At 49.1% G+C, this 70,280-nt stretch overlaps 2 protein-coding genes across 2 annotated transcripts in view; one reads left to right on the top strand and one right to left on the bottom strand.

Annotated features, from left to right (window-relative positions):
* Positions 1-6,274, bottom strand: part of TOP1MT (DNA topoisomerase I mitochondrial) — a gene marked incomplete at its 3' end in the record, with an annotated part of 12,476 nt that extends 6,202 nt beyond the window's left edge. Inside the window, exons 1-6 of the mRNA XM_083876792.1 lie at positions 5,990-6,274; positions 3,964-4,079; positions 2,580-2,701; positions 1,957-2,079; positions 1,435-1,622; positions 507-651 (exon numbers count right to left, since the gene is read on the bottom strand). Coding sequence (XP_083732918.1) covers positions 507-651; positions 1,435-1,622; positions 1,957-2,079; positions 2,580-2,701; positions 3,964-4,079; positions 5,990-6,246 — 951 coding nt within the window. The 5' untranslated portion in view covers positions 6,247-6,274. The remainder of the gene's footprint in view (positions 1-506; positions 652-1,434; positions 1,623-1,956; positions 2,080-2,579; positions 2,702-3,963; positions 4,080-5,989) is intronic.
* A 9,607-nt stretch (positions 6,275-15,881) lies between these two features.
* RHPN1 (rhophilin Rho GTPase binding protein 1) lies at positions 15,882-43,095 on the top strand. The gene is made up of 15 exons (XM_083865465.1): positions 15,882-16,865; positions 24,451-24,566; positions 28,182-28,310; positions 30,413-30,488; positions 30,760-30,837; positions 31,785-31,909; positions 32,301-32,467; positions 32,893-33,080; positions 33,214-33,370; positions 35,465-35,584; positions 37,470-37,664; positions 37,892-37,968; positions 38,687-38,833; positions 40,226-40,384; positions 40,476-43,095. The coding sequence occupies exons 1-15, from the start codon at positions 16,776-16,778 to the stop codon at positions 40,671-40,673; spliced, it is 2,022 nt and encodes a 673-aa protein (XP_083721591.1). The 5' UTR covers positions 15,882-16,775; the 3' UTR covers positions 40,674-43,095.
* Positions 43,096-70,280: the final 27,185 nt, after the last annotated feature.

Raw genomic sequence — 70,280 nt, 5'->3', positions numbered from 1 at the left:
AATGATCAGGTAGTCAAGCCATGGCCAAAGGTGGCTCCTTGGACACCAGCGTGGACTGATACAGCTCTTGCTCAGTTGTGTCCACCTGGGCTGCATTCCCACTTTCCTTGAGCCTTTGGAAAGAGTCTTAAAATCCCCCTTCTCTTCCCTCAGAGTTCAATCCTATCTCTTCCTACCCCCTCCACTTCCTGGTATAAATTAACCCAACTGTGGTCCCTGTGGATCCTTTCAGCCCTTGTCTGGCTTCCAACAGCCTTCCCAGGACACAGATGAGCAGCATGGCACCGGGATGACTCTGCCAGGAGCAACCCAATCCTTGGAACAATTTTAAAGCTTCACAATCATCTCTCTCCTTTCCCTCTCACCCCTTTCATTTTGTTTATCCACTTTTAAGAGAAGGGCCAGAATAAAATAAAAGAAATAACAATAATAAAAAGAAAGTGGTGATATTCTACATCCTGGCTTTCCCAGATTTTTTTTCACCTGACCAAGGACACCATTCCAACCTTCAGCTTGGAGCTGGGGTTCAGCATGATGTACTTCAAGGTGTTCTGGATGTTCTCTGTCCACGAGGCCAGCCAGGTGACCGTGTTGTCAAAGCGCACCTCCTTCCACTTGTGACCTTCTGGGGGCTCAGGAATCTTGGAATCCCTGTGGGAAGGAGCAGGATTAGAGCGCTCAGGCCACGAAGAATGAAGTTTTCACTGAGCCAAGGATGGGTCACCACATTGAGAAAACTTGTGATCCACCTGTAATTACTCCACAACATGGAATCATTAAAGTTGGAAAAGTCCTCCAAGACTGAGTCCAGTCATGAACCGGCACTGCCAGGGCCACCAAACAATGTCTCCAAGTGCCACATCTACACAGCTTTCACATCCCTGCAGGCCTGGTGACTCCACCACTGCCCTGGGCAGCCCCTTCCAGTGTTTGACAACATTTTCTGTGGAGAAATGTTCCCTAATATCCAAAGTAAACTTCCTCTGGCACAACTTGAGGCCACTTCCTCTTCTCCCAAACTTTTTTTTTTTTTTTTTTTTTCTGGGAGAAGAAACCAAGCCCTATGTGGCTCCACCCTCCTGTCAGGGAGTTTAGAAGGTCCCCACCAGCCACCTCCTATTCAGACTGAGCCCCTCCAGCTCCCTCAGCTGCTCCTGACCTTTCCCACAATCAGGTGTTTATCATTTGGATGCTGGGAACAGCAGGAAAACTTGCTGGACTAGTGGGGAATGTTTTGAATCAAATCAAGGTCTTCAAATGGGTGGCTTAAGACCAATCCAGCTCACCTAACTCAGAGGGAAAAACACTCCCAGGATATGGAAAACAGGGATTTCAGAAGATGGAAAAACCCCAACTCTGGGCAGAGGAAGTGCCCAGTGTCTCCCAATCCCAAGGGAAGCCCCAGGAGCTCAGCACTTCCAAGGACAAACCCACCTGCTGCAGTTGATGATGACATCTTCTGGCATGATCCTCTTCTTCAGCATCCCCATCTTGGGGTGCTCCCCACGGCCACGGAAGAGCCCTGGAGGTTCAGTTTTGAAGTTGCCAATCTTCTCCCGGTGCCCGTCCAGGATGCAGTATCCATATTCCTCCTGGATCTTATCCGCTTCCTCCTTCAGCTTCTGAAACCAGGAAAGCACAAAAAAAAAAAAAAAAAAAAAAAAAAAAAAAAAAAAAAAAAAAATCAGAATGGTTTGGATTGGAAAGGATCTTTAACATTCCAACCAAGAAGTCTAAGTGCCATCATTCCCTTGGCCAAGTCCACAATCCTCTGGACGCCAAACCATGATCCAAGGATGACTGGGACCCTGCAAAGCTGTGGAATGTGCAGGATCCGATGATAAAATTCAGGAAGAGTCGGGCAATGGAGACAGAGCTGGATTAAAGAAGTCCACGCTCAGGAAGCCAAAATTCCCAAAACTGGACCCAAAATGTGTCATAGGAACCAGTCCTCACCTGCTTCTCCTCCTTGGAAAGCGCTTTCCGGGCCTCATTTTTGTCCACAAAATATTTGTGGATCTCCCTGAAGTCACATTTGTCCAGGTCCTGGATTATCTCTTGCTCCTCTGAGGTCATTTCCTGGGAAAGAGATGAGAGGGGCTGGGAAATCCAGGAGGCAAAAACTAATTCCACATGGAGCTGCTGCTTGTGCCTGTCCTTGGAAAAGGGAATAAGAGACCCTCATTCCAGTTCTTTGAAAAAAAGAGAGCTAGCTCTGGGGTGGAAGAAGCTAATATGGAAAAAAGTCCCCAAACACAACTGTAGGGACAGCACCAAATATATTTGGGAGGTGTAAACATTCCCTAGAAAGAGTTTTGGATTGTTTTGGGATCAGATGTCATTCCTTCATTCCTTTGGTGTCCCAAACTGATTTTGGAGCTGTTTGCAACATCCACCACCTGCACCCATCACTAAAACTTGGAGGGAGCACAGGAAGCAAACCCCAGCCCAAACCCACAAAACACGGAAATAAATCAGGATTTAGAACCTCAAAATCGTAAATAAGGAACAAATCCCCCCCATTCCCTCCATCCCCTGGGACTGATGGGTTTGATGGATTTCCCTCCCAGGGAAGGTACCTTCCTCCAGTCATGGAAGAAGTTGTTCTGGAAGATCTCCTTGGTGGTGTACTCATGATCCAACATTTTGGCATAAAATGTGGCAATTTCCTCCGTGGCCAGGCTCAGCTTCATAGGTTTTCCTGGGAAAAGAGAGACAGGGACACTTATAGACCAGGTGAATCCAAGCCCTGTCCAGCCTGGAACACTTCCAGGGAAGGAGCAGCCACAGCTTCTCTGGACAGAGTCTTGGATTATTTCTTAGATTTTCTAAGGATCTTGAATCATTTCTTGGAGGCAAAGCCACCACTCCCTCCTGAGTTCTTTGGCTGGAGAAATACAACAAAACCAAAGGAATACCTTGGCTCATCCTAGGAATTACTTGGAAATAATTTTTTTTTTTTTTTTTTTTTTTTAAGGAAAAAGTCCTCTTCAGATGTCCAGGAAATGGTTGATTCTTACTTGAACCACTGGTTTTTGGGATTTCTGGACTGAAGGGAATGGAGCCTTGGAGCAGCCCCGTGATAACCCCTACACACCAGCTTATCCATGGGCCCTTCCTACTTGGAGTTGTTGCCTGTCCACAAACCCTTTTCCATCCAAGAATGGTAACATTTTTTAGGAAAAAAAGTCAACATCAAAGATCCCAAAGTCCAAAGCCACACGCCCAGATCTACAACACCTCAAAGATCACAGAGAAGGTCCAAACCCTGTCAGTGCTCCTCCCCATGGAGCCAAAATCCCTGACACCTCCATGGATATCCCAGAAGTGCCCTCCTTTTTCCAAAGGAGGCCTTTTTCCTACTGAAAAAAACAAAAAAAAAAACAAAACAAAACAAAACAAAAAAAAAAAAAAAAAAAAAAAAAAAAAAAAGGGAAGCCACAGGGAACCAAGGAACACCAAGGGAATGTGATCCCTTTCCATCTCCAGCATCCCTTGGCTGACTCCCAATGTCCTTATTTCCCCCCTCCCTTTGATCCATCAGAAATGAGTTCGGGGATGAACTGGGAACAGGGAATGGCAGGAAACTCAGTGGGAATTGCAGGAAAACATGGAGGCAAATTGGGATTTGTCCTGCCAGTGACACCCTGAGTTGCTCTAAGGTCACATAAGGTGACCCTGGGGACATCAGGAACTTAGAGTAGCCCAGCCAAATCCTTGGATGTGTCAGCCATGGAGGCCACGGACCAGTAAAATCTCATTTTTCCAGCTTGTGGGAAAATGTGGATCCAAAATGCAACTTAATGAGAAAGAACAGCCATTAGGATCAGCTCCCCAAAAACCCCATAACTCCAACCACATGTAAGATCCTCCAGCTTTAACCCACAGCTTTTCCAATGGGATATTCATCTTCCCTAAGGAGAGGACACCACCCCAAGCCCCAGGGTCCCATCCCAGCTGTACCATCGTAATAAAACTGCACATCCTCAGGCAGGGGCTCGTAGAGGGGCACAAAGTAGGGCCCTCGGTGCTCCAGCTGCATCCATTTGACTCCATCTTCCTTCTTCTCCTCTTCCCACCTGAAACAGACATGCAGAAATCCATGAGAACATCCCAAATGTGGCACCTCCTCCCAAGGTCACACCAGGAAAATGCTCAGAGCAGCAACATCTGGAAAACTCCAGGTGAAATCCCTTTTTTTTTTTTCCCTCTGCTGCTGCCTCAGTCACCCTGTTCTTTAAAACAAGGAAAAGTGGAATGGAATCCATGACATTGAGGTTGTGGTGACATGGAGGAGCTCGGGGGGGGGAGAGAAGAGATCCTAAAAGTCACCTCATTGCAATCCCTTTCCATAAGCACCTTCCACTAATCCAGGTTGCTCCAAACCCCATCCAATCCAAGGGATGCTTCCAGGGATGGGGCAGCCAGGGATTCTCTGGGAAACCTGTGCTTCATAAATATTGACAACTTTGATTTTAATGCAAATAACATCTTAAGGAATTTTCCCCCATGAAGGAGCACAAATGGGATTTTAAAGCCACTACAAATTTTAACTGTGAGGATTTCAAAAAAAAAACAGCAAGAAAAAAATTCCAGTAAAATAAAATTTAAAAACTAATTATGTCAAAAAAAATCCAACTGGAAAAGCAGGAGCAGCACTCTAAAAAGAAGGATAAAACCACAGGTTAGGGTTAGAGGAAGAGCTCTGGTGACAGCAGGGGTCAGGCAGGGATCTTTGTCCCAGGCTGGCACTGGCCCCTTAATCCTGCCATCTCCAGGAAAAAAAAAAAAAAAAAAAGCCAAGGATTTCTCACAGCAAGATTCCAGACAGAGAAAGCAAACTTCCTGTTTCTCACTCAGTGGTACCCCAAAAATTATTTGTGATTTTTTCCCCCCCCTCCCCATGGGAAACAGAGTGGAATAAATCCATGGTATCCAAAGTTGTGTTTTGCCATAAAAACAGAGGAAATGAAATAGTCAAGGAGAACCAACAAACTCCAGGAATTTGGGATGAAAGCATTGGAGAAAGACAAAATCAGGATCATTTCGTGATTGTCTCTGTTCCCAAAATTCTGGGATCTCAAATCCCTGCAGGGCATCCCCCACACTCACCTTCCCACAGCCCCCCGAGCCCACCCAGAGGCCAAGGAGGGTGACACATGGGAACTTCCTCATGGGGAATGTAGCTGTGGGTGTTTTTTTGGGATTGAATTCTGACATAACAAATGGGATCCACCCATTTCAAACAAGGCATTGATTGGGAAAAAGAATAAATATACATACATACATACATACATATATATATATATATATATAAACCCACTTTTCACATCACCCTGGCTCCTCCAAGGGCCACCTCAAAGCTCCAGGTATCCATGGATATCCCTGTCTGGGATAAGGGCTCCTCCCAGATCAGGCTCCCAAAAAGCATCCCAAAAAAAAATCCTCCCGGTCTGTCCCAGATCTTGGGGAGATCTGGGAGAGAGTGACACCAAGTGGTTAAAAAAAATAACTCCAAAATAACTTCCAAAAAAATAACTCAGCATCCAGTTGCCACATCCCACATCCTTTCCTATAAAACACCCGCCTGGATCATCCCAAATCTGCTGGAGAAGCAAAGTAGGGAAGGAATTTCACCCCTCTACAGCTCCCTGATAGACGTGCTGTTATCTTGGACTTATTATTACTATTGTTTCCTTCCAATAATTAAGAGCTTCTCCCTTACCAGGAAGGGCATGAGGAAAAATCTCTGAAGAAGAAATAAACATTACAAATAAATTTTTAAACCAAAACCAATTATGAGACAAATTCTGCTATGCATTCAGGACCCTCCCTTATCTCTCACCTATTTCCAAGAGTGGCGAGTTCAAGGCTCAGGGAAATATAGGAAAATAGCCAAAAAACAGGGATTTTCACTGTTTTGCCCCACAAAATAAAATGAAAATCACAGTCCCAGGATTAGACCTGCCAAAGGCATGCTGGAATTTACCATTTCCATTTGTTTTCCGCCTCTTTTTCTTCTTCCTTCTGTTTTTTAGTCTTTTTATTGCTCCTTTCTTCCTTTTTCTTTTCTTCTCCTTCCTTAGATTTCTCTTCCCCAGTTTTCCCTGGGATTTCCTCCTCTTCACTCTTTTTCTCCATCTCTTTTGTTTCCCTCTCTGGCTTTTCCTTCTTGTTTTTCCGCTTCTCTTTCCCTAGAACATCTCCCTTCCTTTCATTCTCCTCCTTCTTCACTTCCTGCCCCATCCCTGCACTCCCAGTCTCTCCCAATCCCTCCTCCCCTTTCTCATCCACCTCTTCCTCCTCCTTTACTCCTTTTCCATCTTCACTTCCCTTTCCCACCCTCTCCTCCTCCTCCTCACCTCCCACTCCTTTCTCTCCCTCCTCATCTTTCTCCATCTCCTGCTCCTTTTCCAGCAATTTTTCCTTCTTTATTTTCCTCTTCTCCACCTTTTCCACCTCCTTCCCTTTCCTCTTCCTGGGCTTCTTTGCTTTCCCCTTTTTCCCCCGCTTTTTTTCCCCCTCCTCCCATCCCTGGCTGCTGTTGCTTTTCCATCTTTTGGCTCTTCCCTGTCCCCCTTCCCCATTCCTGCCTTCATCCCCCTCCTCCTCCTCAATGCCATCCATTAAATCCTCGAATTTATCCCCTTTTTCTCTTATTTTCCTCCCTCTTTTTCTCTTCAGTCCCTTTCCCTGCTTATTTCCCTCCTGTTTCTTCCCTCTTTTCCTCTTCATTCCCTTTCCCTGCTTGTTTTCCTCCCGTTTCTTACCTCTTTTTTCCTTCAATCCCTTTCCCTGCTTGTTTTCCTCCTGCTTCTTCCCTCTTTTTTCCTTCAATCCATCTCCCTGCTTACTTTCCTCTTGTTTCTTCCCTCTTTTTCTTTTTGGGGCTTGGGAATCCTCTTCCTGCTGTGGGATAGGGTGATCTAGCTCCTTCTCCTCACTCTCCCTCACAGCTCTGAGCTCCACATCCCTCTCCAAAAGATCTCCAGAGGGGGATGCAACCCCACCAGCAACACCTTCACTTGGGACCTGTGGGAAGCAGGAATAAGGGAAGAGACGTTGGAAGAGGAGAGAGGTTATCCCAAATGCCAGGTGAATGGAGGAGATGCAGGATTAGGTCTAGGGAGTGACATTCCCTCCCCCCCCCGCCTCCCAGATTTTTTACCCCAATTCCATTCTGGGTCTCCAAGAGCTGCTCTCCCACTGCAGGTTCTGTCCTCTGGGATTCGTCCTGGGACCTACAATGACATCACAGCCAATCCTCACCACCAGCATTCCTCTCTTCCCTCCCAAATTAGGGAATTGCTCCCTCATTTCCCTCCAACCATGGCAGCACCACAGCTGGAGATACCCCAAGGCAGCAGGGAATGATCCCAAGCTGGATTTTATGGGATGAGGAAGCTCAAAGGAGCAGAGCCACAAGGTCTCCAGACAAAACGGGGGAGGTTCTAAGGAAATATTCCTTAGAAATAAAAAGTGTGAAATTTGTGAATTTTGGCCCCTTTCTCTAAACTAGGCAGATAATTAATTAATGGGCTGTGGGACATCAAAGCAAGGAAAGCCTTCAAGCTGTTTTGGGATGGAAACAAATTCCCCCAAAAAACTCCCCAAACCAGGAGCGAGATGCTTTTTCCAGAGAAACCTCAGGAGAAAAGTTTCAGCAGCACCAATAACACAAAGGAAGGGATAGGGCCAATCATGGACACCCTGGAAAAGGAGACAGGTGGGACACAGCTCCTGGGACTGTGGGGATGATTCCAGCAGAGAATGCGGAGGGAAGGACAGGGAAAAAGCCTCATCTGGACAAGGAGTGTCCAGATCCATGATCTCCACCATCCATATGGATGAGGAATCCAGGAGTGTTTCTCTGCTCCAGCAGAGAGCTCTGGTGAATCTTTGGGAATTCTGTGGGATTTGCAACCATTATAAAGCACCAGCCTGCCCCTATAATTTCTCCCAAGGCTCCTCCAAGCCAGGCAGGGAGTCATGAGTCCTCAAGTCGTTCATATTCCAGAAAAATCAGGCAAAACAAGAATGAGGAAACTGCAGCACAGCCTAAACCAAGCTTATGTCTCCTAGGCTGAGCCTACAACTCCAAAGGGTGGATTTTGGTGGAGTATTAGGGAAAAAATCCCCCACTGCAAGGGTGGTCAAGCACTGGAAGAGGCTATCCATGTGGGATCACCATCCCTGGAAGTGTTCCAAAACACCTGTGGACGTGGTGCTTTGGGACATGGTTTAGTGGTTAGTTTTTTCCAACCTTAAGAATTCCACGAGTTTAATGTTGAGGTGATGGTGTCCCTTTCCTACGGGGAAACCTGTGGCTTTTCCTTCTAGGTCATTGACACCCCCCAACCAAATCCTCTGGTCCAGCCTAGAGCTAAGCTCAAGCCATGGATCAGATCCATTCTGAACTCCTGGATCCTCCAGCAGGAGCCCTTTGGAAGCACAGCCAGCTGCTCTGATCCTTCCCAAAAAAGAGTCAGAAATCCAATTTCCTCCTCCCAAGCAGGATGAGGATCGCCCTTCCAAGACTTCCAAATAGAGAAGAGCTGAAATTCCTGCTTTTAGCCAAAGTTTCTGCAAAAGAAATTTGTTGTGAATTTTGGCCCTTTTCTATAAATTAATCTAGGCAGATAATTAATTACAGGGCTGTAGGACATCAAAGCAAGGAAAGCCTTCAAGCTGGCTTGGGATGGAAGCAAATTCCCAAAGAAACCCCACAAAACCCAGAAGCCGGATGCGTTTTCCACACTGGAACACAGGTTACACAATCCCCACTAAACTTCTTAGGGAAAATCATCCTGCAAAAGGTGCTCAGCCCCTCCAATCCCACTGGAGGGAGGGAGCAGGTCCATGACTCAGAAGGCAAAATCCCAGCACCTCTTTGGGATCGGCCCCTTCCTCCCAAGGCCGCTCACCGGGAAATTTTAAGAGGCAAGAGAGGATTAACCAGCTTTAGGAATTCTGCTCCCTATCTCTTCCAGGATCTAGAGGGAAAGAACAGCCTTTTTTTTTTTCCCAGGATTTGGGAGGGTGGCTGTTGCCACCAGGACTTGGACAAATTTATGTAGGAATGTGCACCTGAGCAATCACACCCTGCTGACTGGGGAGGGTGGATGGGGCTGGAACTTCCCTCTCCACCCTCAAAATCCCAGGACTGAGCCTCAGATTCCACTTGGGATGTTTTTTGAAAAGCTTTTAAGTAGTTGAAAACACCAGGATGTGGAGAAACTCCTCAAGCGATCCAGGAGGGAAACCAGGATTACACAGCTCCATGGGGAGAAAAAAAAAGGACAAAATTCCAGTTCCCAGCAAGAAAAATAATCCAAAAAAATGACTCAGCTCACCTGGAAGAGTCTTCAACTGGTGGCTGTTGAGAGGGGCTTGCTTTGGTCTCCTCCTGGAAAATACCAAGGATTTGGGAAAGGTTCCCTGGTACAGATACCCCAAAGCAGCATCACATCCAAACCAGCACTTTTCCCTCCCTCAGCCCCTTTGGCTGGAATCCAGGAACCCAAAATACCAGCTTTTTCCAAGTTTGGAGGTTTTATGGGGCTAGGAAATCCCTGGTTTCCTTCCAACAGCACAATAAAGGCATTTTATGGATAAATACAGGAAAACTCCCAGCCTTTCTCAACCACCTGCTCATTGGAAGCACTGCTGGGAGAGCAATCCAGGAAACAGAAGGGATGGGAGGGCTCCAAAATAAAGATGGATCAAATTCCAGGTGCTTGGAAGATGAAATCACCCTTACAGCAGATGGCAAGAAGGAAAGAGAGGTGGGGAGCAAAGCCACAGGGGTGGGAAATACAATGAGGATGAGCAGAAAGCAAAGAAAAAGAAAAAAAAATACAGAAGATGGGGATAGGATCTAAAAGAAAATGACCTCAGAGGGGACACAAACAGACCCTTAAAATCTCACTCTTGGAGGCCACTAAAATCCTGGAAAAGGGAAAAAAACCCAAAATATATGGGAAACGGGCATAGAAGCTAAAAGAAAATGAGCTCAGAGGAGACACAAAGAGTTCCCTAAAATCTGACCCTTGGAGGCCACCAGAAATCCAGGAGAACAGAAAAAAAATAAATCAGAATATAGGGAAAATGGGGACCTAAAAGAAAAAAAGAGCTGAGAGGGGACATAGAGCCCTAAAATCTGACCCTTGGAGGCCACCAGAAATCCCATCCCACTGTTTTTACACTTGTTTTCCAAGCTGGAACTATCTTCTGCTCCTGACCACACAAAGCATCCCAAAACTCATCCCAGCCTCATCCAAGGCTTGCCAAGCACCAAGGTTTTCTCACTCTAAATCCTGACTTCCCCAAGTTTCTCCTCCCGAGGCTTTCAAGGGAAGCCAAAACCACACAAGGATTTTTTCCTGAAAGCTGCTGGGTGAACTCATTAAGGAGAAAATAAAACCCTGAGTTAATTACAGGTTGGTTACGTCCACATAAACTTTCATTCCCTGGGAACATGCCTGCTCTTGGATTCACAATCCTTCAGAAACCCTGTTGGGAAACTCAGGAAGAGCCATGACCTCCCAAAGTCATTCCTGACTGCAAATGCCTGATGGTTGTGCCTGGAATATCAGGAACACCAGGACCACAGGCTCCCCCTTAGGGGATTTCAAGACTGCTCCTTGAATTTGATCCATCCAGGAGAGTTGGGGGACATTTGGGATCCTGTTTTGTGAGAGGGAGGGAAAGAGGGGAAAAAGGAAAAGCATCCATGCTGGATTTACACACCTAGAGGACAAATTAACACAAAATATAGCAGGAATTTGCTGGGAATTGTGCTCTCCAGCACCAGCCAAGGATCATGGAATGGTTTGGGTTGGAAAAGATCTTAAGGACCATCTCATTTCACATCTACCTTCCACTATCCCAGGTTGCTCCAAGCCCCATCCAACCTGGCCTTGGATGTTTCCAGAGGGACATGAACAAGGAAAGTAGTGAAAACCAAATTCCTGAGGAAGGAATTCCCAATCCCAACCACCTGCTTAGGAAGTGAGAGTCACCCATATCCTGGTGCTTCCCACCAGTGCCAGCTTGGGCCAACACCAAAACATGATGTATTGAACTCAAAAACCAGGAAATTTATCCCTTAACTTAATTCCAGGTGCTCAAAAGCTCCTTTCAGGGGCTTGCACCAAACCACAAGGCAGCACCCTCCCAGCTCCCTTGGGAACAAACCACAGGAATACTCCCCAATCCTTCAGCACAGTGACCACCATGTACCAATCCAGGTGCAGCTCCGTCCTCAGCTTGGATCTCATTCCAGAGGCTCGAGCCTTTCCCATCTGCAGCCTCCTGCTTCAGGGAGCTTCTTGGCCAGAGAGGGGACAGAGAAAGGACACACATATTTTAGGATCACGGAATGGTTTGGATTGGAAGGGATTGTGTTGTTCCAAGCTGCTTCCATGGGCAGGGACACCTTCCACTACTCCAGGTTTTTCCATGCTTGATCCAACCTTGCCTTGGACACTTCCAGGGACGGGGCAGCCACAGTTTCTTTGGGAAATCCCTGCCAGGGCCTCACCACCCTCCCAGGGAAGAATTCCTTCCCAACATCCAAACTAAACCTTCTATCCTTCACCTTAAGGTGATTCCCCTTTTCCCATCACTTCATGCCCTTTATTTTTTCCCCTATTAAAAATTCACCTTGATAATCAAAGCAACACAAGGAAAGCAGAGCTGGGTGTGGCACTCCCAAAACTCTGGGATAACCCAGCTGGAAAAGTCCAGCCCTGCAGATCCCATCTCTATCCCAATCCAAGGACTGACCTGCTGATGATGTTCTCCTGCAGTGGCTTCTCCTCAACTTTTGATAGTTTCTTCTTCTTCCCTTTTACCGTGGAAGGTAAAGGCTTTGCACCAGGACAGAGCAGGATAAAGGAAAAGGAAGATCATGCCATAGGTTTGATTCCCACAGAATTTTGGGGATAATTGCAAGGGTCACCCCAATGCCCAGAGCGAGAGCTGGTACCTCTGCTGTGCATTCCAGCTTCTTCTTCTTCACTGGGAGGGCCTTTGGCTTGTCCTGCCCCTTTTCCAACTCATTCTTTCGCTTCCTGGGATAAGGAAGAATTGATCCCACTGAAACCAGTGCTGACAATAATACCCCCTAATCCTTATGCCCAGCAGCACCAAAAAAATCACTCCCCCTAAAAAAATTCAGGAGGACTTCCTCTGCTTGAGCGCTGAAATTCCCAGGAAAAGCAGTGGGAAAACAAAGATGGAGACCCCCAAAATTCCCTGCCACGCTCCATGGTACCCACCTGCTGCTGCACCTCACCCCAATGGCTTTTGACACCCCCATGGCTCCGTCATCCACAATTTCTTGGGAGTGCCAAGGCAGAGAATCCAAGGATGGTTACTGGAATGAGATGGAAACAGCATAGGGTTGGTGCCACCCTAGTTTTACCCTCCAAGGAAACCCCAACAGCTCAACCACAAAGTTTGGAGCCTACAGAGAGTCAAGCTCAGCTTTAATGAGGACCCATGTTGAAAAAAAAAGAAGGAAAATCCTTTAGCTCAGTCCATGAACTTCTGTTGGAGTTAGACAAATAAAAGACAATTAAAAGGAAAAAAGAGTAAAATCCCTAAATCTTCAAGAATTCACAGCTTTCACCACCACAACTAATAATAATTAAGCACAACAAAGAAATGGGGTAAATTAAACGTCGAGTCCCCACCAGCACCTCTCCCCTTCTTGTCTCAAAAGCAGCCAGACTCTCCCAAATCCCTGTTTTCCCTAGAAACTCAAGAGGATGCAAGGAATACAGGTCATATTCCTGGTCCCCATCCATGAAAAACCTCTCCATTGAGGAAAAAAATCCAAAAAACAAACCAGAATTTCTCAAGGAGGCAAGTGAAAACCAGTATAAAACATCCTAAATTTTTTTTTTTTCTGGGAGTAGAAAACACTTGGAAAAAGTCTGTATTTTACCAGGCTTTGCTGTGCCAGGAGCACTTGAAGCTGCAGTTGGGATGAACCTCAGTTGGTACAGAACATTCCCAACCCCAGCCAGCCTAGAGAAGACCTCACTCCTCACCCAGCTGCTTCCCTAAAGGAAATCCCCCCTTCCCAAGAAGCTCCTTTAAAGTCTCCCTCAGTCTGATTGGAGGTTCCCAGCCCAGGATACACCCCAGGAAATGAAGTTTTAGCCCAAAAGCTGAATTTTGGGAATGTCCCTCAACCAGCAACTTCCCCAGCAAGGGGACCTGGGAAGCAGGGAAATAATTTGGACCACTCAGGTGGAGAATAGATTTAAAAATAAACTGGAAAAACCCACTTGGCAGGAGATGCTTCCTCATCAATTACATCATTAAATTAATCCCCAAATCCACCTTTTCTCAGCTGCCTCTCATCCATCAGAGCTCCATGGTTGGATAGGGAAGGGTGTGGGCACAAAACCCAGATCCCACTGAATCCTACTACCCATAACCCTCATCCTGAAACTACGCCCCCCGCCCACCCCGGCTCCTCTCCAGCCCTTTTCATGGGATGAGCCCATTGCTTCCACCTGCCCCGATGTCATCAAGAACCTCATCCCAGCTGATACTCCCAATATCCTCATCCATCCCAAACCAGGTGTAAGCAGCACACCTGAGGAAGAGGATGGGAAATAGGGATAATGGGGAAAAGTTTTCCCTAAATTAGGGGAGAAGGCTCTAGGGAGACCTCAGAGCCCTTTCCAGTGCCTGAAGGGGATCCAGGAGAGCTGAAGAGTAACTTTGGCTAAGGGATGGAGTGACAGGATACGGGGTATGGCTTTAAGCTGGGGTAGGGTCAGGTTAAATGGGATATTAGGGAGCAGTTCTTGGCTGGGAGGGTGGAAAGGGGCTGGACTGGAATTCCCAGAGAAGCTGTGGCTGCCCCATCCCTGGAAAAGTCCATGGCCTTGGATCAACCTGGTCTAGTGGAAGGTCTCCCTGCCCTCGGTACTGGATGACCTTTCAAGCCCATTCCAACCCAAACCATCCCGTAATTCCAGGAAAACTCTGGGATTTGGGTGAACAAAGGGCACTGCTCCATGTGGAACCCCCAGCCAGGATGAGCAGCGGGGGGGGGAACCACGAATTCCCCTGGGAAGGTCCCGCCCGGTTGTTGGCCGGGGGTGGGAGCGGAAACCCCCGGAGGAAGGGCTGGATCTGGGAAAGCCTCTTTGATCCCCGTTGCGACATTCCCGGGGAGAACACATCCAAGCCACCTTTCTGGCTGGATGAGTAGAGGTTGTCCAGGGATGAGAGCAAGCCCTGGGGAAGGGAGCAGGGAAGGACAACTTCAAGCCGGGGCTTGTTCGCCCTTGTCCGCCTCCTTCCAAGGACAGCTTGGATTTCTTGAAATCTGAGTCTCTCCCATTTTCCCTGGATTCTGTAAGATTTACTCGGCTTGGTGGAGGCTTCTCCTTAAGTTTTCCATGCCCATGATGGGAAAAGATGGGTCTTGCAGGGATGTGAGTTGGGAAAAACCTGTCCTAGCCTGGAGCAGCTCCAGTTTGCTCCTCAGTCCCACCCAAGCACGATCTGGGATAAATCCCTTAAAAACTAAGCTGAGTTTTCTGTATTTTCATGGATTTTCACTTCCCAGGTGCTCTTTGCAATGGGGAGGGATTGGAATGGGATGGCCCCATCAGGAGCTCTGCTTGGGGAAAGTGGAGCACAAAGAGGGTTTGGCTCATCCTTAGGGAAAACCAGACAGGAATGGGATCTCTGCACTGTTTGGTGACACCACAGCAGCTGTTGGGGGATATAGCCATGAAATATTCCAGAATTATCAGTAATTCCACTTTTTTAGTACAGCTGTTCCTTTTGGATTTCAAAATTCTGGAGGGAGAGAAGCCCATCCCTGGGATCACACAGTCCTTGAAGCCCTGATGAGAAAAAAATAACTGGGAAAGGTGGAATGGCTTTAATAAAATGCAGTCATAAAATAAATCCACACCCTATAAAATATTTAATGTGTCCTGGGCTAACACTTTCCACCCAATAAACAGCTGGATCCACACAGAATTCCCTGTGTCCCACTGATATCAATGGGATTTATCACTCATTCATTTCACTGTGGCCCACATAAAAGACTCAGGGACCTTCTTGTGGTTGGTGACAAAGGTTCAGAGCGGGAATATGGGGCAGGATTTGCCTGCAAAAAGGTATAAAGTGGATTTGATTTTATTTCTTCATCATTTCTTTATTATAGTTCATACTAAAGTGTGGTTTATACAGGCCCAGCCACCAGGGCTACAACAGGGCAAGGGCACAGCAGCCCAGATGTTGAGGAGAGGAGCCGGGGGGAGCGGGAGGACACCTGGACAGAGGTTGAGTAGCCCAGATGTGGCTGGGATGGGGGCGGGGGCTCCGTGTGGTAGGCGGGGTCGTCCAGATGTGGCCGGGGTGGGAACAGACAAGCCCCAGATGTGAGGCAGGGAGTGCGGACAGGCCCAGACGTGGCTGGCATGGGGGAAGTCGCCCGGCTGGAGTCGGGGGTCGTCCAGATGTGGCCAAGGAGGGGGATGTGGCCCTTGTTTTACCTGGGATCATCCAGATGTGTCCGGGCTGGGATCGGAGCCCACCCAGATGTGGAGCCTGAGGGGGGGCCCGAGTCCAGCCGGGCCTGTGGGCGGTGCTTAGAGCCCCGCCCCCCGTGACGTCACCCGCGTTCTAATTCCCACCGTTGCCACGGGCAACGGACCCTTCGCTCCTCCCCCCTACCCTCTCTCCCAATTCCGCGCTTCTATTGGGCTGAGGCGCTGTCCGTCAACGCTGTGCCGCTCTCTCATTGGTTGCGTGGCGGTTAAGCCCCGCCCCTCCGCCCTGCTTATGCCCCGCGCTCGGCGGAGCCGCCGCGATCGCGGCGGGGCTGGCGGGGCCTGAGGGGACACCGGGGGTGAGCGGGGGCACCCTGGGGTGGGGTCTGCACGGGGAAGGGGTGTGGAGTTAGAGGTCGGCGGGATTTGCCTCCGGAAGGAACTTTGGGGGGGGGGGGGGGTCCCTTTGGCTGGAGCATCTCTGGGAGGGGGATTTTGGGGGCGTTTAGGCTGTGAGGGGAGGGGGTTTAACCCCCCCGCCCCTTCTAGAGTTACTGTACGAGGTGGGTTTAAACTCCCCGTTTTTAGGGTAGTTGTGAAAAGGAGTTTTGGAAGGGTTTAAACTCACCCCCTCCCCCATTTAGGATACTCTGCCAAGGGAGTTTGGGGGTAAAACCCCTTTTGTAAAAGGGTTTCTTAGAGGGTTTAGCTCACTCCCCACCCCGGGTCTCTGTTTAAACCTCCCCGTCCCACTTAGAATAACTTTTGTGAGGGGAGTTCGTGGGGGTTTAAACACCCCCCTGTTCAGGGTGTCTCTGCCGGGAGAGTTTGGGGGGTTAAACTCCCTCTTTCCCTTACCTGGAGTAGCTCTTCCCTCTTCCCAGCGGGTTTTTGGGGGGTTTAAACATCCCCCATTCAGGCTCTGGTGGGATTTCACATCCCCCTGCCTACCCTGGGGTAGCTTTACACAAGGGGTTTGTTTCCCCTCTTCTACCTGAATTATTTCAGCTGGGGGGGGGGGGGTGAGCTGTGGGCTCACATCTGCCCAGATGTTGAGTGCAGGGGAGCTTTGCCACAGAACAGAGCTGGGCTTAGGGGGGGTTTAAGCCCCACTTAGGGCAGGCCTGGGATCTGGACCCCTGTGGGACTAAAGGAGGGGTCGCCGAGCCCCCAGACCCCGCTGAGAGCTCAAGCGGGAGCCCCCCGGCTCCAGCCCCCCCTGTGGATGTGGCATCCCCGGAGATGATGCCCCCCGAGGAGGAGAGCCCCGCTGGGGACAGGGACGGTGGCCTTGTCCTCCTGCACGGCCCGAGGAGCGGCAGCACACGGAAGGTGAGGATGGGACGAGCTGGCCCCGTATCCCTGTCCCCATCCATAGGGATGGCTGGTCCCCACGGATGGGGGCACAGGCACATCCAGCTGGGCTTAGAAATTTTATTACTGCCCCATAAACAGCCCTGAACAACTCCCTCCCAGGCTCCTCATCCCTAAAACTCCACTCCTGAATCCCATCTTTTCTGATGGCTCCATTCCCAGGGCTTGCTTTTCAACTAATTCCCCGATATTTTGGCTTTTTTTTTTTTTTTTTTTTTTTTCCTTCCTTCTTGCCCGGGTGCTCCCTGTCATCCCCTCGTTCCCACAGGTGCTGTCCTGAGGAGGTTTGTTTTCCACGGGAGCTGCTCCCAAGGAAAGTGGGGATGTGTGGGGCTGATTGCTCGGCTGGCATCGTTGTTTAATTAGGAACGATTGGGATGGAATCAGCGAGAATTGTCCTCAGGCTGCCACCAGCTTCTGATTTCTTGGGGCCAGAGAAGTTTTAGGGGAGCAAGAAAAGGTGGAAAACGTTCAGTTTTGGGTGTGTTTAAGCGTTTTTCCCATTACCTTTGTGCCCCCTAAGATCCAATGGGATAAACCAGCAGTGGGTTAACTCCATAATCTGAGCTCTTCTTGCAAAAAAAAAAAGAGCAAAACACCCCTAAAAACAAAAAGAGCAGAACACCCCTAAAAAAAAAAAAAAAATAAATCCCAAATAAGCAAGAAAGCCAAACTCAGCCAAGAGTTTGGAAGGAACTTTTTTTTTTTTTTTTTCCCTGGATCAATCTGATCTGGAGTCACTTGAGCCTGGGCTGCAGCTCAAGAGGTTGCAACCTTAAACCAGGTCGGGGTTTAACTCGGGGCCCTGTCTGAAGGGCAGGTGCTGCTCGTGGGGGAAGATTAACAGGAGGGATTTGGGACTTTTTTTTTCCCAATTTAATTTATTCTCTTTGGGTCTGGAGCACAAAGAAAAACATGGAAAATACTGCCAAGCTTTGGAGGGAGAACTGGGCAGGGCATCAGCAGCCTCTGTCATAATATGATTGTTTTTTAATTAAAGCAGCAGGACACCTGATCAGCTCTATTACTTTATTGTTGTTGTTGTTATTATTTAAAAGAAATTATCAATACAACCTTTTTCTGCTGTTTTTATCAACCTGACAACATCAGGAGCGTGGATCCATATTTTCTCCCTTGCAGGGGATCCTGAATGCTGCTGAAAAAGTTATTTTTAATCCTTTTCTTGCCAAGTTTTCTGTCCTAGAAGTGAGGACTTAATCCACCTGTTTCCTGCTGGCACCTTGCCCTGACTCTGTGCCTCCTCCACCTCCTCGGAGCACTTTCACTCTCCTAAAATTCAATTTTTAGCTGCAGTTTGTGCTGTTTAAAACCCCCCAGTCCCCCAGATTTTTATTCCCACCCCTGGGTTTATTTTTTCCTTCCTCTTGCTGACTGCATGAACCACCAGTGAGGCCACTTGGGAAATTTAAAACCTTAATCCTCCCCTCATTTGTTCAAAGGCTCTGTGATGTAACCATATTCTCAATAAAAGGTTTTAGAGGTTTTAGCTGCTCCTGTCTCCCACAGAAACCCAGCTCGGAGCCAGGGTGCTCCATGAGATTAATTCCATGATAGGGAATTTCCTATCTAAATAGGTTTTCAGGGAGTAAAACCCACTTGCCCACTTTTTGTCACTTCCTGCTTGTCTTATAGCAGCTCATATTAATTTCCTAAATGATTCTGGCTGGAAAAAAGGAAAGAAATTCTGGATAACCCTGGGAAAAAAAGGAGAATTTTCAAGCCTGTTTGTGTGTGTGGAGCTGTTCCCTGGCTTTTGTTTTCCTCTCTATCCCACGGGATAATGTGGCTAAAGCAGGGTCACTTGGCCATTTCTCCTGTGCTGGCCTGACTCAAAAACTTGTGTATTCCAAAGAGGAATAAAAATTCCAGCTGCCAGCTGTCAGCTCTGGCTGTGTGAAAATGCTTTAAAGACTGGTGTGCTTCTGGCATTAAAACAGGTGCTCAGAGTTATCCTATTCAAGGCTTTCCAGCTGCTGGATCATCTGTGCACCTGAAGCTTCCTGTTTGGAGAAAAAACCTCTGTGTTAGGAAATGCTGGTGCTGCTGAGAGGGCATGGAAATAAATCCCTGAGATTTTTTTTTTTTTGTCTTTTTTTTTGTGGGCGGGTGGGGGTTGGTTTTGGTTTTTCTGGAGTGGGAGATGTTGTTGAGGTTTAGTGGGAGAAATTTGTGGGGTTGAGGTTGGGGCCACAGACCACAGGCCCAATGGATGGGGTTGGGATCATGGATCGTGGTCCAGCCCTGGTGTCCAACAGCACAAGGATGTGGAGCTGCTGGAACAGTTCCAGAGGAGGCCATAGGGAAGCTCCAACAGCTGGAGCCCCTCTGTTCTGGAGCCAGGCTGGGAGAGCTGGGAATGTCCAGCCTGGAGAGGAGAAGCTCCAGGCAGAACTTAGAGCCCCTTCCAGTGCCTGAAGGGGCCCCAGGAGAGCTGGAGAGGGACTTGGGACCAAGGGATGGAGTGAACAGGACACAGGGAATGGCTTCCCACTGCCAGAGGGCAGGATTAGATGGGATTTTGGGAAGAAATTCTTGGCTGTGAGAGTGGTGAGGCCCTGGAATGGAATTTCCAGAGAAACTGTGGCTGCCCCATCCCTGGAGGTGTCCAAGTCCAGGTTGGATGGAGCTTGGAGCAACCTGGGATAGTGGAATGTGTCCCTGCCCATGGTAGGGGATGGAATTCCATGATTTTGAAGGTCTCTTCCAACCCAAACCATTCCATGATTCTGTCATCCCTTCAATATCCCTTTTTCCAGCACTAAAGGGTCTCTGTGTTTTCCCACAGCCATGGCAGCGATCCAGACTGGCTGGAGTCCTGCTTCCCTTCATTCCCTGGCCTTGGGAATGGGAAGGTGTCTCCCTGCAGGTGGGGCCGGCTGTGGAGCTGAGCTCAGCACCAGCTGATGACTCCTCTTCCCACATTATGGATGTCTGGAGTCTCCGTGAAAATTAAACTTCCTCAGTTTCTCTCTCTGGGCATTCCCCAGCTTCCCTAATTGTGAGGAATCCTGGTGGTGACTCCTTTGTGGCCAAAACTGGTCTTGGACATGGCCCAGCTTAGTCCAGTCTTGGGCAGCTGAGCTGTGGAGCAGCTTCTGAGCTCCAGCCAGGTTCTCCCAGTATCTCCAGGAGCTTTTCCTGCAATTCCTGCTGGGGCTATAACTCCCAGTTACCAACCCCTTCCTCACTTTTCTGGAGAGATCTGGATTTTACCAGCACATTCCTGATCTGGGCCAGCTCTTCAGGAACTGGATCTGCGTCTCCATTTTTCTCTTCCTTTTTTCTCTCTCTTCTCTTTCCTTCTTTTTAACAGCACTTCCAAGGATCCCATTTTTCCCTTCCCACATTTAATATCTTTCAGTTTTGCTTTTCCTCTGTTGCTTCCAGCTACCAAGGAGTAGAAACAATCCCTTTTGTCATGGAATTACCCTTTGGACTTACTGGCTCCCTCCATGTGATTCAGTTTGTGCCTGGTGCTGGGAAACAGGGAGGCTACGACCTTGTTTTTTGTCACCGAGGTCACAAATCACTCTCGGGGTGTGGCTGTCACCCAAGGCTTCATCTCCTGGGGGTGGGAAGTTCAAAATCCACTCTGAGCAAACATTCCCTAAGGACTCAGTGATAGCTGCCATGGATGAGCCCTCTGGAACTGGGAGAGGCTGGAAGTGAAAAACTCCCTTGAGGCATTCCAAACGTTTTCCCTGCAAAGATAAGGTTGGGGGAATCCTTAATGTCCCTCAAAGGGAAGTTGTTGGTCTTGATTCCCTCTGGAAAAGGGTCTTATGGGATCTTTTTTCCCCTCATGTGGAGAGCCTGGATGGGGATTTTTGGTTCCGTGTTCATTTCCATGTGAGGGTGGAATGCAGAGGGATTTCCCCTGATTTTTCTGGGCCTAAAAAAGCCTTTTTCCAAAAAAAATCATAGAATGTCAGTTGGAATGGACTCATTGGGATCACAGAGTCCAATTCCTGACCCTAATTCTGCTTTGTCACCTTTGTCAGGTGATAAATGTCAGGGCTGGCCACACCTCACTCATTTCCATGGATTTCTGATCTCTCCTTCCCTGTGTACAAACAAAAGCTGCTGTTCCTTGTCTCCTCCAGAGTTCTGTGCTCATTCTTCCTTTAAAACCTTTAAACCAGGAAGGAAAAGTCTGATTATCTCCAGAGCCACCTCTTAAACCCCCAAATTCCCTTTGTCCAGGTGTCCCCAGGTGCACCTCAAAGCCTGGATGAAAGAGCCTCTCTTTCTTCTGACCTCAAGAGCTTGAGTAAAGAAGAATTCAGTGAGGAAAATCCCTTTTGGAACATAACACTGGGATTTTGGTGGGATTTTTTTTCCCCTTTATGTAAGTCATGTTTAAATCCATGGAAACTCATTCTGTGGTTTTTAGTTTTCCGCTGGAACTCTGACAGGAAAAGCTTTGGGATCCTTTGAACTGTGGGAAGGTGGAATGCTCTTCCCTTGACTCCTTATTTTCCTCATTTATATTTGGATTTAAAGATGGCCTTTTATGTTTTCCTGGGGCCAAATGTCCTTCTTGCTCCAGGATTTGTGAAATTACAACATTTCTGTGATGCTCCAGGAGCTCCTGCAGATGGGGCTGCGTTGTTTCTCATGGAATGATTGATCCATGCAAGCCAGGGATGATTTTTTGGGATCAGGGAAAGGGATGTAGCAATCTCATGTTCCTACACTTTGCCAGCCTCTCATACATGTTGAGGAAAACAAAATGTGTGGAGATCACAGGAAATCCTTGATCTTGAATTCCTGACTTAACCTCACGAGGCTTTGGGTTTATATCAGGGACTCCTGGTTTTCCAGCACCTTTTTGCTTCTGGCTTAGGAGCCTGGATAGGGATTGAGAACTTATCCCATTAAATCTGATGGAGAAGCTAGAGACAAAAACCCCTCAGAGCTCCACGAGCAGCTTTAGTGCTTCCCAGCAGGAGAAGTCAAATCAATTTACTAAATCCTTTCGTGGCTCCTGCAGGGAAGAGGTTTTAACCCTCTTGGAATATCTTGTGGAGCCATCCCAGTGTGTTCTGCATCTCATTCCTTTCCTTCCTTCATTACCTGCACTTTCTCTCCAGACAATGAACTTTATTTTGGGTTTGGATAATCCTTCTACTTGTGCCTTTTCCATCATCCCACCTGCACTTCCCAGGCCTCTTCCCTTTGTCTCTGGGTGGTTTTCACTCCTTCTCCCCACTAAAATTCCCTTAAAATCCTCTGGCTGCTTCCAAACAAACCTTTGCCAGAGGTGGACAGGACTCCAGAGTGCTGGAATTTGTGGGAAGAGCTGGAGTTGGAGAAGAGAAGGTTACCACCTGTGGAGCTTTGCTTAGATTTCTGTGGCTGTGGAGGCACGGAGAGGGAGCCTGGAACTCTCATTTGTGTTTGTCTCTGAATCTGTCAAGCTCGCAGAGATCTCATCTCAAAATTCAAAATTCAACCTTGAAATTTTAATGAGCACCTTATCTTGTCTTGATTTCCTGATGCTTTCCCCTTTTTCCTTTAATTCCTAGATTTTTTTTTTTCCTAGGGAGCCAACAAGGTGGGTGGATTCCCCCCAGGACAAATCCAGAAGTGACAATTCTGGATCAAACTTTCCTCTATTTGCTCCTGAATGTTTCAGACTCAAGATTTATACAGCTATTGTGGTGTTTTCCTCAAATCCCACTGCTTTTCCAGAATAATTGGGATCTTACGCTTCCAGCTTGTTCCTTTCATCAAATTCGTGGATCACTGTAAAGAATTAATCCCACACATTTATGGACCAGCTGGTGTCACTCTGATTCCTCGGTCTCCCAGGGACCAATTAGGAGCTCCAATCTTTAATGAAAATCCCAAGGCTAATTCCAGACCCTTTTCCAAAGGAAGCAACGCTCAGTGGACTTCAAATATGAGGAATTCATTTAAAGGGGGCTGAGGTCCATGGAAATGCAAAATTTTCCATTTCCTCCTTGCCAAGGCCCACCGGAGATGTGATCAAGCATTCCATGGAATTGCGGAGTGGTTGTTGGAAGGGACATTAAAGATCTTCTCGTTCCCTGGGCAAGGACACCTCTCACTCTCCCAGGTTGCTCCAAGCCCCATCCAGTCTGGCCTGGAACAATTCCAGGAGCATCCACAACTTCTCTGGGAAACCTGTGCCAGGACAGGTGTTGGAATGAGATAATCCTTAAGGTCTTTTCCAACCCAAACCATTCCCTGATTTTGAGATCTTCCTGTGTTTTGCAAGCTCAGAACTTTCCATGCTCTTAAACTTCCCAGCTTTGTGCCTTCCCAACCAGGTAATTTTTTTTATCCAGGGATCTTCCAGACGCTCATTCCATGCCTCTAAATCATCCATCTCACAACAGGAATCATCCCCACTTGGGCAGTGTTTTTATGGCCCTAGATTCAGGAATACTCCTCATGGCAGCCCCATTCCCTGAGGCATCCCATAATAACCCTTTGAGCCAAGGGAAATTTGGTGGCTGCTTATTTCCTGAAGTCGGGAATTCAGCGTGTTTTCCCTGTCTGCAGAAATTCCAAGCCGGGGCTGTGGGAAGGATGGAATCAATTTAGTGCTGTGTGCTCCTCGTTCCTGCATCCCTGTGAACTCCTGACTCCCTGTGCTCCATATCCTGGAGATGGCTTTGGGATCACATTTCATCCTGAGCTTTGGGGTCATATTGAGCTCATGTCCAGAGCCTGGGAAGGAGATGTGGAATTCCTGTTCAGGGCTGAGTTTGGGAAGAGAAAGAAATCCCTGTTGGTAACACGTGGGACTGGGGAATAAAATGGTTATTCCAAGGGTAGGGGAAGGTCTGGGGGGTGAGAAATTCAGTGTGATCTGGCCATGTGTGTTCACAGAAATTCCCAATGTCCTGGGCTCATCCCACAGCATGGGCAGCAGGAAAAGGGGAATTCTGCCCCTCTGCCCAGCTCAGGTGGAATTCTGCAGAATTCTCCATCCAGCTGTGGGCTCCAGCTGCAGGAGGATGTGGAGCTGCTGGAGCAATTTCAGAGGGGGGCACAGACATGCTCCAAGGGCTGGAGCCAGGCTGGGAGAGCTGGGAATGTCCAGCTGGGAGAAGAGAAGGCTCCAGGGAGACCTCAGAGCCCCTTCCAGTGCCTAAAGGGGCTCCAGGAGAGCTGGAGAGGGACTTGGGACAAGGGATAGAGTGACGGGACAAAGGGAATGGCTTTAAAGTGGAATAGGGTGAGATTAGATGGGATTTTGGGAGCGAATTCTTCCTTGTGAGGGTGGTGAGGCCCTGGAATGGAATTCCCAGAGAAGCTGTGGCTGCCCCATCCCTTGAAGTGTCCCAGGCCAGGTTGGAGAAGCCTGGGACAGAGGAAGGTGTCCCTGCCCGTGACAAGGGATGGAATTCCATGATCTCTAAACCCCCTTCCAACCTAAAGCATTCTGTGACTCTGGGCTCTGAAAGTGCACAATTTATGGAATCAATGGATTTTTTTTGAATCTCAAAAGGTGGATTTGGGATGAGATCCTGCCCTTCTCTCTCAGCAGGGCTGTGACCCCTTTGCCCAGACCCAGCGCAGCAAACTCCAGCACCGCCGGGCCCGGATCAACCAACAGATCAACAAGGAAATGAGGATGAGGGCAGGAGCAGAAAACCTCTTCCGGTGAGTCCTGATCCCCTGAGCATCCCCCTGGCTCTGGAATTTGGTTGGAGGCAGGAATAGGGTCTTGATATCCAAGATTCAGCTGGTGGAAGATTGTTAAAAACAGAGGATGGGAGCAGATGGGATAATGGGAATGAATTTGTGGCTGAGGTTGGGCTTGGAATGCAGAGCTCAGGCCTGAAAACCCAGCAAGTGGATCCAGTGGATATTGAGCTGATGGGAGGAGTTCAGATGTTCCAAGGGTTGGAGCCCCTCTGCTCTGGAACCAGGATGGAAGCTGGGAATGTCCAGCCTGGAGAAGAAAAGGATCCAGGGAGACCTCAGAGCCCCTTCCAGGGCCTAAAGGGGCTCCAGGAGAGTTGGAGAGGGACTTGGGACCAAGGGATGGAGTGAACAGGACACAGGGAATGGCTTCCCACTGCCAGAGGGCAGGATTAGATGGGATATGGGGAAGGAATTATTCCCTGGGAGAGTGTTGATGCTCTGGAACAGAATTCCCAGAGAAGTAGTGGCTGCCCCTGAATCCCTGGAAGTGTCCAAGTCCAGGCTGGATGGGGCTTGGAGCAACCTGGGATAGGGAAAAGTCCCTGCCCCAAGCAGGGGGTGGGACTGGAGCTTTCTGAAGATCCACCCCAAACCATTCCATGAAATCCAGCTTTAGAGTCATAAAGAGGTCAGAAAATCCTTTCAGGATTGAGTCCAACCATTCTCCCAGCACTGCCAAGGCCATCAGTTGTCCCCAAGTGCCACATCCACAGAGATTTTATCCCAAGGACAACTTTTTTTAGCATCTTTTGTGTTTATTTCATTTTTCTCTAGTATTTTGGAGCGCATTCTAGGCTGGGCTGGCAAAATTCCATAAATATATATGTATTTTTAAATATAAAAAATCCCATAAAGTATTAAAATACAGTTTTTGGGGAATATTTAACCTATTTGTTGATTGTTTTTATCCAAAATAAAATGAAATTCGGCTTTGTAACTTGAATGATTTCACACCAATGGAGTGTTCCTGTTGCACCTGGAAGAAGGGAATAAAGGGGATGAGATCCCACTGCTCCATCCAACTGCTGTCTCTCATTTAATTAAGAAAAAAAAAAAAGCCACAGAATCCCAACTTCTGCCTCTCCTGTGTTATATTAAAAACAAAAAAACAAAACAAAACAAAACCACCAGAGGGAAATGTGCTGGCTCAGCAGAAATCAGCCTGGTTCTGGTTGGAATTGGAGCTGTGGGAAGGGGGAGTAAGGAAAAACGGGATGCAAAACACATCTTAATTATCAGGGAAATGCACTGAGGGGGCTCTTTTTCTGCAGGCTCAGCACTCTGGGTGTCCTTTGGAGTAGCCACTTTCCCTCCCTCTCTCCTGCTCTCCCTCCCACAAATCCAGCTGAGTAATAAAGTTGATTTCTCGGCATTCCGGTGCTCCAAGCTTATGAAACTTGGGAAATCTTTAGGGGGGTTGAAAAAAAGGAATAATCAAGCTTGAAATTTAGATGAGGAGGAGTGGGGGGGATTATGTTGCAAGTCTAGAGGTTATTGCTCCAAAATTAAAGATTTGTGGTGCGTGGATAAAATTCCTTTGGATCTTTAGCCTGGTGCTGATGGAAAAAGGCTGTGGATTGTCCAGCCTGAAGCAGTTTGGAGCTGAGTTTGCTGGGATTTTTGCCTTTACATTTAAAAACAAACTACCCCAATGCTTGGAAAAATTAATCCTATTCATCCTTTCTATGTCTTTTCCTGGCAAAGTTGGCAGGAATGAGGTGTTGGAAAAACAAAAAAAAATCCATGTGGTGTTTACTCAGTGGATTTGTTTCCTGGGTAAATAAATGGGAAGAGCCAGAGGAAACCTTTTCCTTCCTTGTTCAAACACTGGGATTGATGGGAGGAATGGGGGAGATAAAAACGTCCAGGTTTTTGGAAATAAAGAAAAATAAATCACAAAATAAAATGGAAGGTGTCCCTGCGTGTGTTAGAGGGGTGGAATTCCATCATTTTGGAGGTTCTTTCCAACCCATTCCAGGATTATTTGCTGTGTGTGGCACTTACAAGTGCCCCAGGAAAACTTTTACCTGGTAACAGATTCCTGGCAAAATCATGGAGCAGATCCTCCTGGAAAATGGGAAAATGTGCTGAGACACCTGAAAGATTATCAGGGGCCTGCTGAGACCTAAAGAAATTGTTGGCAACTGGGAACAAGGAGGGAAAACTCTCCTTAATCCATTTGGGGTGAAAATTGGACTGACAGTGTCCTGGATGTACTGGGATGTGTGGGGGATAAATAGGAATTGAATCCTGTTTTATAGGGATTAAACATTGGTTTATATGGAAACATAGGGCGATGCTCCCTGGGGAATTGCAGGAATGCTGAAGGGTTTTTCAATGGAAGCAGCCATAGGGATCTTTGGATGTGCTGTGGTTTGGCTTGTGGTTTGTTTAGAATCAAAAAAATCCTTGCTCTTGGAAAATCCCAGCAAAGGGGAGGCAAGAGGAGACTCTGAACCATCAGATTTTCAAAGGAAAACCCTGGAACTCCTTCTGCTGCCCTGAACCAGGGCAGGGTAGGGCAACCCAGAAGGATTCAATCCATAAAAAAATCCATGTCAAAGGCAGTACTCTGGAAAAGCTGGAGGGAAGCAGTTTCCTGGTGGAGCAAAGCTTGTCCACGTGTTGTTTTCCCTGGATCCCAGCATGGCTCAGCAGCTAGAGGCCCTTTCAGCTCTAGGTTATCTCTCCCTGCTTTCCTTTGGAGGAGATAAGCAGGGAATAATCAGCCTTGGAGCTTGTCCTGCTGGGAACAGCTGGAATCAATCCTTGGTGTTTACAGCTCCTGCCGGGAGCAGGGAAGGGAGGGCAAATCCTCTCTTTTCCACAAGGATTCTTTGCACCCAAAATTGAGTCTTTCCTCCTCAAATCCCACCATTTATTTGGGATTGGGGGAGCACCTGGACTGCTCACAACCCCAGCTGAACTGGAGGTGAAGCAGGAATGGGCAAGGGGAAGGTGGTTCTGGAGCAGGAATTCCTGGATGCAGCACTGGAGGGAGTTTTGCCTGGGCTCAGACTCTACCTGGGTATTCAGACTTCCCTAATCCTGAAAAGCTGGGAGAGTTGGGAATGTCCAGCCTGGAGAAGAGAAAGCTCCAGGGACACCTCAAAGCTCCTTCCAGTGCCTAAAGGAGCTCCAGGAGAGAAACTGGGACAAGGGATGGAGGGACAGGACACAGGGAATGGCTTCCCACTGCCAGAGGGCAGGGTTAGATGGGATATTGGGAAGGAATTCTTCCCCGTGAGGGTGGTGATGCCCTGGACTGGAATTCCCAGAGAAGCTATGGCTGCCTCATCCCTGGAAGTGTCCAGGTCCAGGTTGGATGAGGCGTGGAGCAACCTGGGATAGTGGAAAGTGTCCCATGGCAGGAGTTGGAATGGGACAACCCTCAGAGATCCCATCTTACCCAAACGTTTCCACCATCACACGGAGAACACCAGCGGCACAATCCTGTGGGAAAGTTGGGCTCATTCCCCGTGGATTGCACCGCTAGATAACTGAGTCTGGAGTGGAAAGAATAAATTCATGGATAAAAAGAGGGAAATTTGATCCATTGGTTTCTTGCAGGGCCACCAGCAACCACAAGGTGAAGGAAACGGTGGCTCTGGAGCTGAGCTACGTCAACTCCAACCTTCAGCTCCTGAAGGAAGAGCTTGAAGAGCTCAACAGCAGCATGGACGTGTATCAGAACGACAGGTGGGTCTGGGAAGAGCAGCCTGTTCCCTTGGGATTTCATTTTTCCCACTGTTATGGAATTTTTCTAGGAGCAAGGCCGCCCTTGCCTTGTCCACCCTTCTCAGTCCCATGGTCCCATGGGATGACCTTGAGAGGTTCCCTTCCAAATCAAACCTTTCCATGGCCAGGGACCAAAAAGTGGTGGCTGAAGGATAGGGGAGGATTTAGGGCCAGAATGCCTGGAAAATTTTCATCCTGGGAATGTCAGTGGTTCCCTTCTGTACCTGCAAGGAGAGAAAAAAAATCAGCTTTTCCTGGGGAATAGTGGGATGTCTTGGGATGGATGAAGCATCCTTTGGACACTGATGTCACAAAGCAGGAGGAATAGGGAAGAAGGAACCATCTTCCCTTATATTTTCCCCCTTTCCTGAAAATCCCACCAGAGCTCTTCCCAACAGGATATTTTGGTGATGGGAGTCATCAGGCCTGGAAGTGTCCACTGGATGCGGCACTCGGTGCTCTGGGTGGGATCAGTCACAGGTTGGACTTGATGATCTTGGAGGTCTTTTCCAGCCTAAATGATTGTGGGATGCTGGAATATTTTTTCCTCTTTTTCCCTTCCTGAGGTGGATGGTGTTGGATGGCAACATAAGGCGTTGTGTGGGTTACCTGGCTGAGGGATGGGATGGGATCCAGAGGGACCTGGATAAGCTCCAGATAAACCTCATTAGGTTCAACAAAGCTAAGTGCAACATCCTGCACCTGGGACAGGGCAATTCCAAGCACAAATCCAGGCTGGGCGGGGGGGGCAAAGGGATGGAGAGCAGCCCTGAGGAGAAGGATTTGGGCGTGTTGGCAGACGAAAAGCTGGAAATGCTTCATCCCTGTGCACTCACATCCCAGAAATTCCCCCTGTCCCAGGCTCATCCCACAGCGTGGGCAGCAGGAAAATGGGGATTCTGTCCCACTCAGGTGAGACCCCAGCTGGAATTCTGCATCTGGCTCTGGGGTCCAACAGCAGAAGGACATGGAGCTGCTGGAGCAGATCCAGAGGAAGCCATGGAGATGCTCCAAGGGCTGGAGCCCCTCTGCTCTGGGGCCAGGCTGGGAGAGCTGGGAATGTCCAGCCTGGAGAAGGGAGGGTTACAGGGAGAGCTCAGAGCCCCTTCCAGTGCCTAAAGGGGCTCCAGGAGAGCTGGAGAGGGACTTTGGACAAGGGATGGAGGGACAGGACACAGGGAATGGCTTTAAAGTGGAATAGGGTAAAGTTAAATGGGATATTGGGAAGGAATTCTTTCCTGGGAATGTGGTAGGACCCTGGACTGGAATTCCCAGAGAAGCTGTGGCTGCCTGATCCCCAGAAGTATCCAGGTTTGTTGGATGGGTTTTGGAGCAATGTGGTCCTGTGGAAGGTGATCTTTCAAGCCCCTTCCAAGCCAAACCATTCCATGATTCCACATTTCTGTGTCCATCCACGTGTTTTTCCAGGCACATTCCCTGTCAGGGATGCTCAGTTTTCCCAATTTGCCGCTTGCTAGGCCTGGTTTGAAAAGAAATCAGGAGCAACGACAACAACTCCAAACCCTGCCCAGGCCAAACAAAACCCCCTTTGTTTATTCCAGGCATTGGATTCCAGTGGAATTCTCGTTAGGGAATGAGCAGTGATGGCTTTCTGCACTAATTATAGCTCCTGGAGCTGTTTGTTCCAAGGAGAATGTGGGTGCAAATTCCCAGCCTTGCTCTCCAGGTTTTCATAACTTCCTTTGCCTCTTTTTCCTCCCCAATTAATGATTAAATAATGAGTTATCAGAAAATTGGGAGGATAATGAGAGGGGGCTGTTGTGTTGGTGAGGGCTTGATCCTGCCTTGCCCATCCAACATCCAGGATTCCTCTGAAAAGCAGGAGCTGGAAAAATAAGACGATTTGGGGTGGGGTTTTTTGCACCTCTCTTCTTATTCTGCTATTCCCAAGTCTTTTTGGGAAGAGCATTTTTCCATATGGAGCCTCTTAATAGGAGCAGCACAAGCCCAGGGCAAGGAGCTGCTTCCTTTTAATCTCCAGCCCACAGGATCCATCCAAGATTTTTAATCCAACCACCAAACAGGTTCTTGTCTTGTTCTAGTGAATCCATCAGCGTTCCCATGATCCCTCTGGGACTCAAGGAGACCAAGGAGCTGGATTTGCTGGTACCACTCAGGGTGAGCTTTGGGGTTTCATTGATTGATGCTGAAGCAGCTGAAATTCATTTTCCAGTTTGGAAAAATTGCCAAAAAATAAATTCATGGAGAGGAGCTGGACTTAAAACATGGGAAAGTGGGAGGTGAGGGTCTCTTCAGAGCAGGAAAGGGAGGGGGTTATTACTTAGTATGGGTTTCCTTGTGGGCAGAAGTGGAAAATTCTTGGACATAATTGCCAGAAATCTCCCTTTAAATCATAAAAATCAGGATTTTCTCCTGTTTCCCAATCCAGGATTTCATCAGTGAACACTATGGAGAGGAGGGTGTCCTGTTTGAAAAGGAAATCAAGGAATTCATGGAGCTGCGACAGGTTGGTGTCCCTTGGCTTCCAAAGTTTGGCTCGTCCAGGATCACTCTTTGGAGATGCCACATTTCCTTTGGGGAGGTCCCCTCATCCTTTCTCCAAATTCCATGTTTATCCTTTTATTTCAGGGTGCAGCATTCCCATGCTGGATCATCTTGGACTTAGTTTATAGGTTCCAAAATATTACAGGAATTGTTAATTTTCCTTGTCCTCAATGGCCTGCTGACCTACAAATGAGCAGCAATAAAATTTATAGGACAATTATTATTTATGAGTATTAATTCACCCTGGGAAGGCTGAACAACTTATCTCTCTCCAGGTAGGCCTTGGAGAAGAGGAAATTTAAAGCAGTCTGGGAAAGGAGGGAAAAAAAATCTTCTTTTTTCCCTAGGATTTATAAAATCAGAATTTCCATGAGTTTTTCCAGCACAACTCCGAGGCTGCTGCTTCCTCATTTGGGCATCCCAGCACCAAAACTTTCCCCATGGATGAACCTCAGTATCATGGAATGGGTTTGGGCTGGAAAAGCTCTTAAAGATCATCCAATTCCATCCCCTTCTGTGGGCAAGGACACCTTCCATTATCCCAGGCTGCTCCAAGCCCCATCCAACCTGGCCTTGGACATTTCCAGGGATGGGGCAGCCACAGCTTCTCTGGGAATTCCATTCCAGGGCCTCACCACCTTCCCAGGGAAGAATTCCTTCCCAATGTCCCATCTGTCCCTGCCCTCTGGAAGAGTAGGAAGCCATTCCTTGTGTCCTGTTCCTCCGTCCCTTTTCCTAAGTCCCTCTCCATCTGTCCTGGAGCCCTTTTAGGCACTGGCAGTTCTCCCTGGAGCCTTCTTTTCTCCAGGTGAACACCTCCAGCTCTCAGTCATTCTTCAAGGGCTCTCAAGCTGTCCCAGGGCGTTTCCTCCTCTTTTCCCATCCGTGTCTCCTCTCCCAATCCGGCAGGCCATGCGCACCCCGAGCCGCAACGAGGCCGGACTGGAGCTCCTGATGGAATATTACAACCAGCTCTACTTCCTTGACAGCCGGTTCTTCCCTCCCACCAAAACCCTGGGTGTCTTCTTCCACTGGTGGGTGCAGCTTTCCCTATCCCTCCTGGGTGGGGAGGGAGTTGGGATCCAAATTTCCATGAGGGAATCTCTGTCGGGGCTGGTGGACACTGGGATCTGGATTTGCAGTTGCTTTGGGTGGGTTAATTTGGGGAGGGAGAGGGAAACACAAATCCCATGGGATGTACCATGATGGGAATGATGCCTGCAATGGTACCTGAGCACTGAAAACCCTTCGGGCTCCTCCTGCATCCACAGGGATCATGGAGTGGTATAGGTTGGAAAGGACCTTCAAGCTCATCCAGTTCCAACCCCCTTTCCATGAGCGAGGACACTTTTTGTGGACCATGACAGGGACACTCTGGGGACCGTGACCAGGGGATGGGCAGCTGTTGGCTCTTCCCTTCTCCAGGTACGACTCCCTGACAGGAGTCCCATCCCACCAGAGGGCTCTGGCCTTCGAGAAGGGAAGTGTCCTCTTCAACCTCGGAGCACTGCACACCCAGATCGGAGCACGGCAGGACCGCACCTCCCTGCCCGGCCTCAACCAGGCCATCGATGCCTTCCAGAAGGCAGCTGGTAAGGGGCTTCTCCTCTTCCTCCTCTTCCCGCTTTTCCCAAAGGTGGGAATAAGCCTCAGAAGCACAGGAAAGGGTGGGAGCAGTCGTAGGAAGAGGCATCTCCAAGGGATCAGAAATGGAGCACAAAGTGGCTCCATGTTGGTTGTGTGGGTTGGGAAGAGGAGTTGGGGTGGTCCAAGAGCCAACCAGAAGGATGTCCCAGGAGAGGAGAGATGCTGATCCATCTCCCCATGGGAAAAACAGCCTGGAACTTGGATCACCCAGGGCTTTGGAGAAGAAATTGGGCACAAGGATGGTTTAGATGGCAGTTTTACCATTGGTGGTGAGATGTTTGATGTGCTTGGAGGGAAACCTGCCTGATCCCAAAGTTTGATTCTCTTCCTTGCAAGCCTGGTAACTTCCAGGAGCTTTTCTCTCCTCCAGGTGCTTTTAATTACTTGAAGGAAAACTTCTCCAATGCTCCCAGCCTGGACATGAGCGCGGCCTCCCTTACCATGCTGGTGAGGCTGATGGTGGCCCAGGTCCAGGAGTGTGTCTTTGAGAAGATGACCTTGCTGCATGCCCAGAACGACTTCCAGGCCCGCCTGCAGCTGGCTCAGGAGGCAGCAAGGGTAAGGATTTTGGGAAGGAGAAGATTTGGTGGGATTTTGCAGTCATCAGAACCTTCCAGGAGAGCACAACCTGCCATCACCATCTCCTGAGGGACATCCTGCATCCCATCTCTTCTCTCTTTCCTCTTCCCAGGTGGAAGATGTTTATTCCTTGGTGCACCAGACCATGAGCCAGCCCCACATGAAGGATTACGTTCCCTTCTCCTGGACCACCATGGTCCAGGTCAAGTCGGAGCATTTCAAAGCCCTCTCCCATTATTTCGCTGCCATTGCCCTCTGCGACTGCCCCGGTGAGTGTCCAGCCTGCAGGGAGCTTCCTGCTCATCCAAGTACTAATTCCACATTATCCCTTGGTTTTGGGGAGGGATTCCCGAAAAAAGAGGTTATGGATGCAACACCCAAAGTTTTTGGAATGTTCTGAGCTGTGGATCTTCTTTATGGACTCAGAAATTCATCCCCAAGGCAGATTTTCCCATATTTCAGGTTTCCACAGGGAAAAATCCTAAGAAGGGGAGGAAAAAGCTGCTGGAGAGATGTCACCTGCTGTCCACTTCAGGGCTGGGTGGGGAAATAAGGGTCACCTGTCTGCCAGCCTCAGCCCAGCATCCTTTGGGTCACCTTGTGTTGGGCCAGCTGAGGGCTTCAAAAATCAAAATTAAATCCAAAAATCTGATTTAGCTTCCAGCCTCATGGATGGATGTCCTGGGAATCTCAGGATGGTGGCAGCAAGGTACACATGGTTCCATGGTGTCACTTGGAGCGTGACTTCAAGGTGTGACCCTTGATCTCCATCTGTGCCACCTCCAACACCCTAGGAGCAATTTTGGGATGGAGCAGAGGATCCGGAGGTGGGCAGCAGATGCCCCTGGTGACTTTTTGGTGCCACCTGGTGACCTTTGGTGTCACCTGGTGGGTGGCTGAGAAGCTTTTTTTGAGGGCTGGCTGCCAAAACCAGTGCTGTGACAAGTGACACCAGTGGCTGCCAGACTGTCCTCACACCCTCCTCCGCTCCAGAGCCTGCCCAAAATCATCTTCTGGTGCCGTGTGGGCGCTGCAGAAGTTGAATTAAGCAAGGAGATGGAAGAGAGGGAGATAATGTGGAGCTGGAAGGGCTTAAAGATCCAAACAGGAGAGGATGATGATGGAGATGGGGTTCCATGGGGTTCCAAGGGGCAGGGCAAACCTTCTCCCTAAAATTTTTGGTGTCCTTTGGCACTGTGGGAAGCAGAAATCTGCAGGAGATGTCTAATTTTGGAATTTTTTGCTTGCTGTTGGGATCTCCTGCTCCACCTCTCCCTTGTCAGAATAAATCTTTTTCTTCCATAACCAGCTGGGAATAAATTCCTTACGCTGCAGTTTAATCCCTCAGGGATGCTGACATGGCAGGAGGGCACGGGGAGAGCCAGCCCTGGAGCTGCTAGTTCCCAACCCTCTGGATCCCTGTGCTCAGCAGGCTTTGGGATCCTCTGTTTGGAGCAAGAAAACTTCCTGGACTATTCTGAGTTGTTTCTTACCCCACTCTGTGTCCAGAGAAGAGGCTGAAGTGCAACCCTGAGTGAGCCAAAGAGGATTAGGAACAATTTGGGCTAGAAAAAGGGGTTTCAAGAGCCTAGTGGGGGGTTTGGAGAGCCTGGGAGAGCTGCATACATATCTGTTTTTCCATGGAATGACCCCCTTGTTTGCACTGTGGGCTGGAGAGAAGGCATCAGGGAGACCTTAGAGCCCCTTCCTGTGCTTGAAGGAGCTCCTGGAGAACTAGAGAGGGATTTTGGACAAGGGATGGAGTGCCAGGACATAGGGAATGGTTTCCCACTGCCAAAGGGCAGGGTTAGATGGGATATTGGGAAGGAATTCCTCCTTGGGAGTGTGGTGAGACCCTGGAATGGAATTCCCAGAGAAGCTGTGGCTGCCCCATTCCTGGAAGTCTCCCAGGCCAGGAGGGATGGGGCTTGGTGGGAATGTCCCTGCCCATAGAAGGGGTTGGAATTGGATGGTCTTGAAGGTCCCATCCAACCCATGATTCCCATCCATTCCACGATTCCCTGATTTTGTTGTCTCATTTGTCTCCATGTCTGCGATCTCCAGGTGGAGAAATCTCAGGACTCTCTATTCCAAATCCTGCTTCCCACACTGGAACAAAGGAAGGCAGGAAAGAGGAAAAAAGGCTGTGTTCAGGACAAATCTTGTCCTTAACTTCAGATCCCTGGGATCATCCCTGTGCCCATCCATGATTCCTTGCTGGCTGTGGTTGGATGACAGGAAGATGCTGCCAGGGCCACCTGAGTGTGGATGTGGCTTTCTGGTCCCCTTGTCCCCACTGCCACGGGGGGCTGGGTGGCCTTGACCTCTCCCTAATCCCACCCCTATCCGTTTCCTTCCCACAGCTCCCTCGGATGCCGAGCTGCTGGAGCAGGAGAAGGCTTTCCTGCAATTCCATGTCACCATGCCAGAGGGGCCGTCACTTCGTGTCCTGCTGCAGGATCCTGAGGAGAGGAGGAAGCTGGGTGAGCACAGATTTCTGGATCCCATCACGATTCCCACAAATGATGAATTTTTAGGGGGATCTCTCCATACAAAGAGAGAATTTCTCAGGAAATTCCTTGTCCTGGGAAGCAGGAAAGCATCACAGTCCCCTTGAGGGTGCGAGGACCAATTTGTGGTGCTTGTCCCAACCTGTCCAGCTCTGACAGGAAAAATTCCAGGTGTTCTGGGCCAGGTAACATCACCCAACGCTAGGGAGAAATCCATAGGGACACAGAGATCCTGGAAGCTCCTTGGTTTGGGCTGACTTAGCTGGAAAACAAGACACAGCAGATGCTCAGGGGGTGGCTTTTTCAGCTGCAGTGAGTTCTTGGGAGACAAGAACTTCTTCCCATGCAGAATTTCAGCTCCAGGGAAAGAACAGACGCTGCTTATTCAGCTGAAGTCATGTTTTGGCAGCCCCTCCTCCACGGGGCTGCATCAAGAGCAAACTCAGCACTCGGAATTTGGGGTGTTGCCTCCCCCAGGAGCTCTTTTCCCTCCTTGCCCACGTGTGGAAGGAAGAAGATTCCACCAGGAATGAGTTTGGCCTCTCCTGTTTGGATCTTTAAGCCCTTTCAGCTCTACATTATTCCCCTCTCTTCCATCTCCTTGCTTAATTCAACTTCTGCAAAATCCTTCATGATGCTCAGACAGATTTCACTGGAAACCTCCAAATAACTCCCAAAATCCAAGTGTTTTATGGTGACCCCACCTCAACACCATCGGATGTGGTTTGCATCAGCTTTTCCAGCTCTATCTGATTTTCCTGAGCGAGACGGGCTCTGTTCAACATTCCTGGTAAAAAATAGATGTGCAGACAGCAAGCTTAGCTTAGGTTTGGTTTACAGGAACGGAAAAACTCAGGAGAGGTTGTGGATCTCCATCCCTGGAGGTGTCCAAGATCAGGTCAAACAGAGCTTGGAGCAATCTTAGATAGTAGAAGGTGTTCGTCCCTATGGAAAGGGATTGGAATGAGATGAGCTTTAAGGTCTTTTCCAACCCAAACCATTCCATGATTCTAGTATTATTATTATTATTATTCCCCATCATTTCACATTTTATAGTTTTGGTAAAACTTCTCGAGGGGGAGTCTCCTTTCCGTTTTCCATCCAACCCCAAAACATTCCCTGGGTTGTTAAGTTCCTCTGTCTGTGGATTCCGGGAGTCTGGATCAGGCCTCATCTCCCTGGAATCTGTTGCCACCGTGTGTCCTGAACGTGAAATGCCACAGGCACACGTGTTTCCATGAGACACAGGGAGAGAGCTTTTCTGGGAGTTTAGCCTTGGATACGGCTGCCTTGGTTGCAGTTTCCCACGGAGGAGAAGCTTTGCATTGATATCCGCAGGTCACTGGAATTTCAGCTCCTCTTTCCCGACCGCTTCCATTTCCGAGGGTTGGGAACACGTTGAAGGCAAGTGGAGAGGAGCAAAGTGCAGAGGACAGAGAGCAGGACCTGCAGGACAAGAAAAAGCTTAGCCTAGAAAAACAGGGGTGTGTTGCACCTTCCCAAGGAGGACAGGGCTGGGCTGTTCTCCGTGTTCCCATTCCCGAGGGATCCGAGGCGATGGAGAGAAGTTAATTTGCTCAGGAGAACGAGGTTAAGCGTGAGGAGGGACGTCGAGGGTGGTTTTTCAGGAACATCTGCCAGCTCCCGACGTCAGGGGAGCGAAGTAGGTCACCCTTCAAGGTCCCTTCCCAGCCCTCCATCGGCTGGGACCGACCCCATTTAGGGCTGGGAACGTGACTGGGCTGTCCCTGAGTCACAGCGGGGTGGTGGCACCGCTTCTGAAATCCGTGGGCAGCCAAGCGGGAACGGCGCTGGAGCCGCCGCTCCGTCGGGCTCAGCTCCCTCTGCTCCCTCACAGGCAAAGCTCACCTCAAAAAAGCCATCATGAAGCACGAGGAAGCCATGAGGATTCACGGATTGTGCAAGATCCTGAGGAAGATGGATATCCTGCAGGAGGTCCTGTCCTTCGCCCACAAACGCTCCCTCAGCAAATATTCCGAGATCGACCACGAGGAGGATTTCTTTGAGACAGGAGAGGCTCCGGACATCCATCGTGAGTGGGGGGTTTTTGGGATTGTGGGTGGGCAGGGGGTCTGTGGGTGGGGAGTTCTGCCATGGAGGGGGGGTTGGACTGGATGATCTCTGAGTTCCAATCCAAACTATTCCAGGATTTTAGGTCCTGGCTCTTATGGGATCACACTGTCCCTCTTTGGGACGGCAGCAGCTGCCCCAGCTGCCTGAGGTCACCCCCTGTCTGTGCTTTTCTCTCCCTCCCATCAGCCAAAACGCACCAGAAACCCGAAATCAAATCCCCCAACTTCTCCCAGGTGAAGGTGACCGACCTCTTCCACAGGCTGGTACGTACAGCTCCGGGAATGGGAATATCCCAAGGGAGCAGCCATCTCCTCCTCCTCCCCTGCATGCTCTGCTTGCCTGGATTCCTCCCTCCTGCAGCCTCTTCTCCCTCTCTCCGGTGGTTTTCTGGGAAGGAGCAGCAGGAAGAGGGCTGGGATCTGTCTCTGTGACACCTAAATGGATCACAAAGCTCCTCCAGTGACAGGGGAGCAGGCACAGGAATTTTGGGTGGGCTTTTCCCAAGAGATGCTTGGGAAGAAGGGTTTTGGTGGCAGGAGAGAGCAGAAAAATCCCACTGGAGCTTTATCCTCACCCTCTAGGTTTTTGGGGTCATGGGGAGCTGGGCTGAGATTCAGGACAGTGGTGGGATCTGAGTACCCCAGAGCATCTCAGCCCCAGGGCAGGCAGGAATATCCTGTGGGATATGTTCCTGTGGGAATGGAAAAGCAGGAAAAAGAAGGAAAAATAGGAAAGAATTGGGGAAAAGTGACCCTGAAATGGTGATCTGTCCCACCACCCTGCTCCTGGACCAACCCCTGGTGGTATCCCAGACAGCCTCAATCTCCATCATCCCTTCTTGGATGATGGAACTGATTTCCCTGCCAAACACAGGATTTCTTCCTCTGCCCCTTTGCTGTCCCTGGAATTGGGTTTTTTTACAAGGCTGCACAATTCCAGAGGAGTTGAAAAGGTGCTTTCTGTGTTTCTGCCTCATCCCAGGGCCCCCTCTCCGTGTTCTCAGCCAAGAACAAGTGGTATCCAGCTCGGAGGGTCCACCTGATGAGAGGAGAGAACGGCTTTGGATTCACCCTGCGAGGAGACTCCCCCGTGCTCATTGCCGGGGTCATCCCAGGGGGCTGCGCTGCTGTGAGTATCCCAATTTCTGGCTAATCCCATGGGAGTGCTGCCTGAAGGGATTCCAGGTGTTTTTAGGTCTTAAAACGGTTCAGGAGGAGACTCATCCCTGCTGGAGCTCAGGCTGGGGTTTTCAGGTGGGCATCATGAAATGATTAATTTTTAGGAGATAGCTAAGGAGAAAACATGGATTTTTGCTCAGTTTTTAACTGCTGGAAGCCCATCCAGCTTCTTTGTCCCTCGTGTTGGGGTGTGACAGTGGCTGGAACAAGATGGCTCGTCTGAAAAACAGGGGCAGCTTTGTTTTCCATCAGAAGATGCTGGAGAATCCTGGTGGGGTGCCCTAAGGGTCTCCCTGATCTCTCAGTACCAACTCACCCATCCAGATCCCAGCATCTCTGGAACAACACTCTCCTTAGCAGCAGGAACACATCCCTCTTTGGAAGACTCAGATCTCCCCAAAGATTGGAATGTGGACCAGATACGGTCCATATTTGGAGCAGAGTTGTGTCTTTTCCTCAGCCTGGAGAAGAGAAGGCTCCTGGGGGATCTTCCAGTGCCTAAAGGGGCTCCAGGAGAGCTGGAGAGAGACTTGGGACAAGGGCTGGAGTGCCAGGATGACGGGGAATGGCTTCCCAATGACAGAGGGTAGGGTTAGATGGGTATTGGAAAGAAATTCTTGGATGTAAGGGTGGTGAGGCTCTGGCAGAAATTGCCCAGAGAAGCTGTGGCTGCCCCTGGATCCTTGGAAGTGTCCAAGGAGCAACCTGGGAGAGTGGTGTCTCTGGTGGGACTGGACAATCTTGAAGGTCATTTCCAAACCATTCCAAGATTCTCTGACAATCTATAGAAATGCATCTCCCACACCCAGCAAGTATTTTCCATATAGGGAAAAGACTCACCCCTTGCATTTCTTACAAGGTAAAGAACCCAAAAACTTCCATACTCTTCTGACTGGGATTGTCTCAGTGCCAATAGAGAAGCATCTATTGAACCTTTTCACTATCCTTCAAATCCTGTACCTCTCCCTACTGGCAGCAAGGCAGGTTGTCCCTCCTAAAACATTCAGTATTTAGGAAGGAGCACAAAGGAAGTAAAGGGCTTTTTGGAGTGTTTCTAGCAGGGTGTCAGAGGTTTTCTCCGACGCCTGTGCATGGCTTTTCTTTTGTTTTCTGTAACATTTGTTATTTTGATATTTTTCATTTATTAAACCTTTTACTTTATGAAACACCTCTGAAGAACAGTCTCGCTGAAATTACTTTAATCCAATCTGCAAGGTCTGGACCCTCAGAGATTGATACATTTACATTTATATTTTATAAGCCATTTACATTGGTGTATAAAATCTGGCTGCTTACAAACCTGTATCAACGATCCATGCATGTTTTCCCTCCTTCCCTGCAGGAAGCTGGGCTGAAGGAGGGGGACTACATCATCTCTGTGAATGGCAAGGACTGCAAGTGGTCCAAGCACGCCGAGGTTGTGCAGCTGCTGAAGAGCACCGGGAAGGAGGGAGTAGACATTGTAGTCATCACCCTGCAGGGCTCGGAATGTCTCAAAGCTGTAAGTCCCATCCCACGGGAAACCACAGAATTCCTTGGAGCTCTGGGTGCTGCCCTGGCTTCACTCCCCTTCTCCACCTTTCCCCAACCAGGTGGACAGGAAGGCAGCAGCGATGTCCTCAGGATCTGGGATGCTGAAGAGCAACAAGGAGAACAGCAGGAAGAGCCTGATGAACAGCAAGAGCGCCAGCACGCTCCTGGTGTGGAGCAAGAAGAGCAAGAGGAGCAAGAAGAGCACCTACAGCGGTGTCCCCTTTACCGCCGTGGGGGACAACGAGGCCATGTACTGACTGTGCTCTCCACGGTGTCCCCTGAGCTCCAGGACTGGCTGCCTGGGAAGTTTCCCAATCCTGGCTGAGCTGTGAGGACTTCCCAGAGCTGGGAATGCGCCACTGGTCAGATCCGTGCCGAGAGGTGAGCGAGGCACCTCCACCTCCTGTGTCCAACAATCCCTTCAATCTGGTGGAAACTGTTTATTGTTAATTTTGGGATTCTTTTTTTTTTTTTTTTTTTTTTTTTTGCTCTCGAGAGGTTCAGGGGGAGCTGTGCTAAAGCAGGGCCTGGTTTGTGTCTTCTGCTTTCTGCCAAAGCCAGCCCCAGCCATTAAAGCAAAAGTGTCACCTTCTGTAGCATCTCCTGGGCTTTCTCTGCAAGGTACAAGATGGAGCTGCTCTCCAAGAGCTGCTGGAAGAGCTGAACCCTTCAGCTGAATCCTGGGAGAGGAGACAGCGTGGGCATCGATGACTTGTGGTGATCCCATCACAGGGTCCAGCCCAGGCAGCATCTCCCAGTTGGGGCTATCCCAACAAAATGGGATGGTCTGACCATTTTTTAGTGCTTTTGGGGTGGGTTTTTTTTGGGGAATGAACCCCCAGCTTGGCTCAGAAAATCCAGCCCAGCTGCCAAAGCCAGATCCTTTGGAAGAAAAGGGAAGGACTTAACGTGCATTTGTTGTCTGGCTTTTTTAATCAGGAGATGTGGATTGCCCTAAATATTCTGTGAGGAGATTAATAGCTAAGAGCCTTGGGGGGGGGGGGTTATTTTTCCTGGGAGGAGATTAAAATTCCAGGAAGATATCTCCTCCAGATTATTAAACTCCTAAATTTGTGCCACTGTTGGATCTTGCACATGTTGCTAATTCCCTAACACTGCTGTCAGCATTCCTGGGCTGGCCTGATGGATTCAGGCATCTTGGTAATTGTCCTGGAAATGCTGGGAGACTCCAGATCCACAAAACAAATTGTCAAAATTTCCTCCATCCTGTTTCTGCCTGGTGCATTATTTTTTCTGAAGGCTGAGGAGCTGCCTGGTGTTGAGTGCTTGGATGATGTTGGGAGGTAGAAAATTCCCTTGGGAGATCTGGGATTGTATTTTTGTACTTTTTTAGGAATTTTTAAGGGTGGTTTAAAGGAGAAATGAGATCTTGTGGCCACAGCATCCCCTGGGATTGTGACTTCTAGTGGCTCCTTGTCCATTTTCCAGCCTCTAAACCCTGATTTTATTTAAGGAAAACTTCCTGTAAAAACACCAGCTCAGACAGGGTTGGATCAACCTGGGATAGCGAAAGTTGTCCCATGGCAGGGGGTGAAACAGGATGGGCTTCAAGATCCCATCCAAACCAACCCATCCTGGGATTTTATGAGCTCAAGGAGGGGTTTTTAGCTCTGCTGTTGGCCAAGAGGCCTCTCCATTTATCCTGAGGCATCCCCACACCGGATTCCAGATCCGCCTTCCAGCACGGGGCCATCTGTAGCAGCCGCGCTTCCCACATCATTTTCCCGGCTGCTTGGCGTGGGAGCAGGAAGGAAAGGAGGGGGTGGGGTCACAGAAAAGGCCATCTTGCCCTTAAAACATCCTGGCAAAGTTCTTCCCACCATCCTAAAAATGTGGGATGGCACCACGGACAGCTCTGAGCTAGAGAGGGATTTATTCCGGAGAAGCTGTCGCGTTCCGCCCACATCACCCAACCCCAGCGTTGTGTTTTGTGGGATTGGGATAATTTCCCTAATTGCAGGGGTTTATGTTGGGCTTGTTTTGTTGTTTTTTTTTGTTGTTTTGTTTTGGTTTTTTTTTTTTAATTTGTACATGGACTCTCACCTTTTATGGATTAAAAAGCACTGATTCAAATCCAGTTTGTGGCGCTTTTGTTGGGAATTACGGGTGCTGTGACGGGAAACAAGCCCTGGCTGATCCTCCTGAAGAGTCAATTTTGGGTCATTTTTACACATATCTGGAGCTGTTGTGAGGCTAGGAGAGATCCTTTGGATCCAGGATGGGCTGCTCCAAGGAAAACCAAGGTCCCAGGCATCCAAATTAAATTTGCTGAGCTGTGGTCTCCATCTCCAGGGGGATTTGTCACATGAATTCATGGCAATCACATGGGAAGTGAAAGGGTAGGGTTCAGACTGGATCCCTTGGGGGCTTTTCCCCTGGAAAAAAAAAGGGCAATTGGTCAAGAAAATCATTTTTGCTTCACACAGCATGTTTTAATCTGGTTTTTTGGTTCCATAAAGGATTTCTCATCCTTTTTTTTTTTTTTTTTTTTTTTTTTTTTTTGGGGGGGGGGGAGAATTCATTAATGGAAATTTAGGAGGGAAAGCAGCAAATCCTTGGCATGGGACCCCCTATTTTCCCTTGGGACCTGAACACCACCTCCCCACCGTCCTGGAAGGATGACCAAACCCATGGATTTGGGGCTGGGTTAGGGAACACACATCCCACAGGAGCAAGGTTTGTTTAAACCCCCGTAAATGGGAAAAAAAAACGAGGCAAAGGCTTTTAAAATTTGATTTATTTATGGAAGGCCGTGGGAGCTTTTTTTGTCCCGTCTACCAAGGCAGGGTTAAAACAGCATCCAGCTTCTTTTTGAGGGACAATATTTTGGAATTTAAGGAGTTTCCCCTTCCATCAACCCTCCTGTGCCAGGTTTTGGAAGCCACCCACAGTGAAGTCGTGCTGCTGCAGAAGATCCTTTTCCCACCCACGTTCAGTGGATGTGGGAAACTCGTGACTCCGGAGCCAGGATCGCCTCCCCCTCTGGTGACGTGTGCTCAGATGGGCTCTGTGCTCCATCAGCAAGGGCCTGCTGCTCCTTCCCTCTTTCCTGAAATCCATGGAGATGGATCTTCTCCAGCTTGACCAGGAGGCAGAGAGGTCCTGTAGGGTAAAACATGGTGAAAACTACAAAAAAATGGGGCAAAAATAAATTTACATTTATCAAGAAATCGAGGTCTCTCTGTCCATGCAGAGAGAAGCTCCAGGGGAATCATCAAACAAGGAATTTTTGGATATCCTGGACTGGGACCAGTTCATGCAGCTCTTACCATGACCAGAGAGGAGATGGAAAGAGGGTTTTGGGGATTTTTTAAATCACTGTTGATTTCCAGGGCCTTTGCATCAGAAAACATCCTGGAAATCCCATTCTGGAGAGCCTGGCAAAACCACAGGGATTCACCCAAATTTCCTGATTTTTCTCCTCTTGGAGCTTCACCCTCCATAATAAAAATGCCCCAGCCCATAGACCACCCCTTCCAGCGTGGTGGGAATGGGATTTGATTCCCTTCTTCATTAATGACACAACACAGGAGGAGAATGTCCCTATGGTGTCCTTGTCCCTTCACATCCCACTGGCTCCGTGACCCACAACTGCTTCCAAATCCGTGCTCCTGCCTTTCCCTGGGGATAACGGGGAAAAGAGGCACGGGGTTGATGTGGATTGGTGGTGGGACACTGGAGCCAGGCCAGGGGCTCTCACTGCTAAATAAATCTAATAAATTTGGAAATTTTTTTAGAGGGATCAGGAGCTGGAGCTGCCTCCAACCACTCCTGGTCCAGAAGCAATGGGATCAGGATAGGGCAGAGCAGGATTTCTCTGTGAGATCCCTTGTCCAGTGCCTGCTCCATCCCTGGGACATCCTCAGCCCCACCTCTGCCTTCCCAAAAATCCGTATGGAATGGAACTCCAGCCTCCTCTCCAGCCTGAGCCCACTAGAGGGCAGCAGCACCCTGTGCAATGCACCCGCTGCTCACAACCCCCCCCAAAATCTGCCCGGCCGGGCACCCCCCACCCACGCTGGTACCCAAGGGTGGGCACAGGTGTCCCAGGGGTGCTTTGGAGTCCAGAGCATCCCTCCCCAAAAAAGAGCATAAATAGCAATTTTAGTCCCTGTATCCTGAAAAATCCTTCTGAGAAAAGTGCACAAGGAGCAAAGCCGAATATTGCAGTGAAGCTGCACCTTGAGCTTGTAGCAAACCCCATCCCATAAAGGGCTGGAATTTTTCTGGAAGCAGTGGGAGCACCCCCTTGTTCCTAAAAGCTGGAGCATTCATCCCTCATCCCCCTGTGGGGCTGCAGAGAGGGAGTTGCTCCCCTGGACTGATCCTAAAAGCTTTGCCAAGGTGCTCCCTGAGATTTCCAAGGTCAGCTCTAGGTCTGAGGTCCCCTCTTGTCCCAAGGTCCCCTCCTGGCCCTGTCCCCCCAGCACCTTGGAGGCACAAAATTCCTTCTCTGTCACCTCAGGTGGCAGCAAACACCAAGAAGTTCATCAGGCCACCAAGAGGGGCTTCACCAGGGGAGTGTGAAGCCACCAGAGCCACCAGGGCTGGGGACCTCAGCTGGGGAGGACTGGGACCTGCAGGCGTGACACCAGCAGCTTCAGGAGTGGCACCTGGTGGAGCTGCACTAGAGGGCACAGTTGGGACATGCTGGATCCTATTCTCCACATTCCTTTGTCACCCTGAGCCACCCTCGTCCCAAATTGTCACATGGGGGGACACAGGTGTAGCTCCACATCCTCTGGCCACCCTTGGGTGTCACGTGGGTGGAGGTTCAGGTGCACCCAAGGGTGCTCAGCTCTAGAAATTGCCCAGCTGGGATGAGAGACAGACAGCAGGGACCTGCCTGTCCCCAAGGCATCCTCAGCTGCTTCCTATGGGGGGAACAAAAGCTGGGATGGGGACAACCCCTTATCCCATCCCATGTGTTATCCACGGAGAGTGCTTGATCACCTTCTCACACACAGGAACTTGGGGATAACCTGGGAATAACCTCTTATCCCATCCCATCCCAACGTGGGATCCCTGGGGAGTGCTTGATCATATTCCCGTGGATGGGAAGAAGTGTCTCCCATTTGGAAGCAGATTAGACCTGGCCCAGGTGGAGCTGGCCTGGCAGCAAGACAGGGATGGAGAAGGGAATCTCCTTGGATCCCTGTTTTCTGTAGGATATTGGTGGTTTTGAAGGGTCTGTGCTCTGTAGTCCAAAAGAGGAGGGAGGATGGTCATGGAATGGGGGATTGCGGTGGGAAGAAGGGAATTTTAGGGACCTGGAAGTGAGTGGGGATCCCATCGTGGCTCAGAAAAAGGCCAGATGGTGTCATCTCACTCTGCATGGCTGGATCACAGAACCATGGAATGGTTTGGGTTGGGATCCATCCCATCCCAACCCCTTCCGTGGACAAGGACACCCTGCCCTATTCCAGAGTTTCATCCAACCTGGCCTTGAAAACTTCAGGGGATGGAGATTCCACAATTTCTCTGGGCAACCCATGTGCCTGGGCCAGGCAGGGATTTGCCTTTGGATCCTGCTCAACTCCTGGAAACCAGGGAAAACCAAACCCTGCAGCAGCTGGAAAAGCTTCATTGTAGGACCCAGCAGCGCTTTGGGATGAAACTCCCACCTCTCCTCTTCCCTTTCTCTCCAGCTCCTGCCGTGCCCTTAGACTTTCCCAGCAACCCCATCCTATTTTTTTCCCATCTTAGGAGCAATCCTCATTTTCCCTGCAGTCACCCTTTTTCCAGGGTCCAGCCTATAATGGGAAGGACAGAACGGAGGCGTTCGGAAATGGCTCCTGAATCTTTAATAAAGCAAACATTGCCTGGGCCATAAACATGGGATGACAGCTCCAGAGGCTCCCAGGATTCCTTACTTAACTCTGCCATAATGGCTTTAATGGCCCAGCAGGGAGCTGAGGTGAAAGTCCTATTAAAAAATGGATTCCTGAATTTAATTGAGGCTCCATCTGTGGGGGAAGACAGAGGAGAGGTCACTCCACTAGAGAGCCGGGGGAAAAAAAACCCAAAACCACTCCTGCAGCAATTCCCAGCCCAAGTGGTGGCACTGGGAATGTGGAACATCCAGTGGTGGCTCCCTGGGATTGTGCCTTGCCTGAGAGGCGACATCTGAGTTTGGAAGCTCCCTTTGCAGGGAATGAGGATCTGCAAAGCCCAGTGGGAAGTGCTGGAAGCGCCTTCATCCAGACTGGGAAGCAGTGGCTTCACTGGAGGGCTGGGGGACTGTCATCCCACCTGTCCAAGCTGCACATGGCCTTCCAGTGACCCTCCAGTGTGCAGCTATTCCCATTGGATTCCTGGTACCATCCTCATCAGCATCATCAATCCGTTTGCTCCAATTCCATCAATATCCGTTCATCCTCAATCCATTAATTCACCTCTATCAGTTATCTATCCACCAATCCAGCTCCCTGTTTATCCATATATCCATTCATCTACCTATTAGTGTATCCATCTGTTCATCCATCTGTTCATCCATCCATCCATCCATCCATCCATCCATCCATCCATCATCCATCCATCCATCCATCCATCCACCCATCCATCCATCCACCCATCCATCATCCATCCATCCATCCATCCATCCATCCATCCATCATCCATCCATCCATCCATCCATCCACCCATCCATCCATCCACCCATCCATCCATCATCCATCCATCCATCCATCCATCCATCCATCCACCCATTCATCCATCCACCCATCCATCCATCCACCCATCCATCATCCATCCATCCATCCATCCATCCATCATCCATCCATCCACCCATCCATCCATCCATCCATCCATCCATCATCCACCCATCCATCCATCCATCCATCCATCCATCCATCCATCCACCCATCCATCCACCTATCCATCTCTCTTCCCATCAATCCATCTATCCACAGATCCACTCACCTCCATCCTTCCACTTGCTCCATCCATTTCTCCACCTATCCCGAACTTTTCCCCACTCAGGGTAGATTTGGACACTGAGACCTTTGCGGGTCACCAGGGATGAGCACAACACTCCAGCTGGGAGACATCCCAGTGTCCTGGATCATCATGATCCATGGTTTCACACCTAGAGATGGGGTTATTTTTCCCAAAAAAAACTGTTGGAAGATGAATGGATAAAGGGACAGACAGACAAGAATCAGATGGATGGACAGGAGGAATGAAAGAGGAGATACTTGGGATCAGGCTGGGAGATCAGTGGGAATTAGCCACTAATTAGCGAAGAAGAGGAGTCGGGAAAGGAGGAATTCACTCCTTCCTCCCCCCATCCCGCTCCTGGCGAGCCCCACCCTGAGTCAGCAGCTCTGCTGAGGTCACGCCACCCGCGCTATTAATTGGATTAATAAAGATGTTCGTCACGGAGGTAATTAGCCACTAATTGGGGATGACAAGGTTGTCAGGCTTTGTCCCTCCAAGGGACAATTTCCCGTTCCAGGCCCTCCCCTTTCCCAACACGCTCCAAGTCAATGGCATTAATTAAAAATCACGGAGTCCATAACCTTGCGCTGCCGAGCCCTGGGGAAATTCCCACCTCCGGAGCCTGGGGGACAGGTCAGCATTGTCACCTCCAGCCACCAGCCTCAGCTGAGTGTTTCCAACTTTTTGAAGGAAAACCAAACTGCAACCCCCATAACACACAGGGATCCCTTTCTTCCAGATGAGGAAAAGCTCTTTGGAAAATGTTTTGTTGAAACAAAATTCCCTGAAGAAAAATCTCAGCCCGATGATATCTCAGGGATGAGACATTCCCATTCTCCTCAAACCTTCCCTGCCCTTTCCCTGGAGTCAATCCCTGTCAGCCACCAGCTGTGGATTGTCTCCGCCTCTCCCAGGAATCCTTTTTTAATGGGAATGTCTGATATACGTCCAAAATAATTCCAAACCTGTTGCCTCATACAGCCAGGCTGGGACAATCCTGCACAGCTGGACGTGGAATCCTGCTGGGCCTGGAGGCTCTGCACAGCTGGATGCTGAGCTGGGCATGGATCCTGAACAGGGATGAAGAACCTGGCACAGCTGGGGATGGCTCTGGCACAGCTGGGGATGGCTCTGGCACAGCTGGATGCTGAGCTCTGCACGTCTGGGCTGGTGCTGAGTCTCTCATGGGATTGAAGAGCCTGGCACAGTTGGAAAGCGGATCCAGAACATCTGGATGCTGAGCTCCACGTGGGAATCCAGAGCCTGCCACAGCTGGGTATGAAATCCAGCCCAGCCCTGCACAGCTGGATGCTGCCGAGCCCTGCAGGAAATCAGGTGCAGCCTCAACACCTCCACAGCCCAGGAGGGCAGAATTTTCAGGATCAAATAACAAATCCAGGCTTAACTGGGAGAACAGGGCAACTCCCACAGTGTGGGATGTGAGGAAAACCAGGGAGTCACCGCCTGGAAAAGCGCAAAAATTACCAGCAGGAGGGACTGGGAGAGTTGGGAATTCAGTGCCCGTTCCTGCAGTGGGAAGTGGTTTGGAAGGGAGGTGACTCAAAGCTTGGAGAAAACAGGGAGGGTTCTGTGGAATGCGAAGATTTGGGTGGGTTTTCCTTGGATTCACGTCAGCCCTGCCAGAAAATTTGGCTTTTTCCATGACTGGTTGGCTTGGAGCCCCCTAAATCCCTTGGATTTGCTCCACAGGGATGGGAAACTGAGGCACATGGGGGCAGCCTTGCTGCTGCCCTTATCTTTTATCTCCCCTAATCACCAGGCTGAGGGATGGGAGTTGTTCCCTGAGCCTTTTATGGGATACAATCCCATCATTTAATCCTTGCTGAGCCCAAATCTGCCTCCCTGCCCTGGCTCTGTGTGCTGGAAAACACGGATATATTCAAGTGGATATTAAATTTCTGGAACAGCCATTAAAAATTGCCACCCATAATGATCCTACAGAGACGTGGATTTCTTAATTACCCTATTTGGGATGTGTTGACTCTATCCTGATTTTTTTAATATGTTTTTTTATATATCTGTCCTTTAAATCAGGCGAGGCAAACACGATTATTCCTGTGGTTTTGGTATCCCAAAATAGCCTTTTCCCTTCCCTATCCACAAGGAAATGCTGCAGGTGTTGTGTCATCCTGCTGTTTTTTTTCCCAGCAAAACTCAGCAGAAAATAATGGGAAAAGAAGCTGGGAAAGTGGGAAACTCATCCAGCTGGATTTCTGTCTCAATATCAGGACAGGTAGAACAGATGATGAAAGGAAGGGTTTTGGTCCCTGAACCTGCCTGTTCCAAGAGATTTGGGCCTTGCTTTCCATGTTTTTCTCCACAGAAAGGAAGGAAAGGGATGAAAACATGATTGGAGAAAAGAGGTCAGGCTCAGGAACGCTTCCAGGCTCATTTCCCAAAGGGCGAAAGGGGAAAAGGAAAACAGGAAAGGACCAGCAGCACCATTTCCCAAATTCCTCTGGGAACACATACAGTGGGTGGGGAGGCCCAGAGGGATGTCACAAAGTCTGGAATGTCCCTGTTCACTGGTTTTTTAAGCCAAGAGCAGCTTTGGGAAAGCTCCTGAATGAGAAGGGCAGGAAGCTCCAAGGAAAAATCACAGCCGGAGTGATAAATCCTTGCAGTGGGGCTGATGACATAATAATGGTGCTATGATGTAATCCCAATCCTTCCCATTGATTTTTCCTTCCCTTTTTTCCCACTTTCCCTCTCGCTGAGCAGGCTTTTCCCATCCATTACCCTGCCCAAGCCCACATGGACTCGCTAGATCCAGAGGTATTGATCGATCCCAGTGCTGGGAGAGGGTGGAAAAGAGGGATCTTTGTGTGGATGCAGGATCCTGGGAGCCCCTTCTCCAGAGAGACCCTTCCTGAGGCACCAGGATGCTTCTGGAGCTGGGAAGACCAGCTGGGCTCTTAAACCTCATCCGGAGGGAAAGGAGGGTCTTGGCTCAGAGCTGGGCTGGAATTTGGTGCAATTCCTGTTCCACCAGTTCAGGATGGTTTTGGGGAGGACCTTTAAAGGTCATTCAGCCCAACTCCCTGCAATAATCAGGGATGCCTTCACTACATCTGCTTGTTCAGAGCCTCATCCTGCCCTTTCCACATTTTTCCTTGTAATGAAAAAATTTTCCCTTTTCCCCCTCCCAATCCAGGTCAGCATTCACATTTCACCGACCCCCAGAGCTGCTCTCCCACACCATGAGGAATCCCAGCTGGAGCCCCAGCACCTTCCCCCTCACCTTGCAGGATTTTCCCTGTCCCAGCATTCTGGCTCCAGCAGGAAAAGTACCGGGCAAGGCGGCTCCTCCAGAGCAGACAGAATTCCTTTGGAAATGCAAGGACAAGCATTAATCCTGAGGCTCCATGGAGCCTGGCTCTGCCAAGGAGCAGCTTCCCAGCAGGATCCCTTCTTCAGCCCGACTGCCCCTTTTTCCAGCCTCAGGGATGGAGGGAAAAGCAGAAAACTCCCCTCATATCCACCTTCCAAAGGAAGCAAAAACCATCCCACGACAGGGGTGTTGCCCAGAAGGGTTTCATATCCAAAATCTGGGAATAAATATGTGGATGTGAAGATGATTCCTGGCAGGTTTGGAAGCACTGAAACCACGTCAAGCCCTGGGGAGCTTGAATCCCACCAGGGTGTCCCAGCTTCCTGGGAACAGCTCCTCCTCTCCTGCCCCCTTCCCAGGCTTTTCCAAGCCTTGGGGAAAGGCCATGGGATGCCAAACTCAGCTGGGAAAGGGGAAAATGGGGAGCAAGGAGCAGCTGATGGATTGGCTGAGCTGCTGCCAGCAATTTCCTGCTGAGAAAATCCATCCATCAGCCCGGCACAAGGAGAGGAGCCACCAGCAGCTGGAGCCGCCAGCTGTGGAGCACATCTGGCACCCGGGCAGGGGGGACATCCCTGTCCCAGAAAACCCCCAGCATTATCCTGATTTCCGGGAAAAAGCACCTGTTTGGGGAATGGAGCTGCAGTGAAGGTTTGCAGCTGGTGCCAGGATCCCACCTCAGGATGGGAATTGCAACGAGATGGGATTTTTCACCCGGGATCCCAAGGGATGCGATCCAGGGATGAGGAGGGACAGGGATATCACACACTGGGATCCACAGGTGGCTCAAGGAATCCTGGATTGCCAGCAGGGTTTGGCAATGGTGCTCCCAAAGCAGCAGCCAGGGCTGAGTGAGGCCTTTTGAGCCTTGCCTCTTCCTATGGATCATGGATAAATTGCTGGGAACATGGAAACTCCTCACCCTGGGGCATCTCCTCATCCTGGCAGTGGTTTTCCAGCCCCATTTTTTCCATAAAGCCCACCAGATCCTACTGAAGAATCCCAGAGAGCTCTGGCATTCCTCTTCTCACCCTTTCTTTTTTGCTCTTTGCTTTTTCCCCACTTCCTGACACCGCAGTGGGATCCCATTTCCACATCTCCCTGGACAACCTCCAAGGGACACATTCAGAGCTGGGAATGAGCACTTTGGAATTCCCACCCAGGCAGCATTTGAGGAAAACCCCTCCAATTCCCTGTGTGTGTGTTCAGTCCTCGCTTCCACAAATGATCTTTTCCTGCAGGAGCTGGGCTGGATCCGACTCCTAGAGCACAAATGCCCGGGAAAAGTGCTGTATGTGCAGATCCATGTGCAGGCTGGTCCCTCCTGGAGTGTTTTTAGGGATGCACGGAGGGATGCAGGGGGTTAGGGAATGTGCTCCTTTAAGAGGGAACGGGGGATTTTGTGGAGTTGGAATGTTAAAGGCTGCGATGGGAATTGCTCCCTGATATTGAACAGGTAAATAAAGCTCGGGGAAAAAAAAAAAAAAAAAAGCCTCTGGAAATGGGCTGTGGATGAGGCAGAATTCCCAGGAGTGTCTTCAACCCCCACTCCCAGCCCCACAGCTCCCGGTCCTCTTAACCCTTTCCTCATCCTTTGGAATTCTGGAAATAAAATTCCTGTGCAAGTCTCAGAACAGGAGGGGCAGGACCGGTGAGATCCAGTTTAGAAAGGTGGGGACAGTCAGGGATAATCCTGGGGATCTGCACACTCCCAAAATTCCCTGTTTGCCCCTGGAGATGTTTTGGTTTGGGAGCAGATTTGGAGGGAGAAAATCTGGGATTTTGGAGATTTGGGGGGGAAACAGGGGGGATGTCTGTGTCCTGCAGCAAATCCCAGAAATCTGAAATCCTTCCTGCAACTCAGGCACAAGGTAGGGATGAATCCCATTTTTCCAGAGTCTCCAGCAGCAGAAGTCAGGGAAATGAATCCCACAATCCTGCCCTTTTCCCAAATCATTCTCACTCATCTCATTCCTCTTCTGACCCCTCCCCATGGAATATTTTCCTTGTGCCTATCCCTGAAGGTCTCACTGGTGATAACCAGGAAGGATTTCTATGGCCTGAGCATATTTTCATGGATTTCACCCAGAAAAGTCCTGATGATGCTCCCCAACCTCTCCATATGTGCACCACCACTCCTGTCCCTACAACCCCAAAAAGTCCCAACCACATTCCCCAGTCCTATATTTATGGAGTGGCAATGAGCTCATGATCCCACACTTTCCCCACGATCCTACCCGGATGTAAAACATTAAAACGTCACTGAAAAGGAATCATGGCCGATATTTTATCAGGATTTTAACTTCCCCTTAGGAATCCATTTATGAAATTCTTGCTGGACTGTCCCCACACACCTGGTCGCCCTCAGTTGTGGAATTTGGGTGGATTCATGGTGGATTTCCTTCAGGAATATCCAATGAAAAATGAATATTTTTAAAAATGGGGAGAAAAAAAAAAAAAAAAAAAAGGGGGGAAAGAGAACTGAAAATAAAAGTGAAAACCCTCCAAAACTTGAACAAGAAGGAGCTGGGAATTGTAATTTGTTATATTTGTTATTTAAACAAAATTCCCAGAAAAAGTGGTGTTTGGATGGACTTTAAAAGCCCAAATTCCACAGATATTCCAATGATATTATGATTCCATAATATTGTTTCTGTGTCTGTGTATAAACCACCTGGTTTCCTCTGGCGACTTGACAGGAAGTGTGTTCATTTAGGAAAAAACTTGGGAATCGAGGCATTTTTATTTTCTCAAGGAAAACACAGAGAATTTCAGGGAAAAAATAAAGATGAGTGAAGAAAATCTCACCTGAGGCAAATCCACAGATTTTTGTGCCCTTGTTAAAGGATTTTTTAACAAATTCATGAGTGAAAATGGGGCTGGTCTAATCCAGTCTGGAATTTGGTGGGATTAAAATCCACAGCAATGTTTCCTCAGGGCGGGAGGAAATTCTTTGTGGATCCATTCTGGGTTTTTCCATCCTAAACCCAAGGGAAGCAATGTCCAGGGGAAAGATTTCCCTCTGCTCTGTGTGTGATCCTGCTGCCAACTCACACCTGGAATTCCAACCAGATCAGCAGAATGGACACAAAATCCCTGGAGTCAATGGTGGTGGATTGGGATTGGAGACACTTTTGGGGGGTGATGCCTCCACTTGTTCCCAAAAATAAAAGAGATCCATCCCAGGAACATCCTCGTGAGTGATGGAGAAGCAAGACATGAGTTCATGGAAAACCTCAGGAAAGGTGGGGATCCTTGGGATTGGAGCAATAGATGTCTTCTCCTGGGATGGAAAGGCCAGGCTTCCAGGGGATTCTCCATTTGGAGCATTTGCTGCTGTTTGCCATCTCTCCATCACCCCAATTCCTGACCTGATCTTCAGGAGAATCAAAATACCCAGATTTGGAAGGGATCCATAAGGATCATCAAGCCTAACTCCTGGCCCTGTACAGGACAACTCCAATAATTCCACCATGAGGACATTTTCCAAACTTTTCCTGAGCTCTGGAAGTGACCATGGAGCAGTGACCATTCCCTGGGAATCCTGTTCCAAGGATTTACACAGATTTATCCCCCAGGATTGCAGCATCATTCCGAAGTGCCTGGCCTGTCTCTGACCTGGCAGGACTCACTGCATTCCCACCATTTCGCACCTTTTCCAAAGACTCTGGAAGCAGGGCTGTGGCTGTTTTTGATCATTCCAGGATAGCTGGAGTCTTCCCACACTGACCCCCTCACATCCCAAAAATCCCCATGGTGACAAAACTCCTCCAAATCCACCATATCCCATAGGAAGCTCTTGGTCTCAATCCTTCCCTGAATCCTCTCCCAGCTGCTCCAGACCCTCATTTGTGGGCCAGGATTACACAGGAATTTTTCATCCCAGTATTTCTCAGCACCTCTGCTTGGAACCCTCCTCCCCAGCCACAACTTCTCCCTTTTCCTGCCCTCCATCCCAGGATTTCTGGCCAAGCAAAGTCAAAGAAACCTGAGCAGCTCCTGAGGACACCACAAAACCTGGATCTGTTTTGTCCAGGAGGTGAATCCCAAAATATTTCCTTTCTGGATGTTTCAAACCTTTTCTGAAACCACCAGACTCTGGAATGTGAGGTGTCAATGGTAAAGAACCACAAGAGAAGGACCTGGATTTTCCAGCTCCAAGCAAAGAGCACAATTTAGGGAACGGATAATTCCAAACTTCCCCTTCTGTCTCCCTCCTGAAGGTCCCACCTGGGAGACCACTTGGATTGGGAATTCTGCCCAGAATTCCTGCTTTAGAGATGTAGGAAAGGGTGTCCTGAACGTCTCAATGCCAAGGTGCTCCTCAGCAGGAGCCTGAAGGACAAATGTCCCCAAGACACTTCCAGAGGGGACACTCACCCAGTGCCACCTATCCCAAATTCACTCCTCCATAAATCCAGGGATGAGTCCATCCAAAATTCCTTGCGATTCTTTCTTTCCCTCTTCCCTCCACTCCACCCATCCTGCCAGGCTGTGTGTGACATCCTGGTGTCCCCAGCCCCGTGTGGCCTCTGCAGGAGCCCTGTCCTTGAGATGTTCCTCAGATCCTGCTGAAGAACCAATTCCAGAGCTGCTGACTTGGGTGCATGGAGGAATTTTGGGAGCAGCTTCCCCAGCTGGGCCATGGGGCTGAAATCCAACACCAGGCTGACCCTTGGAACGATGCTGAATGTCCTGTCCCTGCCAGGATGCTGCTCCCAAATCCTTTGGTGGGATCAGGCCAAGCTTTCAAACATTCCCACTCCTTTTACAGACCCATTTGGACCAAAGAAAAGATGGGAAGACCTTTCCCTGGACAAAATTCCTTGGATTTTGATACAGTTTAACACTGCCCTCAGTGTCTCTGCCAAGAGCGTTGCTGGCTCCTTGTCCCAGCCCTGGAATGAGAAGATCCATACGCTCCTCTTTTCCTGGTTTTTGGCCAAGATGAATCCACTGTTTCGTGCTGGGGCTGAGAACGGTGCTCTCATTCCATGGAACGCATTCCATGGGATGGAATCATGCCTGCCTCATATCCAGGAGCAGCCTGGGAATGCTGTGCACGGAGGGAAGAGGCTCTGCCGTGCCAAGTGGGATGTTGGAATGTTTTATCCAGGATAAAACCTCCCACGTGCTCCTCCATGAGAGGTGTTCCCGCAGTGTGTCCAGACCTCAGAGTGGGAAGAGAAAGAGAGACCCCACAAGAGGTGCAGAATTCCTGGGAATCCAGCCATGCTCCCTCTCCCAGTGCCTATCCCGGGCAGGAAAAGCTGGATCAAGCACCCAGATTCATACCTCCATCCCTCTCCAGCTTCTCAGGAGGAAAAAACTCCCTGGAAAAGTGCTGAAAAATTCCCATCCCCAAGCTGGAGATCACTGTCAGAGTCATTCCTTGATTTTTCCTTGTTCCTCCTGCTCTTTATGTCCACCTCTTTTCCCTTGGCAGTCACTGTGTTCCCAATGGGAGCTGGTGCTGTAGGGACACCCTGAGAATTCTCTTGCACATCATGAACCTGCTTTTTCCTTTATCCATCCCTAATTTATGGAACAGGGATAATAATTATATTTCCTTTTCCTTCATGGAGACATTTCCTGCTGTGCTGGTGGATTTTCCTCTCTGAAGAGGAAAAATGGAAAGTGAAGATGGATCAGGTCCCATCCGATCATCCTGCTCCGCTCCTGCAGGGAGATTTCTTCTTTTATGGAAAAAAATTAAATTCCTTTGTTGTAGACACATGGGAACCTTTGGAGGGAAACATGCATGAAACATTTCCAGCTCTTTCCAGAGGTTTGGAAAACCTCCTCAAAGGCAGGGTTTTGCCAAAGAAGCCTCATTTTGGTCAGTGAGAGGGTTTAAATGGTAAAGGATGAATCAGGGAATCAGGGAATCAGGGAACGGTTTGGGGTGGGAGAGACCTTCAAGATCATGGAATTCCATCCCTTTCTATGGACATGGACACTTCCACTATCCAGGGTTGTTCCAATCCCCTATCCAACCTGGAACTTCAACACTTCCAGGGATGGGGCAGCCACAGCTTCTCTGGGCAACTCATGCCAGTGTTTCACCACTCCCTGAGTAAGGAATTTCTTCCTAATTTGAAGGTTTTCCAAAAAAATAAATAAAAAAGGGAAAACCAGGGCCACCAGAACATCTCTGAGCCACCGGACAGGATGGTTTTCCACTGATTTGTTTGGAAATGGGAGAAATCAGTTGCCTTAACCCACAGCTCGATCAGGGGAAGCAGGGAAAAAGTAGGAAAAATGAATCCCCAGGAGCTTAAACAGCCATAAAAAAGGGCCCCCACCTTCTAGACTCCTTCCCCACTTCCCTGCATGGAAATAATTCCTTTTCACTTCTAAAGGGTCAAAGTTTAGTCCCTCCAAAACTAAAAAAATCAAAATAATTCCAGGTGGAAAAAGAAAGAAAAAATCCTCGCTGTGCTTTGCTGGCAGAAAACAGTGAGGGGTGAGGGGTGAGGGAAAAAAATCAATTTGAGCTTGGGTCAGCGGCGTGTGCCAGAGAGACCTTTGGAGCAATGGAGATTAATTTAGTGGGAGAGGGAAGGCAGAGTGGAAAAACAAGGAAGGGGGAGAGGAGAGAGCCCAGCCCCGCTCCGGGGGAGTCAGGGCCGGGTTTGGGATGTGCTGGCTCCTACAGGAGGATCCCAGTGATAATTAATCACCCCTTCATTAGGACACAGATGCAAAAGTGCCACGTCAGGTGCTGCACTAAAGGAAAAAAAAAAAAAAAAAAAATCCTTGGAGCTGCTGTGTCCCAAAGCCACCTTCTCCAGGAAAAATGGCCTGGATATGATCCCTCCTGTTTGTCCCTGCTGGAAACTCTGTTCTGAGCTTTTTTGGGGGGGGGTCAAAGGGGTTTTTTATCCCCAGCTGAAGGTGAGGGTCCAGCAGCAGCAAGGACCTCACCTGGAGCAGAGCTGGGATCCATGTGGATAATGAGAAATCTGGACAGCCCTGCAGCCACTGGAAGCTCCTTAATGTCAGCAGGGATGGATCCATCCGTCATCTCCACCTGTCAAAAGCATCATCCCTGGATTAGGCGTTGCTATAACTGGGGAGGGATAATAACCCCTAATCCAACGTCTGTCCCGGCCTTGGAGCATCCCGGTGGGAGATGAGCTCCCGAAAATCTGTCCTGCTCACCTTGGCCATCCCAGCCACGGCTTCGGTGACGCGGGCATGGCCCTGAGCTGCTTAAGGGCTTATGGAGCCCAGCTGGCTCCTCAGAGGCACCTTCCAGGGCTTGGGATGGGAAATAGGAATGTTTTAAGGGAAATAGGAATGTTTGAAAAGAAATAAGAATGTTCGAAGGGAAATGGGGGGGAAATTGAGGTGGAGCAAGGGAAACTTAAAATTCATTTATCCCAAAAAGCCCCCCCCAAATGAGATGCAGGAGGCCCAGCCTGTGCCAGCTGGGAATGAGTCATTCCTGGACTGATTGATTTTATCCCTAATAACCCCTGGAAATTATTCCGGGGTGAATTCTGACCGTATTGACCCGGCCATCCCAGGCAGTATTGACACGGATGAGAATTGCTCTGGACAGCATCCTGGAAGGACTGGGATGACAGAGGGAAAGAGGAGAAAGATCAAGCTTTGCTTTTCCTAAAGACAATCCAAAACTGCCAGGAATGCAAGGAACAACACCAAGTGGGAAAGAGGAAGCAAAGGGGGACTCAGAGGACTTCCCAGCACTTGGAAAGTGCTCCAAGACTGATCCCAGAAGGGGTATGGGGGAGCAACCTGGTCACCAGGATGGATTGGCAGAGATTTGGGAAGACTTTGTCTTCCTCTCCAAGCCCAGAGATGTTTTGCTGGTTCTGAGAGCATCCCAATGTGTGTCCTGCCTTCTGCCATCCGTGGGAAATGTTCCATGTGGATGTGACAGCCTGGAAGGAAAACCAAAGCAGCTGAAAAATCCCATTTTATGAGGTTAGTTAAACCAGCAAAGGGAAGAGCCCTGTCTTAGAATCATGGAATGGTTCGGCTCGGAAGGGACATCCAGCCCCCCTCATTCCACCTGCTTCCACAGGCAGGGACACTTCCCACCATCCTAGGTTGCTCCAGCCGTGGATATAAAGAGAAGAAAACCCTCAGCAAGGAGAAATTTCTGTCTCTACCCCTGACAGCAAGAGATAAAGATAAGCCCAGTTTAGTGTTGTAGAATGACTTTAGGCTTTGCTGCTCCAGCCTTGGCCCAAAGCTGGGTCTGACTCCTCCAGGCTCTCAGGAACAGTGGGATCTCACCCAGCTGGAGAGGGGAAATATTGCCAACAAAGCTCCTGTCCAGCAGGATTAATGACTCCCGGAATGACCCCAGGCTTTCCTTGTCCTCGCTCCGCCAATCCCACAGTGGAAATGAGGAAAGACTTTCTTAGTGGTGTTTAAAAGGCTTTTAAGGAAGGAAAAAAAAAAAAAAAAAAAAAAAAAAAAAAACAAAAACAAAAACCACCTCCCAAAACACCCAGCAACTCCTCCAAAACCTTTTAATTGAGTCTGCAAAGGATTTAAATGCTTGAGTGGTCAGGAATTGCTCAGAAATTACCTCAGGAGCCAAGGGGACTTCCCAGCATGGGCTCGGCGTCATCGAGCTGTTCTGCCCCGTGACATTCCCAAGGCTTGTTCCTTGTCACTGGAGGATGCTCATCCCCCAGGAGACCAGGATCCGGCCCCAAAAGGTGCCAAGCCGAGAGCTGAGCAATCAGGATGGCTGGGAATGCAGGCAGAGTGGCCGTGCTTGTTTCCCCCATGGCTAAAGGGGATTAAATTGGGAATGACATGGGTGGGAGAGGGGGCTCAGCTTAAATGTTAATATTTTAAGTCAAAGCAAAGCCTTGTCTCAAATCTGTTTTGCTCACATTCATGCATATATACCCATATCTATAAATTTATCTATGTCTATATGAATTTCCTCCTCAGATTTAAGCTCAGTATGAAAGCAGCTCTGTCTGCTCCCAAGGACTTTGTTCCCTGCTTCCCTTAGGAAGAACACCAAGATCCATAAAATCCAAAGGAGAAAATCACCTTGAAGAAAGAAGGAAAAAAAAAAAAAAAAAAAAAAGAAAAGAGAGAAAGAAATAAACCGACCTGACTTGATTTGACTTTCATGAGACACCAGTTAGGTTTTTTTTTTTCCCCAAGCTTTCCTACAAAGTGGCCTAAAATCATCTAAAATCAGATCCAGGGAATTATTTTACATGGATGGGGAAAAGGTTTTTGATACCATGACTGTGTAATGAGGAACTCCTCAGCTTCCTAAACACCTTAGGAAGATGCTTTTGATTTTTTTCCCTTTTTTTCTTGTCTTGTCAAATGCTCCATTTAGGATTAAAAAAAAAAAAAAAATTCTGAGATGTTCTCAGGCCTGGCTAAGCCCAAGGTAGAGACTTGGTTTTAAATAAAAGGCTGGACTGGGTTTGGGGATTTTTTTATTGAGTGCTCTGAGACAACAGAAGAGACATTTAAAATCAATCCCATCATGACGGCATTCCCAGTGTTCCCTGTCCACCCCTCCCAGAAATCAGGAAATCCTTGAGATCAGAAAGACCAGGACAAAGAAAAGACCTTAAACTACAGAGAATCCTTTGTGGCTTTGAGCTATAAAATCCTGGGAAAAGAGAAGGAGAGATCTGGAAATCTGCCCTGAAGGTTTTGAAGCCTGTGATGATCCCACCTGGAGCATCCAGATCTGGGATATCCAATGTCAGAAGGATATGAAACTGCCAGAGAAAATACAGACAAGGCCATGGAGATGCTCCAAGGGCTGGGGCCCCTCTGCTCTGGAGCCAGGCTGGGAGAGCTGGGAATGTCCAGCCTGGAGAAGAGAAGGCTCCAGGGAGACCTCAGAGCCCCTTCCAGTGCCTAAAGGGGCTCCAGGAGAGCTGGAGAGGGACTTGAGACAAAGGATGGAGGGACAGGACACAGGGAATGGCTCCCCACTGCCCGAGGGCAGGGTTAGATGGGATATTGGGAAGGAATTCTTGGCTGTGAGGGTGGTGAGGGGCTGGGATTGAATTCCCAGAGCAGTTGTGGCTGCCCCATCCCTGGCAGTGTCCAAGTCCAGGTTGGACGGAGAAACCTGGGATAGTGGAAGGTGCCCTTGCTCATGGTTGGGGGTTGGAATTCCATGATCTTTAAGGTCTTTTCCAACCCAAACCATTCCATGATTGTCTTTCCACCCTTGTGAGTGGGACTCCAAGGTTTGGGCTGTAACATTTGTAGCTCTCCAGGATCTCCCTGGGCTTGAGGAAGTGGGAAAGTTGAATGTTTGGAATGGTGGGAAAGTGTCTGCACCCAGGGAGAAGAACCTTTCCCAATGGGAAAACACATCCTCAGGCTCCTTTTGGGATTTTCCTCATCCTACAGGCCCCTGAAAGCATCTTACACTCACGTGGGATTGTGGAAGGGGAGATGCCACCACGTAGAGCTGCAAACGAGGGACAGCTCAGCTGGCTTGGGGACAAAACATCACCACAGAGCCACTGCACATAGCCCTGCAGGTAACAAATCCCCTGCCAGCCCCTCAGGTCACTGTCACCAGGCACAGGACGGATCACAAGGGCAGGACACGGGGTTTGGGCAGCCTCAGGCACAGCTCAAGGCTGATTTTAGCCAGGGGTTTGCATGAGGAAAGATTGGGAAGAGATTTTGAGGCCAGGAAGGTCCACTCAAGTCTCTCTGACCTGGTGATGACACCAGCTGAGTGAGGGTGACACGGAGTGACCAGAAATTCCCATAAACTCATTTCCCTCGTGCTGGCAAAGGACCAATCCCACCCACTTAAAGACCTCTTGGAGAGGGTAAAAAGTGAAAGTTTCTTCCAGTTTTGATTTCGTTTCTGCATCCAAAACTCCCAGGGGATTAAGATCCACAGGATCTGGATCTAAGCTCCTTATCAGTCAGCCTTTCTAAATAAAATCCTGATCCACGTCCTCCTGCCGCCCATGGAACTGTTCTGCAGGTGGTCACGGATGTGGCTCCATGTGATGGGTCCCATGTGAGGGCCTGGAAAAGTCCTGGCGGGGCGGGAGGAGGGAGAATCCCACCTGTGCCCAGGAGGAAGGTCAGACCTTCAGGCTGCAGCTGGGACCATCTGTTTGTGTCACTGTCACCTCCTGGAAGAGTCTGTGTCTGTATTCACCTTCCCAAATGCAGGATTGTTTAGGGCAGGTTCAGGTTGGACATCAGGAGGAATTTCTTCATGGAAAAGGTGGTCAGGGGCTGCCCAGGGAGGTGGTGGAGTCCCCATTCCTGAAGGTATCCAAGGAATGACTGAACATGGCACTCAATGCTCTGGGCTGGTAACAAGGTGGGGATTGGTCCCAGGTTGGACTCGATGATCTTGGAGGTCTTCTTGGACCTAAATAATTCCAGAATTCTGCATCTTGAGAGAAAGGAAAAAGACAAAAAGAAGGATCAATAGCCCTGGATATTTGGAGAGAAGATCTAGGACTGTTTGGACTAATTCCATGGGATACAAACACGGAAAGCAGAGAGGTCTGTGACAGCTGACTGCTTTACAAGGAGCGTGTCCTCCAAGCTGAAGAGCAGCCACAGAATCATGGAATGGTTTGGGTTGGAAAGATCATCTTATTCCAAACCCCTGCCATGGGCAGGAACACCTTCCACAATCCCAAATTTCTCCAAGCCCTGTCCAGCCTGGTCTCAAACACTTCCAGCGATTGGCAAACATCCCAAAGCTCAGACAGTTCAACAAAGTCAAGCTGGATGTGTTGCTTGTGGGAAAAAATAATTTAGCAACTCTGGAATCTTCCTACTCCAAACCATCTCCAGAAAAAATCCATTCCCAGCTGGGTGGAAAGCTCTACTCAGAAACTGCTCCCTCCTCTCCTTCCCAACTCCTCATCCCACCCTCCTGCCCTGTCCTCATCCTAGAAATCCGCACAATCTCAACACAAACATTGGGCAGCAGGCTCAAAATCCCCTGGGAAAAACTCCCTGGAGCTGGGAAACCACAGCAGCAAAAGTGACCAGGTAATAAAGCCACACTCCCGGAGACCTCTGTTAGATCCCAAGGAAACCAGGGGAAACCAAGGAAGCGCTATGCTCTGCCTGTCGTGTCATATTAATGGCCGAGATCATTTAAGCTTGGATAAAACCCACAACTTAATTTTTTTTTTCCCTGTGGTGTTTTTTTTTTTGGTTTTTTTTTTGTTTTGTTTTTTTTTAGGGGGTGGGCAGTCAGTCTGTTGTCGCTGCTGCCTTTTCCGGATGATGAATGGTCCTGTTGGAGGCCGCTCTGCTTGTTTGAGCACCATGGAGTTTTCCGGCCCTCATGCAAAAGAGGAGCCCTGGCCATTTTTCACTCGGAGAGATGAGCGACACGGGAATAAATTTTCCTGCTTAAAATTTGCTGGGCCCAGGGTTTCTGGGGAAGGCAGCTTTGACAGGCTGTCACTTTGTTGGATGTTTGGCGCTCCCGGGATTCTGGGGGCCTTTTATTGCTTTTTAAAAGATTCCAAGGGAACAAAAGCCTGGCGCATTATGACATTTAGCAGGGTCGATGTGCAGAGCTGACTCTATCCAGGCATCACATTCCAGTGTGCTGGGTCCTGATCCCACCTTTCCCTGAGCCCAGTGTGGATCAGGAAGGAGTCCCTGGCAGTGCAGGAATCCCAGGGATTGTGAAAGCTGTAAAGCAAAGGGAAGAGAGATCAGAGCAGCTCCAAAAGTACAACTCAGCTCTGGCTCCTGGACAAGACTGAACGTTCTGCACTTTTCCATGAGGAGGGGATTTTTCCAGGTCTGATAAAGAACCAGAACATCCAGTGCCGGATGCTGGAGGTGGATGAGTTTGATCCGATGATCTCCAAGGATCTTCCAAGTGAGCGACAACTGAGACTTTGAGAACAAATTTTCCCCTTCAAGGGAAATATTTTTTGCTTTAAAGCTGCAAATTTGGTCTCTGTTGTTTGACTTCACTTTGCCAAACACCCAGACTTTGGTTCAGTTTCCTGGGGAAAGCAGAATTCCCATCCACTCCAGTGCACAATCAGGACATGCTGGGCCATGGGAATTGTCCATCCTACCCCCCTCATGCTGAGCAATGCCTTAGATGAGTTTTCTCCTTGGAATATCAAGCACTTTACAGAATGAAAACCTGTTCTCTTCCATCTCTGGGGCTCAGCATTCTAAAGGTACCAGGACACACCACAGTGGGATGTAATTTCCACAATCAGGCCCCTCCAGAAGACTGGACTACTCCATGGAAAATCACCAATGGAGGAGGAATGGCATGAACTGGTTTTCCAAGGTTTTTACTGTTCCAGTTCCTCTCCACACTTCCAGGGAAAAGCCTTCTACCACTATTTAAACTAAACCTACCCTCAGCTTGAACCCAACATTTTTCCTGTCACTCCTTGCTCTTGGGAATAGTTTGGCCCCATCTTCCCTGTAAATTCCACTCAGGAACCAGGAGGCCACAATTTGGTCACCCCAAAGCTCCTTTTTTTTCCAGGATGAACGATCCAAATTCAGCTTGGGAAAGCTGGGAAAATTCCCAGAGCCATCCCCACTCTCCACAGCTGGATGAGGCTGGGCAGGGAGCAGGGTCAATCCCAGGATGAGCAGGGAGGAGATTAAGCCAAACTCTACTCTAGGACCTGGAAAGTGGAGTGGAGACACCCCCAGCTCAGGTCAGATCCAGCGACAGCTCTTTGGGGTAAAAGTTTGGAGCTCTTTGGAGTTTAGAAAAGGCTGGAAACCATCAGCTGTAAGAACAGAGTCATCCCAGCCCTGCCTCAGCAGGGATTGTCCCTGGGAAGGGGGAGAAAAAGGGAACAGAGGATCAATTCTTCCAGGCTGGCCCCAGATATGGGCGCTGGGGGAATGTGGGCTTATAAATTCTTCATGGAATCCTGCAGGGACAGGGATTGGTGTCACTTTAAAAAGTAAACATCGGCAGCCTAATGAATGAGTTATATCCCAGGCGCTCCATTCCAGGAGAGGTATTTAACAGGAACTATTGGATTCTCCACTATCTCTCTATCTGGAACCAGTGCATTATGACCATTAATGGATTTTTGAGGCTGGATTGATTTTTCATTAATTTGGTAAAAATCTTTTCCCTCTCCCATATAATTCTGTCTTAAAATGCCGGCCCTGACAGAGCGATAAGTCACTCACCTCATAATGCAAGGGTGGCTTATAAATCCCGGGATCTGAGGGCTGTGGGGGAGCAGACAGAGCTGGGGAAGAAGGGGTAAAAGGGGAATCTCTGTGGGGCTGGATGGACCTGCCAGGCAGCTTCCATTACATATGGAACAGGAAAGATCCATCAGCAATGGAGTGAGTGGGGATGGGCATGTGATTTTTGTGGGGGCTGATGCTCATCCAAGAGTGGATTCCAGAGGCCCCCTCATCTTCCCAAGACTTGGGTTTGTAGACAGTGCTGGAACACACTGGAATCCACTCAGTGACCCCTGGTGAGACTGATCCATGTGGCCCCAAAACTGGCAGAGGGGTGGAGATTCCTGGCACTGTGTAGTGTTTATCCCAGAGGTTCCTGGCGTGGATTTTGACCTTTTCCCTGAGTGGTTTCACCTCTTTGCAGAAGGGCAGCCGTGATTCAAGGTTTTTTGCTTTCCAAAGGTGTATCCAAACCCTGCGGAAGGCAGCCAAGCAGAGGAGAAGAGGCAGCTCAGGACCTGTTTTTCCTGAGGGTGTCTGGGATATTCTGAAATCTTGGATCCAAATTCCAAGGAGCCCCAACCTGAGATCGGGATGGGTTTGTCTCTATTCTGATGTATCCAGAAAGAGATTTTCCCCTAAAAATTAATCCCATCCTCCCTTGAGTGACCCAGGGAACACATTCCTGAGGGATTTCCAACCCTCCACAGCAGATGGTCTGGGCAAAGAGGGAGCTGCCACGGGAAGCCAGAGTGGCAATCCAGGACATCTTGGAAAGACATGGTTTCCGCACTCTGCAGAATCTGCTGCCCCTAGCACGATCCCCACAAATTCCTGTGGCTGCAGGAAAGTAGGAGAGCCCCACTTTAATTCCCACTATTGGATTTCCTGCCACGTCACTGGTGCATTATCACCGTTAATGGAGCTTTGAGGCCAGATTGATTTTCCATTAATTTGGCCCCCAAGAAAAAAAAAGGAATCTTTCTTTTCTCCCCACCCCTTCATCATTCTGCCTTTTTAAATTTCCCCCTGTGCAGCAAGGCAAGGCAGCACTTCCCACTGGGAAGGAAAGGGCGGAAAACCCAAATTCCAGAAATCTTTGGCTCTTCCAGGTGGGAAACCAAGCTTAGCAAGGTTCTGATGAGAGGCCTCTGACACCTCCACACCTGCCCAGGTGCTCCCTGGGCAAAGCCTCATTCCCCAGCCTGACCTCCTGCTTCTGATCCAGACAGAATTCCCTCCAGATTCTATAAAATATCTGGCAACTTCAGGAGGGTGTCCCAGATTCCACAAAGATGTCACACTGGTATTTCTGTATCGAGCCCACACTGGAATCCTGGAGGGAAAGGGAGAAAGAGATGCCTTGGGGAGGACAAACAGAGCTGTATTCACCACCCCAAATCCTATCCAGCATCCTCACTGCCTCCATGAATCCCATGGATTCAGGGATGCTGGTCCTGCCCCACCATCTGAGGACCAAGGAAGACACAGAAAAGCAGCTTCTTTTTTCCTCTCAGGGCAGAGATTTTTCTACATCCACAACATTCCTGGGACAAAGGGCACTGGAATTCCCTCAATACTGGAGCAGAGCTTGTGGACAGAAGGAATCAGTGATTTCTGGTCACATCCAGCCTGGAAAACCCAGGGATCCCACTGAAAGTCAGCAGAATTTTCTGAGAGGCTGCAAACTCTGCGATTTAGGTCCCATTTTAAGGATGTTGTCCTGATTTGGGCACGTTTTGGAGGACAACACAAAGCAGAAAAAAATTTGGGATCATAAAAATCTCAGGAAATCAAATCCAAGATCCAGTTTCCTCCCTGGAAGACCTGCAAATGAACTTTTTTTTTTGGGGGGGGATGTCCTATCTGGAGGTGAGCAATGTCTCCCAAGAAAAGCTTCTGCTGGCTTCTGGATTATCTTCCAATGGTTGATTAAAACCCATCCTTAATGAAGACTAACAGCAAATAATCAATACCCACCGGGTCATCCAGGAATAGATAAGCCTCAATAAGCCCTTGGGGATCAGGGTCTTTATTAAGCAGACAATTAAGAGGGTAATGATTATTTGGGCAATTTAAAATTAATAAGATGGGATTGCATCCCATGAAAATGGAAACTGATGAACTGAATCACACGTGGCATTGGGAAGGAGTTTTGGGAATGGGTTTTAACCCCAGAGATAGGAGAGAAGGCCCAGCACTCAAAATCCTCATTAATCTCACATCTAAAAGCCAAATTTGAATTTTCCACAGTTTTTTTTTTTGTTGTTGTTTGTTTGTTTTGGGGTTTTTTTGTTTTTTGTTTTTGTTTTTTTTTTTGTCTAAATCGTAGAATCCAAAGACATTTGGAAAGAACCTCTGGCAACCTCCTGTCCAAAGCTCTGCTTAAAGCACCTCAACACTGAAGATAAACTCGGTTTTAAACTTAGAACAGGATGTTCAGGGTTGGCCTCTTCTCCCAGGGAATAAGGACAGGACAAGATGAAACAGCCTCAAACTGCACCAGGCACAGTTCAGGATAGATATGGTGGGAATTTCTTCATGGAAAGAGTGGTCAAGCATGGGAAGAGGCTGCCCAGGGAGGTGGCAGAGTCCCCATCCCTGGAGGTGTCCAAGGAATGACTGGATGTGGCACTTCTGGTCTGGGTGACAAGTTTGGGTCCCAGGTTGGACTCAAAGATCTTGGAAGTCTTTTCCAACCTCAATTATCCCATGATCTTCCAGCTGAGTTCCGGATGCTTCCAGGGATGAAGATCCCATACCTTCTCCAAGTCCCCGGTCTAACCTCCGATCACCTTCACAAGCAAATGCTTCTGGTGTATAGGGGGAATTCCACGTGGCATATCCTGGGGTTTGGGGAGTGGTGTCTCTCCTGGATTTCATGGAAGACATGATCCCCACTCCCAAATGTATCTCTATCCTTCTTGGACAGAGATGGAGCAGAGACTCTGCATCCAGAGCTGGAAAATATCCCTGGATCTGTGCAGGTAGAGGGGGATACATCATTTGCATGGAATGTTGCTCTGTCTGACAGGGAGAATGGGACAAGCAGAGAAGCTCCTTTTTAGTAGGTCTGTTTTAATTGGCTGCCATGGATGACATCCCTGTTTTTTGGGCATTCCTGCCTGCTCTGAACGAAGCTGGGTGGATCACAAGACCATCCTGTGGGGGCTTCTTGCTGCATGAATCCTTTGCCAGGGCAGCTTTCCATGATTTCTCTTTCCAGAGGGTGGCACTGGTTGCAGTCACTCATCAAAGCCTGATAACAATGAGGGAAAAAAACACAAATCCCAAACAAGCTGAGCATCCCTGTGGAGCATTCCCTGGTGAGAGGCCATCACAGAAGGCATCAGTGACAAGTTTGTGTCACCTCAGGATGGGCAAAGCATCCTCCTGTCTCCCTCTCCTCTTCCCAGACAGCTCATTAGAGCTGGAAGCACTGAGGAGGGATCAGTCCTGGAGTCTGGAAGCTCCATCAACCCTCTGAGCCTGGCTTTGATCAGCAAAACCAAAGGTGTGGCTGCAGAAAGACTGGGTTTTTCTCTGGTTGGGTTTTGGTTAGGTGGGAAAAGCAGCCTGGGAAAAATAGAACCCGGAAAAGAGGGTGAAATAGTCACTAAAGGGTCATAGAGAAGGCTGGAATATCTCTGCTCCAGATCCAAATTGGGAGAGCTGGAGGTGTTCAAACTGGAGAAGGAAAAGCTCCCAGGAGACTTCAGAGCCCCTTCCAGTGCCTAAAAGGGTTCCAGGAGAACTGGAGAGGGATTTGGGACAAAGGATGGAGTTATAAGACACAGGGAATGGCTTCCCACTGCCAGAGGGCAGGGACAGATGGGATATAGGGAAGGAATTCTTCCCTGGGAGGATAGTGATGCCCTGGAATGGAATTCCCAGAGAAGCTGTGGCTGCCCCATCCCTGCAAGTGTCCAGGCCCAGGCTGGACAGGACTTGGAGCAACCTGGGATAATAAACGGCGTCCCTGCCCTTGGAACTGGATGGTCCTGGAGGTCCCTCCCAACCCAGGCCATTCCACGAGTCCATGCAGTCGTTCCTTCTCCTCAAGATAGGAGCAGCAAGATCCATGTTGCTCTTCCAAGGTTTTGCCTGACCTGGTCCCGAACACTCCCAGTGTTTGGAGATCCTTCTCCTTCCCAGACATTCCTTCACTCATTCCATTGGGGAATGTTTCCTTAATGTCCAACCCAGATCTTTCCTGCTGTGTTAGCTTCTAACCCTCCCCACCAGGGACAGAGACACCAAACACTTCCCTCCTTTTGGCTGCTTTGTTCATTGGATTTGAAGGCTGGATTTCTTCTCTCAGCCAGAAACAACCTGAATTCCTGCAGGATTTCCCCACAGTTCCTGCCCTGTCACTCCTGGATTCCGGCTGCCTGTCTTGGAATCTGTCCCCTTTGCCCCAAACTGGATTATACACCAACATTTCTGCTCCCTGCACTTTTCTCATCCCCCGTGCTCCATCCAGCAAATTCCATCTGTCCAACAACATACTCTGATTAGAATATGACACTCCAATTGGATCTGTTGGATCTTGGACTCCTGCTGGAAGACAAAGCTCATTTTCTTCTATTCTGCTGTCCACAGATGGATTCCAACCCAACTGCATGGAAAACAGGGAAAACAAAAGCTTGGAAGAGAGGGAGGAGGTGTTTATCTCACTTGCTGACTTCCCTGCAGCCGGGAAACCCACCCCATTTCTTGGAGGTGAAGTCACTGGAATTCAAGCATGGAAGAAGAAAGCCAAGAGCTGATCCTTTGGGAAATGAATGTTTCTTGAACAAACAAACAAAAAAAAAAAACCAAAAAGCCCAAACCACATTTGGGAAAGCAGCTGTGATCTGAGTCATCTCCTCATTCCATTTGTGGAGTGAGTGATGCAAATGCTGCTCCAGAACAAATGGAAATCGATAAAAATGTCAGGTCTTATCTCAGAGAGAGATGGGAGAAATTCCTTCCAAAACCACTCCATGTCCTTCTTTACACCTGCCCACCTCAGCTGGGCTCCGGAATCAGCAGCGTTTGCATTGTGAGCCACAGGAACTCTGCTGGATGCAATGTCAGGAGTTATCCTGACTCTCAAGCCAAACCTTTAGAGATTCTAAGCCTGGCTAGGCTGGATTTATTGGGATATGGGGACAAGGAGTATGTCCAGACCACCTTTCCAGCTGCTCTGACTGGATTTCGGTTGGAGAGCAAATTAAGAGTTTTTAACTCTCAGCAATTAACCTGTTAATTTTCATTTTGTCTCCCTGCTGTTCCTAAATCCCAGCTCTTTATTCCCAGGAGGCAATGGAATACAGCCCTAAAAGTCTGACCAGCCTTGCCATGACTTTCCAAGTTCTTTTATCCAACTGTTTGGAGTAAA

This window comes from Zosterops lateralis (genome assembly GCF_965231275.1).
Source record: "Zosterops lateralis genome assembly, chromosome: 1".
In the NCBI taxonomy this organism is placed as follows: Eukaryota; Metazoa; Chordata; class Aves; order Passeriformes; family Zosteropidae; genus Zosterops; species Zosterops lateralis.
The sequence above is the reverse complement of the archived record's forward strand: the minus strand, read 5'-3'. Positions and strand labels throughout refer to the sequence as shown.

Coding starts and splice junctions, on each gene's coding strand:
- RHPN1 (XM_083865465.1), top strand. CDS start 16,776: ATGATGCCCCCCGAGGAGGAGAGCCCCGCTGGGGACAGGGACGGTGGC. Junction 35,585..37,469: donor TGAGGAGAGGAGGAAGCTGG/GTGAGCACAGAT, acceptor GCTCCCTCACAG/GCAAAGCTCACCTCAAAAAA. Junction 37,969..38,686: donor CCGACCTCTTCCACAGGCTG/GTACGTACAGCT, acceptor GCCTCATCCCAG/GGCCCCCTCTCCGTGTTCTC.